Source organism: Camellia sinensis, chromosome 14 (assembly GCF_055761805.1).
Source record: "Camellia sinensis isolate YWXY chromosome 14, ASM5576180v1, whole genome shotgun sequence".
Classification (NCBI taxonomy): Eukaryota; Viridiplantae; Streptophyta; class Magnoliopsida; order Ericales; family Theaceae; genus Camellia; species Camellia sinensis.
Window position 1 is genome coordinate 88,667,422 of NC_138974.1, and position 62,181 is coordinate 88,729,602.

General features: G+C 37.8%; 2 protein-coding genes and 1 pseudogene across 5 annotated transcripts; 2 read left to right on the forward strand and 1 right to left on the reverse strand.

Annotated features, from left to right (window-relative positions):
- The first annotated feature begins 33,248 nt into the window (after positions 1 to 33,248).
- LOC114310359 (Protein kinase superfamily protein) lies at positions 33,249 to 44,126 on the forward strand. Its single transcript, XM_028256335.2, has 2 exons — positions 33,249 to 34,029; positions 43,133 to 44,126. Exons 1-2 carry the CDS (start codon positions 33,446 to 33,448, stop codon positions 43,926 to 43,928), a joined length of 1,380 nt encoding a protein of 459 aa, XP_028112136.2. The 5' UTR covers positions 33,249 to 33,445; the 3' UTR covers positions 43,929 to 44,126.
- On the reverse strand, positions 38,097 to 38,917 carry LOC145807866 (trihelix transcription factor GT-1 pseudogene; annotated as a pseudogene).
- A 3,304-nt stretch (positions 44,127 to 47,430) lies between the features above and the next one.
- CYP71 (cyclophilin71) lies at positions 47,431 to 59,436 on the forward strand. Of its 4 annotated transcripts, none has more exons than XM_028256332.2 (14): positions 47,431 to 47,648; positions 48,612 to 48,697; positions 51,125 to 51,213; positions 52,275 to 52,514; positions 52,642 to 52,763; positions 54,722 to 54,797; positions 55,071 to 55,178; positions 55,262 to 55,438; positions 55,650 to 55,867; positions 56,313 to 56,445; positions 57,306 to 57,529; positions 58,037 to 58,190; positions 58,560 to 58,737; positions 59,222 to 59,436. In XM_028256332.2, the coding sequence occupies exons 1-13, from the start codon at positions 47,497 to 47,499 to the stop codon at positions 58,641 to 58,643; spliced, it is 1,863 nt and encodes a 620-aa protein (XP_028112133.2). In that variant the 5' UTR covers positions 47,431 to 47,496; the 3' UTR covers positions 58,644 to 58,737; positions 59,222 to 59,436. The 4 variants fall into 4 exon arrangements, with proteins under 4 accessions (XP_028112133.2, XP_028112135.2, XP_082761979.1 ...); XM_028256334.2 differs by having other exon boundaries at positions 47,438 to 47,648; positions 51,125 to 51,436; XM_082905853.1 differs by having other exon boundaries at positions 47,439 to 47,648; positions 52,267 to 52,514.
- Positions 59,437 to 62,181: the final 2,745 nt, after the last annotated feature.

Below are 62,181 nucleotides of genomic sequence, written 5' to 3' on the forward strand. Positions count from 1 at the left end.
ATATTTCCCAACTGTGTAGCTTAGTGTGTGTTCAATCTGTTAACTGTGTAGGGTTGGCGACTGGGGAGACACGCTCTAGCATACTGTAGCCCAGAACTCTGTGAGTAACAATTGTGTAAAGATATGTTCACAAATGATTATTTTCTGAACAACTGAACTGTACTGTTTTCTGAACTGTTTACTGAACTGGTATTACTGAATGAATGTATGTCCTTTATTTCTGAACTGTACTGTGGCATCCTTAGTACCTACTGTTTACTGTTACTGTTACTGTCACAGAGATCTCTGTCGGTTCCCTCGTGGAACCACTACTGTTTACTGACTGATGGCCATCATTACCGTTCGGTCTTTCAAGACCTACTGTTACTGTTATGCTAATGGATGTACCACATATGACTGTTTACTGTACTGAACGACTGAAATACTGATTGAATTGAACTGTTTTCATTACTGTAAGGACATTCATTCTAAACCTCTTTACGCTTTATGTTATTCACTGGGCTTTAGCTCACTGCTCATATATATATGTAGGTGTTCAGGCACCAGACCGCAGCTAGAGGCGTCAGGGTTACTCCAGTTTTGTCAAGCCAGCCTTTGTGCCTCACTGCGAGGTTCCGAGTTGCCATGCTATGGCTTGGGGGTGTTTTGTTTGTTTTTCTCCCTTCTGTACTGTTTTACTGTTCTGTATAGACCGAGTGTTACTGTACTGTTACATAGGGTTGAGTCCCTAGTCTGAATGATTGTAAATATTGTGTATACTGTTCTGTACTGTTTATGTATAAATGTATGAAAAGCCTTTTTGCATACAGACTGTCACAGCTCAATGGACACTATTTATTTACTGTATTGGCTTCCGCCAGGCCCTGTACTCTGTTTTACTGTATTACTGTTCTGCAGGCCTTCGGTAATCTCGGAGTACTGGCCGGTTACGGTGCTAAACCCATAGGGCCGGGTTTGGGTCGTGACAGAGTGGTATCAGAGCGATACTTACCACGAGTTATACCGCACACACGTGTCCAAATGAGCTATAGAGTGTCCTAGAAAAGTGATTAGGGCATCTCATGAGCATGATAAGTGTGTGGTTATGTTATGACTGAATATCTGCTAATGTGTTAAACTGGTAAACAAATGACTGCTTATGTTTAAAACTGTTATAACTGCTTATAGTGAAATGGACAATGCAAATGAACCTGAGTCCTCATCTACTGAGGCAAGAATGGAAAGAATGGAAAGAATGATAGAACTGATAACTGCTAGACTGGAACAACAACAGAACCAACAGCCCCCACCTCCTCCTCCTCCTCCGGTACAGCCGGAACCTAATGCGAATGTGGATGATGGGGATATTATTGCTCTCACCCATAAATTCAGCAAGATGAAACCGCCATCCTTTCAGGGAGGCCGTGAACCGTTAAAAGCTGAAGCTTGGGTTCTGGAAACAGAGAAATTATTCGAAGTGTTTCCGTGCTCAGAAGCGAACAAAGTACTGTTAGCTACCTTCACCTTACAAGAAGAAGCTAGAAGGTGGTGGATGTTGATCCGTGATACAAATACTGTTATGACTTGGGCTCAGCTCAAGGAGTCCTTCTTTGAAAAGTACTTCCCTCAGTGTGTCAGGGATAGAAAAGTGACTGAATTTGAACAGCTGAAGCAGGGCACAATGTCCGTTGCAGAGTACGAAACAAAATTTACTGAACTTGCCCGTTATGCGCCGCACATGGTGGATACTGAATATAAGAAGGCCAGAAAATTTGAAGGTGGCCTTAATGTGGCAATACTTGACCGGATAAATGTTTTGAAATTACCGACTTTTGTGGGTGTTCTCGACCGGGCATTGATGGCCGAGTCGAACATTGCAGCGGTGAAGCAATCTGAAACACCAACAGCTGAATGGCATGGAAAAAGGCAGGGTTTCAAATTCAAGAAAGGCAAGCACAACCCAGCCAACAAGAAACAGAATACGGGGTCGACAACTAGCCCCAGCCAAGGGAGTGGGTTCATACCACCCTGTCCTGAGTGTGGCAAGAAGCACAAGGGGGTCTGCTACAGAATATCTGGAGCTTGTTACAGGTGTGGCAAGGTGGGCCACATGGTTAAGGACTGCCCCTCTCCTCCACAAGCCAGTAGTAAAGCTGCACCAAGCGCAGCAGCATCAACTGTAGCACCAAAGCCTAACCCTAGAGCTACCGGGAAAGAGCCTATGAGGCAAGGCCGAGTGTTCGCACTAGTACCGGGAGATGTGCAGAATACCGAGACCGTTGTGTCAGGTATTCTCTCTATCTGTACTCAAAATGCATATGTACTGATTGATTCGGGGTCTACACATTCTTATGTATCGCATGCTTTCTCACGGAAATTGAATAGACCCTTAGAACCCATGAACTATCTGCTAGCCGTATCATCACCCATATGGGGATCTATGACATGTGCTTATATGTACCCCGCATGTGAAATCATTGTTGGGGATATGCATCTGTTTATTGATTTACTGCCATTGAACATTGATCATTTTGACGTAATATTGGGGATGGATTGGTTACAAAAATATCATGCCACTATTGACTGTGTGACCAAGCAAGTTGTTTTTCATCCACCTGGTCTGCCTGAATTTGTGTTTAATGGGAGTGGAGTAGTACCTCCTCCGTATTTGATTTCGTCAGTGAAAGCCGTTAAATTAATTAGAAAGGGGTGTAAAGGATATCTGTGTTCTGTACTGACTGTGTCTACTGATGATAGTGTTAAAACTGATGTGAATTGTATTCCTATAGTCAGAGAATTTCCAGATGTTTTTCCAGATAATCTTCCAGGAGATTTGACTGACAGGGAGATTGAATTTACCGTTGATGTGATTCCCGGAACACAACCAGTTTCTAAAGCTCCTTACCGAATGGCTCCAACTGAACTGAAAGAACTAAAGGTGCAATTGCAAGAACTGTTAGACAAAAAGTTCATCAGACCTAGCACTTCGCCATGGGGTGCTCCTGTTTTGTTTGTCAAGAAGAAAGATGGCTCACTGAGACTGTGCATTGACTACCGTGAGCTGAATAAGGTAACTGTAAAGAATAAATACCCATTACCGCGTATTGATGATTTATTTGATCAGTTACAGGGTGCCCAAGTGTTTTCTAAAATCGATCTCCGATCGGGATATCATCAACTGAAGGTTAAACCGGAAGACATTGATAAAACTGCTTTTAGAACGAGGTATGGACATTATGAATTTTTGGTTATGCCTTTTGGAGTCACGAATGCCCCTGCTGCCTTTATGGACCTCATGAACAGAATTTTTAAACCGTACCTTGATGACTTTATTGTTGTATTTATCGATGACATATTGATTTACTCCAAAAGCATAGAACAGCATGAACATCATCTGAGACTTGCCCTACAAACCTTAAGAGAACAGAAACTGTATGCTAAGCTGTCTAAATGTGAATTTTGGCTTGACCATGTTATGTTTCTGGGGCATGTTGTTAGCAAAAATGGAATTTCTGTTGATCCGCAGAAAATTGAAGCTGTAGTGAACTGGCCTAGACCGACCAATGTGACTGAAGTCCGAAGCTTTTTGGGACTGGCTGGATATTACAGAAGATTTGTCAAAGATTTCTCCAAAATTGCCCTACCATTGACTCAGTTAACTCAGAAGGGGACATCATTTGACTGGACTGACCAAAGAGAATCTGCTTTTCAGGAGTTGAAAACTCAATTAGTGACTGCACCGGTTCTTACCTTACCTTCAGGTACGGATGGTTATACTGTATTTAGTGATGCTTCTCATAAGGGTCTGGGGTGTGTTTTAATGCAGAATGGGAGAGTTATTGCTTATGCTTCCCGACAACTGAGACCACATGAAAAGAGCTACCCGACCCATGACCTGGAACTTGCTGCAGTGGTGTTTGCACTGAAAATTTGGCGTCACTATCTGTATGGGGTGACATGTGAAGTATACACCGACCACAAGAGTTTAAAGTATTTCTTCACACAGAAAGAACTGAATATGAGACAGCGGAGATGGCTGGAACTGATTAAAGACTATGACCTACAGATATTGTACCACCCGGGAAAAGCCAATACCGTTGCCGATGCATTGAGCCGGAAATCGATTGGAAATTTAGCCTGTTTGCTTACAGGACAGAAAGAGTTGCTTTGTGACCTTGAAAAATCTGAAATTGAAATTGTTTTGAGAGAACAAGGTGGAATCTTAGCTGCTATTTCTGCTCAACCGGCACTGATTGAAGAGGTTAAAGAAAAACAGCAACTGGATGATTTCTTGAAGAAGATCATCGAGGAAAGAGAATCCAAACAGAGACCGGGATTCAAATTTGAGAATAATGTACTGAAATTTCAAGAAAGACTGTGTGTACCAAATGATACTGAACTGAAAAGAAGAGTTCTGCAAGAAGGCCACAATTCGAAATTGTCTATCCATCCGGGGAATACGAAAATGTACCAAGATCTGAAACAGAATTTCTGGTGGCCGGGAATGAAGAAAGAAATTGCTGATTTTGTATCCAAATGTCTTCATTGCCAACAGGTCAAAGCTGAACATCAACGACCTGCCGGACTATTGCAACCCCTACCCATACCAGAGTGGAAATGGGAGCATATCACGATGGATTTTATCGTTGGATTACCTCGCTCCAGAAAAGGTATGGATTCAATTTGGGTTATTGTTGATAGACTAACCAAATCTGCTCACTTCTTACCTGTCAAGACAATCTATAATGCGGACAAATTGGCTGTTATCTATATTGATGAAATTGTAAGACTGCATGGAGTGCCTGTGTCTATTGTTTCTGACAGGGATTCGAAGTTTACATCGAGGTTTTGGCAAAGTCTACAGACTGCATTGGATACTGAATTGAGACTGAGTAGTGCCTATCATCCTCAGACAGATGGCCAATCAGAAAGGACCATCCAAACTCTGGAGGATTTACTGAGAATGTGTGTCCTTAATTTTCAGGGAGACTGGGAAAGTCATCTGCCATTAGTTGAATTCGCCTACAACAACAGCTACCATTCGAGTATTGGAATGGCGCATTTTGAGGCATTGTATGGCAGAAAATGTAGATCTCCAATCTGCTGGGCAGAAGTTGGAGATGGGCCTTTGCTTGGACCCGAGATTGTGTATGAAACAACTGAAAAAGTGAAACTGATACAGCAAAGACTGAAAACTGCACAGAGTAGACAGAAAAGTTATGCAGATGTCAGAAGACGGGACAGAGAGTATGAAGTGGGTGATCACGTTTTTGTGAAAGTGACACCATTGAAAGGCCAGACTCGTTTTGGAGTCAAAGGCAAGTTAGCACCGAGATACGTCGGACCATATGAGATCATTGAGAAAATCAATCCGGTGGCGTATCAAGTTGCGCTTCCTCCTGAAATGGAGCATATGCATAACGTCTTCCACATTTCTATGTTAAGAGATTACCTCCGGGATCCCTTCCATGTGATTGAGCCTACTCGGATAGTGTTGGGTGATGACTACACTTACGAGGAACGGCCTATACAGATTGTAAACCGACGAATCAAGAAACTGAGGAACAAAGAGATCCCGTTAGTGAAAGTTGACTGGCAAAACCACGGTGGCGTGTATGCCACTTGGGAAAGGGAAGATGACATGGCCAAACGATATCCTGAACGGTTTCCACTGAATCCTGTTTTCTTCCAGAATGAAGGTAACTCGAGTTTAGAGGACTAAACTCTTTATAAGGAGGGGAGACTGTAACAACCCTCATACTGTTTACTGATTAGTGACTGATCGATTACCGATAACCACCGATTACTGCTAAACGGAACTGATAATGACTGATAACTGACTGATAATTGAACTGATTAAAGTACTGAACTGACTGACTGAAATTGAAACTGAATTGACTGAGTATATGTTAGTTAATTGCATTCTATCTGTTTGATTGTCTGATTATCTGTTCATGTTTATATGTTTTAAACTGTTAATTGAAGGCCTTATCGGCGGCCGAACCCGAAACCGATTAGTGTTTTATGACCCTCATAATTTATGTGATTTTATAGTACAATTATCTGAAAATTGATTAGGTATGATTAAATTAGATTAAATTAAGCTAATTAAAGAGTTTGCCATATTTACCATTTTGCCACATGAGTGGCCCACTCAATACACATACTTGAGCCTTGTATGTACACACTTGAAGAACATTCCCAACAGCCATATCTCTTGTTCTAGCCGACCTTGAGGAAGAGAGAGTGAGAGTTTGTGTGGTTCTTGAGATTTGGCTTAAACAACTTAGAGAATTGAAGGTTGATTGTTGCTTTGTGGTCCTACACTTGTAATTGAGGCTCTAGGTAAGAGAACTCAACCTTTATTGATGTGTTTGAGCTAGTTCTTGCATGATTCATGCCTCATTTGTAGAGCTAAGTCATGATTTGGTTCATTAATGGTGGATTGAAGCTCATCTCTTGCATGCATGTTAGTTTTGTTGCATTTTAAGGTTGATTACATGGACATTAGTACATGCATGCTCATATTGTTGTTATAGACCATGTTTTCATCTGGTTTTGGAAAGAAATGAGCTCATTTGAGCAAGCTTTGGAGCTTCAATTTGGTTTAAAACTCATTCATGCATGTTTGAATGTTGTTCTTGAAAATGGGTTGAATATGGTTTTAATTGACTCACCTTTGGGGCTTGAATTCATAAATTGAGCTTTGAAACTTGTTATACATTGAATTTAGTTATGTTTTCCAGAATTTGGGCCCAAGAGGTCGAGTTTGGAGTGGTTGAATGCTTGGTTTGAGCTTGGGAGGCAGATCTGGAAATTCCAGATTTGGCTTCCTCGCTCGAGCGAAGGATTCCCCGCTCGAGCGAAGGATTCCCCGCTCGAGCGAGAACCTTTGTCCAGGGCTCCGCTCGAGCGACCATCGCGCGTAAAATCACAGCATCCAGTATTTTTACTGTTTTGCAGACCGCTCGAGCGAAGGATTACTCGCTCGAGCGAAGCCTTTGATTTTGGACTTACGCTCGAGCGGAGAAAGTCTCGCTCGAGCGAAGCCCCTATTTTCAGCAAAGTTTGCGAAATGTTTTCTAAGTGTATCTTTGCATCCTCATCCCATCCTAGGCATTCTTAGGCCTAGTTTAAGACATTTAGATGAGGATATCGTTGTAGAACACACCAAGGCAAATTAGGGATTAAGTTATGATATTTCCCAACTGTGTAGCTTAGTGTGTGTTCAATCTGTTAACTGTGTAGGGTTGGCGACTGGGGAGACACGCTCTAGCATACTGTAGCCCAGAACTCTGTGAGTAACAATTGTGTAAAGATATGTTCACAAATGATTATTTTCTGAACAACTGAACTGTACTGTTTTCTGAACTGTTTACTGAACTGGTATTACTGAATGAATGTATGTCCTTTATTTCTGAACTGTACTGTGGCATCCTTAGTACCTACTGTTTACTGTTACTGTTACTGTCACAGAGATCTCTGTCGGTTCCCTCGTGGAACCACTACTGTTTACTGACTGATGGCCATCATTACCGTTCGGTCTTTCAAGACCTACTGTTACTGTTATGCTAATGGATGTACCACATATGACTGTTTACTGTACTGAACGACTGAAATACTGATTGAATTGAACTGTTTTCATTACTGTAAGGACATTCATTCTAAACCTCTTTACGCTTTATGTTATTCACTGGGCTTTAGCTCACTGCTCATATATATATGTAGGTGTTCAGGCACCAGACCGCAGCTAGAGGCGTCAGGGTTACTCCAGTTTTGTCAAGCCAGCCTTTGTGCCTCACTGCGAGGTTCCGCGTTGCCATGCTATGGCTTGGGGGTGTTTTGTTTGTTTTTCTCCCTTCTGTACTGTTTTACTGTTCTGTATAGACCGAGTGTTACTGTACTGTTACATAGGGTTGAGTCCCTAGTCTGAATGATTGTAAATATTGTGTATACTGTTCTGTACTGTTTATGTATAAATGTATGAAAAGCCTTTTTGCATACAGACTGTCACAGCTCAATGGACACTATTTATTTACTGTATTGGCTTCCGCCAGGCCCTGTACTCTGTTTTACTGTATTACTGTTCTGCAGGCCTTCGGTAATCTCGGAGTACTGGCCGGTTACGGTGCTAAACCCATGGGGCCGGGTTTGGGTCGTGACAGAGTGGTATCAGAGCGATACTTACCACGAGTTATACCGCACACACGTGTCCAAATGAGCTATAGAGTGTCCTAGAAAAGTGATTAGGGCATCTCATGAGCATGATAAGTGTGTGGTTATGTTATGACTGAATATCTGCTAATGTGTTAAACTGGTAAACAAATGACTGCTTATGTTTAAAACTGTTATAACTGCTTATAGTGAAATGGACAATGCAAATGAACCTGAGTCCTCATCTACTGAGGCAAGAATGGAAAGAATGGAAAGAATGATAGAACTGATAACTGCTAGACTGGAACAACAACAGAACCAACAGCCCCCACCTCCTCCTCCTCCTCCGGTACAGCCGGAACCTAATGCGAATGTGGATGATGGGGATATTATTGCTCTCACCCATAAATTCAGCAAGATGAAACCGCCATCCTTTCAGGGAGGCCGTGAACCGTTAAAAGCTGAAGCTTGGGTTCTGGAAACAGAGAAATTATTCGAAGTGTTTCCGTGCTCAGAAGCGAACAAAGTACTGTTAGCTACCTTCACCTTACAAGAAGAAGCTAGAAGGTGGTGGATGTTGATCCGTGATACAAATACTGTTATGACTTGGGCTCAGTTCAAGGAGTCCTTCTTTGAAAAGTACTTCCCTCAGTGTGTCAGGGATAGAAAAGTGACTGAATTTGAACAGCTGAAGCAGGGCACAATGTCCGTTGCAGAGTACGAAACAAAATTTACTGAACTTGCCCGTTATGCGCCGCACATGGTGGATACTGAATATAAGAAGGCCAGAAAATTTGAAGGTGGCCTTAATGTGGCAATACTTGACCGGATAAATGTTTTGAAATTACCGACTTTTGTGGGTGTTCTCGACCGGGCATTGATGGCCGAGTCGAACATTGCAGCGGTGAAGCAATCTGAAACACCAACAGCTGAATGGCATGGAAAAAGGCAGGGTTTCAAATTCAAGAAAGGCAAGCACAACCCAGCCAACAAGAAACAGAATACGGGGTCGACAACTAGCCCCAGCCAAGGGAGTGGGTTCATACCACCCTGTCCTGAGTGTGGCAAGAAGCACAAGGGGGTCTGCTACAGAATATCTGAAGCTTGTTACAGGTGTGGCAAGGTGGGCCACATGGTTAAGGACTGCCCCTCTCCTCCACAAGCCAGTAGTAAAGCTGCACCAAGCGCAGCAGCATCAACTGTAGCACCAAAGCCTAACCCTAGAGCTACCGGGAAAGAGCCTATGAGGCAAGGCCGAGTGTTCGCACTAGTACCGGGAGATGTGCAGAATACCGAGACCGTTGTGTCAGGTATTCTCTCTATCTGTACTCAAAATGCATATGTACTGATTGATTCGGGGTCTACACATTCTTATGTATCGCATGCTTTCTCACGGAAATTGAATAGACCCTTAGAACCCATGAACTATCTGCTAGCCGTATCATCACCCATATGGGGATCTATGACATGTGCTTATATGTACCCCGCATGTGAAATCATTGTTGGGGATATGCATCTGTTTATTGATTTACTGCCATTGAACATTGATCATTTTGACGTAATATTGGGGATGGATTGGTTACAAAAATATCATGCCACTATTGACTGTGTGACCAAGCAAGTTGTTTTTCATCCACCTGGTCTGCCTGAATTTGTGTTTAATGGGAGTGGAGTAGTACCTCCTCCGTATTTGATTTCGTCAGTGAAAGCCGTTAAATTAATTAGAAAGGGGTGTAAAGGATATCTGTGTTCTGTACTGACTGTGTCTACTGATGATAGTGTTAAAACTGATGTGAATTGTATTCCTATAGTCAGAGAATTTCCAGATGTTTTTCCAGATAATCTTCCAGGAGATTTGACTGACAGGGAGATTGAATTTACCGTTGATGTGATTCCCGGAACACAACCAGTTTCTAAAGCTCCTTACCGAATGGCTCCAACTGAACTGAAAGAACTAAAGGTGCAATTGCAAGAACTGTTAGACAAAAAGTTCATCAGACCTAGCACTTCGCCATGGGGTGCTCCTGTTTTGTTTGTCAAGAAGAAAGATGGCTCACTGAGACTGTGCATTGACTACCGTGAGCTGAATAAGGTAACTGTAAAGAATAAATACCCATTACCGCGTATTGATGATTTATTTGATCAGTTACAGGGTGCCCAAGTGTTTTCTAAAATCGATCTCCGATCGGGATATCATCAACTGAAGGTTAAACCGGAAGACATTGATAAAACTGCTTTTAGAACGAGGTATGGACATTATGAATTTTTGGTTATGCCTTTTGGAGTCACGAATGCCCCTGCTGCCTTTATGGACCTCATGAACAGAATTTTTAAACCGTACCTTGATGACTTTATTGTTGTATTTATCGATGACATATTGATTTACTCCAAAAGCATAGAACAGCATGAACATCATCTGAGACTTGCCCTACAAACCTTAAGAGAACAGAAACTGTATGCTAAGCTGTCTAAATGTGAATTTTGGCTTGACCATGTTATGTTTCTGGGGCATGTTGTTAGCAAAAATGGAATTTCTGTTGATCCGCAGAAAATTGAAGCTGTAGTGAACTGGCCTAGACCGACCAATGTGACTGAAGTCCGAAGCTTTTTGGGACTGGCTGGATATTACAGAAGATTTGTCAAAGATTTCTCCAAAATTGCCCTACCATTGACTCAGTTAATTCAGAAGGGGACATCATTTGACTGGACTGACCAAAGAGAATCTGCTTTTCAGGAGTTGAAAACTCAATTAGTGACTGCACCGGTTCTTACCTTACCTTCAGGTACGGATGGTTATACTGTATTTAGTGATGCTTCTCATAAGGGTCTGGGGTGTGTTTTAATGCAGAATGGGAGAGTTATTGCTTATGCTTCCCGACAACTGAGACCACATGAAAAGAGCTACCCGACCCATGACCTGGAACTTGCTGCAGTGGTGTTTGCACTGAAAATTTGGCGTCACTATCTGTATGGGGTGACATGTGAAGTATACACCGACCACAAGAGTTTAAAGTATTTCTTCACACAGAAAGAACTGAATATGAGACAGCGGAGATGGCTGGAACTGATTAAAGACTATGACCTACAGATATTGTACCACCCGGGAAAAGCCAATACCGTTGCCGATGCATTGAGCCGGAAATCGATTGGAAATTTAGCCTGTTTGCTTACAGGACAGAAAGAGTTGCTTTGTGACCTTGAAAAATCTGAAATTGAAATTGTTTTGAGAGAACAAGGTGGAATCTTAGCTGCTATTTCTGCTCAACCGGCACTGATTGAAGAGGTTAAAGAAAAACAGCAACTGGATGATTTCTTGAAGAAGATCATCGAGGAAAGAGAATCCAAACAGAGACCGGGATTCAAATTTGAGAATAATGTACTGAAATTTCAAGAAAGACTGTGTGTACCAAATGATACTGAACTGAAAAGAAGAGTTCTGCAAGAAGGCCACAATTCGAAATTGTCTATCCATCCGGGGAATACGAAAATGTACCAAGATCTGAAACAGAATTTCTGGTGGCCGGGAATGAAGAAAGAAATTGCTGATTTTGTATCCAAATGTCTTCATTGCCAACAGGTCAAAGCTGAACATCAACGACCTGCCGGACTATTGCAACCCCTACCCATACCAGAGTGGAAATGGGAGCATATCACGATGGATTTTATCGTTGGATTACCTCGCTCCAGAAAAGGTATGGATTCAATTTGGGTTATTGTTGATAGACTAACCAAATCTGCTCACTTCTTACCTGTCAAGACAATCTATAATGCGGACAAATTGGCTGTTATCTATATTGATGAAATTGTAAGACTGCATGGAGTGCCTGTGTCTATTGTTTCTGACAGGGATTCGAAGTTTACATCGAGGTTTTGGCAAAGTCTACAGACTGCATTGGATACTGAATTGAGACTGAGTAGTGCCTATCATCCTCAGACAGATGGCCAATCAGAAAGGACCATCCAAACTCTGGAGGATTTACTGAGAATGTGTGTCCTTAATTTTCAGGGAGACTGGGAAAGTCATCTGCCATTAGTTGAATTCGCCTACAACAACAGCTACCATTCGAGTATTGGAATGGCGCCTTTTGAGGCATTGTATGGCAGAAAATGTAGATCTCCAATCTGCTGGGCAGAAGTTGGAGATGGGCCTTTGCTTGGACCCGAGATTGTGTATGAAACAATTGAAAAAGTGAAACTGATACAGCAAAGACTGAAAACTGCACAGAGTAGACAGAAAAGTTATGCAGATGTCAGAAGACGGGACAGAGAGTATGAAGTGGGTGATCACGTTTTTGTGAAAGTGACACCAATGAAAGGCCAGACTCGTTTTGGAGTCAAAGGCAAGTTAGCACCGAGATACGTCGGACCATATGAGATCATTGAGAAAATCAATCCGGTGGCGTATCAAGTTGCGCTTCCTCCTGAAATGGAGCATATGCATAACGTCTTCCAAATTTCTATGTTAAGAGATTACCTCCGGGATCCCTTCCATGTGATTGAGCCTACTCGGATAGTGTTGGGTGATGACTACACTTACGAGGAACGGCCTATACAGATTGTAAACCGACGAATCAAGAAACTGAGGAACAAAGAGATCCCGTTAGTGAAAGTTGACTGGCAAAACCACGGTGGCGTGTATGCCACTTGGGAAAGGGAAGATGACATGGCCAAACGATATCCTGAACTGTTTCCACTGAATCCTGTTTTCTTCCAGAATGAAGGTAACTCGAGTTTAGAGGACTAAACTCTTTATAAGGAGGGGAGACTGTAACAACCCTCATACTGTTTACTGATTAGTGACTGATCGATTACCGATAACCACCGATTACTGCTAAACGGAACTGATAATGACTGATAACTGACTAATAATTGAACTGATTAAAGTACTGAACTGACTGACTGAAATTGAAACTGAATTGACTGAGTATATGTTAGTTAATTGCATTCTATCTGTTTGATTGTCTGATTATCTGTTCATGTTTATATGTTTTAAACTGTTAATTGAAGGCCTTATCGGCGGCCGAACCCGAAACCGATTAGTGTTTTATGACCCTCATAATTTATGTGATTTTATAGTACAATTATCTGAAAATTGATTAGGTATGATTAAATTAGATTAAATTAAGCTAATTAAAGAGTTTGTCATATTTACCATTTTGCCACATGAGTGGCCCACTCAATACACATACTTGAGCCTTGTATGTACACACTTGAAGAACATTCCCAACAGCCATATCTCTTGTTCTAGCCGACCTTGAGGAAGAGAGAGTGAGAGTTTGTGTGGTTCTTGAGATTTGGCTTAAACAACTTAGAGAATTGAAGGTTGATTGTTGCTTTGTGGTCCTACACTTGTAATTGAGGCTCTAGGTAAGAGAACTCAACCTTTATTGATGTGTTTGAGCTAGTTCTTGCATGATTCATGCCTCATTTGTAGAGCTAAGTCATGATTTGGTTCATTAATGGTGGATTGAAGCTCATCTCTTGCATGCATGTTAGTTTTGTTGCATTTTAAGGTTGATTACATGGACATTAGTACATGCATGCTCATATTGTTGTTATAGACCATGTTTTCATCTGGTTTTGGAAAGAAATGAGCTCATTTGAGCAAGCTTTGGAGCTTCAATTTGGTTTAAAACTCATTCATGCATGTTTGAATGTTGTTCTTGAAAATGGGTTGAATATGGTTTTAATTGACTCACCTTTGGGGCTTGAATTCATAAATTGAGTTTTGAAACTTGTTATACATTGAATTTAGTTATGTTTTCCAGAATTTGGGCCCAAGAGGTCGAGTTTGGAGTGGTTGAATGCTTGGTTTGAGCTTGGGAGGCAGATCTGGAAATTCCATATTTGGCTTCCTCGCTCGAGCGAAGGATTCCCCGCTCGAGCGAGAACCTTTGTCCAGGGCTCCGCTCGAGCGACCATCGCGCGTAAAATCACAGCATCCAGTATTTTTACTGTTTTGCAGACCGCTCGAGCGAAGGATTACTCGCTCGAGCGAAGCCTTTGATTTTGGACTTACGCTCGAGCGGAGAAAGTCTCGCTCGAGCGAAGCCCCTATTTTCAGCAAAGTTTGCGAAATGTTTTCTAAGTGTATCTTTGCATCCTCATCCCATCCTAGGCATTCTTAGGCCTAGTTTAAGACATTTAGATGAGGATATCGTTGTAGAACACACCAAGGCAAATTAGGGATTAAGTTATGATATTTCCCAACTGTGTAGCTTAGTGTGTGTTCAATCTGTTAACTGTGTAGGGTTGGCGACTGGGGAGACACGCTCTAGCATACTGTAGCCCAGAACTCTGTGAGTAACAATTGTGTAAAGATATGTTCACAAATGATTATTTTCTGAACAACTGAACTGTACTGTTTTCTGAACTGTTTACTGAACTGGTATTACTGAATGAATGTATGTCCTTTATTTCTGAACTGTACTGTGGCATCCTTAGTACCTACTGTTTACTGTTACTGTTACTGTCACAGAGATCTCTGTCGGTTCCCTCGTGGAACCACTACTGTTTACTGACTGATGGCCATCATTACCGTTCGGTCTTTCAAGACCTACTGTTACTGTTATGCTAATGGATGTACCACATATGACTGTTTACTGTACTGAACGACTGAAATACTGATTGAATTGAACTGTTTTCATTACTGTAAGGACATTCATTCTAAACCTCTTTACGCTTTATGTTATTCACTGGGCTTTAGCTCACTGCTCATATATATATGTAGGTGTTCAGGCACCAGACCGCAGCTAGAGGCGTCAGGGTTACTCCAGTTTTGTCAAGCCAGCCTTTGTGCCTCACTGCGAGGTTCCGCGTTGCCATGCTATGGCTTGGGGGTGTTTTGTTTGTTTTTCTCCCTTCTGTACTGTTTTACTGTTCTGTATAGACCGAGTGTTACTGTACTGTTACATAGGGTTGAGTCCCTAGTCTGAATGATTGTAAATATTGTGTATACTGTTCTGTACTGTTTATGTATAAATGTATGAAAAGCCTTTTTGCATACAGACTGTCACAGCTCAATGGACACTATTTATTTACTGTATTGGCTTCCGCCAGGCCCTGTACTCTGTTTTACTGTATTACTGTTCTGCAGGCCTTCGGTAATCTCGGAGTACTGGCCGGTTACGGTGCTAAACCCATAGGGCCGGGTTTGGGTCGTGACAGAGTGGTATCAGAGCGATACTTACCACGAGTTATACCGCACACACGTGTCCAAATGAGCTATAGAGTGTCCTAGAAAAGTGATTAGGGCATCTCATGAGCATGATAAGTGTGTGGTTATGTTATGACTGAATATCTGCTAATGTGTTAAACTGGTAAACAAATGACTGCTTATGTTTAAAACTGTTATAACTGCTTATAGTGAAATGGACAATGCAAATGAACCTGAGTCCTCATCTACTGAGGCAAGAATGGAAAGAATGGAAAGAATGATAGAACTGATAACTGCTAGACTGGAACAACAACAGAACCAACAGCCCCCACCTCCTCCTCCTCCTCCGGTACAGCCGGAACCTAATGCGAATGTGGATGATGGGGATATTATTGCTCTCACCCATAAATTCAGCAAGATGAAACCGCCATCCTTTCAGGGAGGCCGTGAACCGTTAAAAGCTGAAGCTTGGGTTCTGGAAACAGAGAAATTATTCGAAGTGTTTCCGTGCTCAGAAGCGAACAAAGTACTGTTAGCTACCTTCACCTTACAAGAAGAAGCTAGAAGGTGGTGGATGTTGATCCGTGATACAAATACTGTTATGACTTGGGCTCAGTTCAAGGAGTCCTTCTTTGAAAAGTACTTCCCTCAGTGTGTCAGGGATAGAAAAGTGACTGAATTTGAACAGCTGAAGCAGGGCACAATGTCCGTTGCAGAGTACGAAACAAAATTTACTGAACTTGCCCGTTATGCGCCGCACATGGTGGATACTGAATATAAGAAGGCCAGAAAATTTGAAGGTGGCCTTAATGTGGCAATACTTGACCGGATAAATGTTTTGAAATTACCGACTTTTGTGGGTGTTCTCGACCGGGCATTGATGGCCGAGTCGAACATTGCAGCGGTGAAGCAATCTGAAACACCAACAGCTGAATGGCATGGAAAAAGGCAGGGTTTCAAATTCAAGAAAGGCAAGCACAACCCAGCCAACAAGAAACAGAATACGGGGTCGACAACTAGCCCCAACCAAGGGAGTGGGTTCATACCACCCTGTCCTGAGTGTGGCAAGAAGCACAAGGGGGTCTGCTACAGAATATCTGGAGCTTGTTACAGGTGTGGCAAGGTGGGCCACATGGTTAAGGACTGCCCCTCTCCTCCACAAGCCAGTAGTAAAGCTGCACCAAGCGCAGCAGCATCAACTGTAGCACCAAAGCCTAACCCTAGAGCTACCGGGAAAGAGCCTATGAGGCAAGGCCGAGTGTTCGCACTAGTACCGGGAGATGTGCAGAATACCGAGACCGTTGTGTCAGGTATTCTCTCTATCTGTACTCAAAATGCATATGTACTGATTGATTCGGGGTCTACACATTCTTATGTATCGCATGCTCTCTCACGGAAATTGAATAGACCCTTAGAACCCATGAACTATCTGCTAGCCGTATCATCACCCATATGGGGATCTATGACATGTGCTTATATGTACCCCGCATGTGAAATCATTGTTGGGGATATGCATCTGTTTATTGATTTACTGCCATTGAACATTGATCATTTTGACGTAATATTGGGGATGGATTGGTTACAAAAATATCATGCCACTATTGACTGTGTGACCAAGCAAGTTGTTTTTCATCCACCTGGTCTGCCTGAATTTGTGTTTAATGGGAGTGGAGTAGTACCTCCTCCGTATTTGATTTCGTCAGTGAAAGCCGTTAAATTAATTAGAAAGGGGTGTAAAGGATATCTGTGTTCTGTACTGACTGTGTCTACTGATGATAGTGTTAAAACTGATGTGAATTGTATTCCTATAGTCAGAGAATTTCCAGATGTTTTTCCAGATAATCTTCCAGGAGATTTGACTGACAGGGAGATTGAATTTACCGTTGATGTGATTCCCGGAACACAACCAGTTTCTAAAGCTCCTTACCGAATGGCTCCAACTGAACTGAAAGAACTAAAGGTGCAATTGCAAGAACTGTTAGACAAAAAGTTCATCAGACCTAGCACTTCGCCATGGGGTGCTCCTGTTTTGTTTGTCAAGAAGAAAGATGGCTCACTGAGACTGTGCATTGACTACCGTGAGCTGAATAAGGTAACTGTAAAGAATAAATACCCATTACCGCGTATTGATGATTTATTTGATCAGTTACAGGGTGCCCAAGTGTTTTCTAAAATCGATCTCCGATCGGGATATCATCAACTGAAGGTTAAACCGGAAGACATTGATAAAACTGCTTTTAGAACGAGGTATGGACATTATGAATTTTTGGTTATGCCTTTTGGAGTCACGAATGCCCCTGCTGCCTTTATGGACCTCATGAACAGAATTTTTAAACCGTACCTTGATGACTTTATTGTTGTATTTATCGATGACATATTGATTTACTCCAAAAGCATAGAACAGCATGAACATCATCTGAGACTTGCCCTACAAACCTTAAGAGAACAGAAACTGTATGCTAAGCTGTCTAAATGTGAATTTTGGCTTGACCATGTTATGTTTCTGGGGCATGTTGTTAGCAAAAATGGAATTTCTGTTGATCCGCAGAAAATTGAAGCTGTAGTGAACTGGCCTAGACCGACCAATGTGACTGAAGTCCGAAGCTTTTTGGGACTGGCTGGATATTACAGAAGATTTGTCAAAGATTTCTCCAAAATTGCCCTACCATTGACTCAGTTAACTCAGAAGGGGACATCATTTGACTGGACTGACCAAAGAGAATCTGCTTTTCAGGAGTTGAAAACTCAATTAGTGACTGCACCGGTTCTTACCTTACCTTCAGGTACGGATGGTTATACTGTATTTAGTGATGCTTCTCATAAGGGTCTGGGGTGTGTTTTAATGCAGAATGGGAGAGTTATTGCTTATGCTTCCCGACAACTGAGACCACATGAAAAGAGCTACCCGACCCATGACCTGGAACTTGCTGCAGTGGTGTTTGCACTGAAAATTTGGCGTCACTATCTGTATGGGGTGACATGTGAAGTATACACCGACCACAAGAGTTTAAAGTATTTCTTCACACAGAAAGAACTGAATATGAGACAGCGGAGATGGCTGGAACTGATTAAAGACTATGACCTACAGATATTGTACCACCCGGGAAAAGCCAATACCGTTGCCGATGCATTGAGCCGGAAATCGATTGGAAATTTAGCCTGTTTGCTTACAGGACAGAAAGAGTTGCTTTGTGACCTTGAAAAATCTGAAATTGAAATTGTTTTGAGAGAACAAGGTGGAATCTTAGCTGCTATTTCTGCTCAACCGGCACTGATTGAAGAGGTTAAAGAAAAACAGCAACTGGATGATTTCTTGAAGAAGATCATCGAGGAAAGAGAATCCAAACAGAGACCGGGATTCAAATTTGAGAATAATGTACTGAAATTTCAAGAAAGACTGTGTGTACCAAATGATACTGAACTGAAAAGAAGAGTTCTGCAAGAAGGCCACAATTCGAAATTGTCTATCCATCCGGGGAATACGAAAATGTACCAAGATCTGAAACAGAATTTCTGGTGGCCGGGAATGAAGAAAGAAATTGCTGATTTTGTATCCAAATGTCTTCATTGCCAACAGGTCAAAGCTGAACATCAACGACCTGCCGGACTATTGCAACCCCTACCCATACCAGAGTGGAAATGGGAGCATATCACGATGGATTTTATCGTTGGATTACCTCGCTCCAGAAAAGGTATGGATTCAATTTGGGTTATTGTTGATAGACTAACCAAATCTGCTCACTTCTTACCTGTCAAGACAATCTATAATGCGGACAAATTGGCTGTTATCTATATTGATGAAATTGTAAGACTGCATGGAGTGCCTGTGTCTATTGTTTCTGACAGGGATTCGAAGTTTACATCGAGGTTTTGGCAAAGTCTACAGACTGCATTGGATACTGAATTGAGACTGAGTAGTGCCTATCATCCTCAGACAGATGGCCAATCAGAAAGGACCATCCAAACTCTGGAGGATTTACTGAGAATGTGTGTCCTTAATTTTCAGGGAGACTGGGAAAGTCATCTGCCATTAGTTGAATTCGCCTACAACAACAGCTACCATTCGAGTATTGGAATGGCGCCTTTTGAGGCATTGTATGGCAGAAAATGTAGATCTCCAATCTGCTGGGCAGAAGTTGGAGATGGGCCTTTGCTTGGACCCGAGATTGTGTATGAAACAACTGAAAAAGTGAAACTGATACAGCAAAGACTGAAAACTGCACAGAGTAGACAGAAAAGTTATGCAGATGTCAGAAGACGGGACAGAGAGTATGAAGTGGGTGATCACGTTTTTGTGAAAGTGACACCATTGAAAGGCCAGACTCGTTTTGGAGTCAAAGGCAAGTTAGCACCGAGATACGTCGGACCATATGAGATCATTGAGAAAATCAATCCGGTGGCGTATCAAGTTGCGCTTCCTCCTGAAATGGAGCATATGCATAACGTCTTCCACATTTCTATGTTAAGAGATTACCTCCGGGATCCCTTCCATGTGATTGAGCCTACTCGGATAGTGTTGGGTGATGACTACACTTACGAGGAACGGCCTATACAGATTGTAAACCGACGAATCAAGAAACTGAGGAACAAAGAGATCCCGTTAGTGAAAGTTGACTGGCAAAACCACGGTGGCGTGTATGCCACTTGGGAAAGGGAAGATGACATGGCCAAACGATATCCTGAACGGTTTCCACTGAATCCTGTTTTCTTCCAGAATGAAGGTAACTCGAGTTTAGAGGACTAAACTCTTTATAAGGAGGGGAGACTGTAACAACCCTCATACTGTTTACTGATTAGTGACTGATCGATTACCGATAACCACCGATTACTGCTAAACGGAACTGATAATGACTGATAACTGACTGATAATTGAACTGATTAAAGTACTGAACTGACTGACTGAAATTGAAACTGAATTGACTGAGTATATGTTAGTTAATTGCATTCTATCTGTTTGATTGTCTGATTATCTGTTCATGTTTATATGTTTTAAACTGTTAATTGAAGGCCTTATCGGCGGCCGAACCCGAAACCGATTAGTGTTTTATGACCCTCATAATTTATGTGATTTTATAGTACAATTATCTGAAAATTGATTAGGTATGATTAAATTAGATTAAATTAAGCTAATTAAAGAGTTTGCCATATTTACCATTTTGCCACATGAGTGGCCCACTCAATACACATACTTGAGCCTTGTATGTACACACTTGAAGAACATTCCCAACAGCCATATCTCTTGTTCTAGCCGACCTTGAGGAAGAGAGAGTGAGAGTTTGTGTGGTTCTTGAGATTTGGCTTAAACAACTTAGAGAATTGAAGGTTGATTGTTGCTTTGTGGTCCTACACTTGTAATTGAGGCTCTAGGTAAGAGAACTCAACCTTTATTGATGTGTTTGAGCTAGTTCTTGCATGATTCATGCCTCATTTGTAGAGCTAAGTCATGATTTGGTTCATTAATGGTGGATTGAAGCTCATCTCTTGCATGCATGTTAGTTTTGTTGCATTTTAAGGTTGATTACATGGACATTAGTACATGCATGCTCATATTGTTGTTATAGACCATGTTTTCATCTGGTTTTGGAAAGAAATGAGCTCATTTGAGCAAGCTTTGGAGCTTCAATTTGGTTTAAAACTCATTCATGCATGTTTGAATGTTGTTCTTGAAAATGGGTTGAATATGGTTTTAATTGACTCACCTTTGGGGCTTGAATTCATAAATTGAGCTTTGAAACTTGTTATACATTGAATTTAGTTATGTTTTCCAGAATTTGGGCCCAAGAGGTCGAGTTTGGAGTGGTTGAATGCTTGGTTTGAGCTTGGGAGGCAGATCTGGAAATTCCAGATTTGGCTTCCTCGCTCGAGCGAAGGATTCCCCGCTCGAGCGAAGGATTCCCCGCTCGAGCGAGAACCTTTGTCCAGGGCTCCGCTCGAGCGACCATCGCGCGTAAAATCACAGCATCCAGTATTTTTACTGTTTTGCAGACCGCTCGAGCGAAGGATTACTCGCTCGAGCGAAGCCTTTGATTTTGGACTTACGCTCGAGCGGAGAAAGTCTCGCTCGAGCGAAGCCCCTATTTTCAGCAAAGTTTGCGAAATGTTTTCTAAGTGTATCTTTGCATCCTCATCCCATCCTAGGCATTCTTAGGCCTAGTTTAAGACATTTAGATGAGGATATCGTTGTAGAACACACCAAGGCAAATTAGGGATTAAGTTATGATATTTCCCAACTGTGTAGCTTAGTGTGTGTTCAATCTGTTAACTGTGTAGGGTTGGCGACTGGGGAGACACGCTCTAGCATACTGTAGCCCAGAACTCTGTGAGTAACAATTGTGTAAAGATATGTTCACAAATGATTATTTTCTGAACAACTGAACTGTACTGTTTTCTGAACTGTTTACTGAACTGGTATTACTGAATGAATGTATGTCCTTTATTTCTGAACTGTACTGTGGCATCCTTAGTACCTACTGTTTACTGTTACTGTTACTGTCACAGAGATCTCTGTCGGTTCCCTCGTGGAACCACTACTGTTTACTGACTGATGGCCATCATTACCGTTCGGTCTTTCAAGACCTACTGTTACTGTTATGCTAATGGATGTACCACATATGACTGTTTACTGTACTGAACGACTGAAATACTGATTGAATTGAACTGTTTTCATTACTGTAAGGACATTCATTCTAAACCTCTTTACGCTTTATGTTATTCACTGGGCTTTAGCTCACTGCTCATATATATATGTAGGTGTTCAGGCACCAGACCGCAGCTAGAGGCGTCAGGGTTACTCCAGTTTTGTCAAGCCAGCCTTTGTGCCTCACTGCGAGGTTCCGCGTTGCCATGCTATGGCTTGGGGGTGTTTTGTTTGTTTTTCTCCCTTCTGTACTGTTTTACTGTTCTGTATAGACCGAGTGTTACTGTACTGTTACATAGGGTTGAGTCCCTAGTCTGAATGATTGTAAATATTGTGTATACTGTTCTGTACTGTTTATGTATAAATGTATGAAAAGCCTTTTTGCATACAGACTGTCACAGCTCAATGGACACTATTTATTTACTGTATTGGCTTCCGCCAGGCCCTGTACTCTGTTTTACTGTATTACTGTTCTGCAGGCCTTCGGTAATCTCGGAGTACTGGCCGGTTACGGTGCTAAACCCATGGGGCCGGGTTTGGGTCGTGACAGAGTGGTATCAGAGCGATACTTACCACGAGTTATACCGCACACACGTGTCCAAATGAGCTATAGAGTGTCCTAGAAAAGTGATTAGGGCATCTCATGAGCATGATAAGTGTGTGGTTATGTTATGACTGAATATCTGCTAATGTGTTAAACTGGTAAACAAATGACTGCTTATGTTTAAAACTGTTATAACTGCTTATAGTGAAATGGACAATGCAAATGAACCTGAGTCCTCATCTACTGAGGCAAGAATGGAAAGAATGGAAAGAATGATAGAACTGATAACTGCTAGACTGGAACAACAACAGAACCAACAGCCCCCACCTCCTCCTCCTCCTCCGGTACAGCCGGAACCTAATGCGAATGTGGATGATGGGGATATTATTGCTCTCACCCATAAATTCAGCAAGATGAAACCGCCATCCTTTCAGGGAGGCCGTGAACCGTTAAAAGCTGAAGCTTGGGTTCTGGAAACAGAGAAATTATTCGAAGTGTTTCCGTGCTCAGAAGCGAACAAAGTACTGTTAGCTACCTTCACCTTACAAGAAGAAGCTAGAAGGTGGTGGATGTTGATCCGTGATACAAATACTGTTATGACTTGGGCTCAGTTCAAGGAGTCCTTCTTTGAAAAGTACTTCCCTCAGTGTGTCAGGGATAGAAAAGTGACTGAATTTGAACAGCTGAAGCAGGGCACAATGTCCGTTGCAGAGTACGAAACAAAATTTACTGAACTTGCCCGTTATGCGCCGCACATGGTGGATACTGAATATAAGAAGGCCAGAAAATTTGAAGGTGGCCTTAATGTGGCAATACTTGACCGGATAAATGTTTTGAAATTACCGACTTTTGTGGGTGTTCTCGACCGGGCATTGATGGCCGAGTCGAACATTGCAGCGGTGAAGCAATCTGAAACACCAACAGCTGAATGGCATGGAAAAAGGCAGGGTTTCAAATTCAAGAAAGGCAAGCACAACCCAGCCAACAAGAAACAGAATACGGGGTCGACAACTAGCCCCAGCCAAGGGAGTGGGTTCATACCACCCTGTCCTGAGTGTGGCAAGAAGCACAAGGGGGTCTGCTACAGAATATCTGGAGCTTGTTACAGGTGTGGCAAGGTGGGCCACATGGTTAAGGACTGCCCCTCTCCTCCACAAGCCAGTAGTAAAGCTGCACCAAGCGCAGCAGCATCAACTGTAGCACCAAAGCCTAACCCTAGAGCTACCGGGAAAGAGCCTATGAGGCAAGGCCGAGTGTTCGCACTAGTACCGGGAGATGTGCAGAATACCGAGACCGTTGTGTCAGGTATTCTCTCTATCTGTACTCAAAATGCATATGTACTGATTGATTCGGGGTCTACACATTCTTATGTATCGCATGCTTTCTCACGGAAATTGAATAGACCCTTAGAACCCATGAACTATCTGCTAGCCGTATCATCACCCATATGGGGATCTATGACATGTGCTTATATGTACCCCGCATGTGAAATCATTGTTGGGGATATGCATCTGTTTATTGATTTACTGCCATTGAACATTGATCATTTTGACGTAATATTGGGGATGGATTGGTTACAAAAATATCATGCCACTATTGACTGTGTGACCAAGCAAGTTGTTTTTCATCCACCTGGTCTGCCTGAATTTGTGTTTAATGGGAGTGGAGTAGTACCTCCTCCGTATTTGATTTCGTCAGTGAAAGCCGTTAAATTAATTAGAAAGGGGTGTAAAGGATATCTGTGTTCTGTACTGACTGTGTCTACTGATGATAGTGTTAAAACTGATGTGAATTGTATTCCTATAGTCAGAGAATTTCCAGATGTTTTTCCAGATAATCTTCCAGGAGATTTGACTGACAGGGAGATTGAATTTACCGTTGATGTGATTCCCGGAACACAACCAGTTTCTAAAGCTCCTTACCGAATGGCTCCAACTGAACTGAAAGAACTAAAGGTGCAATTGCAAGAACTGTTAGACAAAAAGTTCATCAGACCTAGCACTTCGCCATGGGGTGCTCCTGTTTTGTTTGTCAAGAAGAAAGATGGCTCACTGAGACTGTGCATTGACTACCGTGAGCTGAATAAGGTAACTGTAAAGAATAAATACCCATTACCGCGTATTGATGATTTATTTGATCAGTTACAGGGTGCCCAAGTGTTTTCTAAAATCGATCTCCGATCGGGATATCATCAACTGAAGGTTAAACCGGAAGACATTGATAAAACTGCTTTTAGAACGAGGTATGGACATTATGAATTTTTGGTTATGCCTTTTGGAGTCACGAATGCCCCTGCTGCCTTTATGGACCTCATGAACAGAATTTTTAAACCGTACCTTGATGACTTTATTGTTGTATTTATCGATGACATATTGATTTACTCCAAAAGCATAGAACAGCATGAACATCATCTGAGACTTGCCCTACAAACCTTAAGAGAACAGAAACTGTATGCTAAGCTGTCTAAATGTGAATTTTGGCTTGACCATGTTATGTTTCTGGGGCATGTTGTTAGCAAAAATGGAATTTCTGTTGATCCGCAGAAAATTGAAGCTGTAGTGAACTGGCCTAGACCGACCAATGTGACTGAAGTCCGAAGCTTTTTGGGACTGGCTGGATATTACAGAAGATTTGTCAAAGATTTCTCCAAAATTGCCCTACCATTGACTCAGTTAACTCAGAAGGGGACATCATTTGACTGGACTGACCAAAGAGAATCTGCTTTTCAGGAGTTGAAAACTCAATTAGTGACTGCACCGGTTCTTACCTTACCTTCAGGTACGGATGGTTATACTGTATTTAGTGATGCTTCTCATAAGGGTCTGGGGTGTGTTTTAATGCAGAATGGGAGAGTTATTGCTTATGCTTCCCGACAACTGAGACCACATGAAAAGAGCTACCCGACCCATGACCTGGAACTTGCTGCAGTGGTGTTTGCACTGAAAATTTGGCGTCACTATCTGTATGGGGTGACATGTGAAGTATACACCGACCACAAGAGTTTAAAGTATTTCTTCACACAGAAAGAACTGAATATGAGACAGCGGAGATGGCTGGAACTGATTAAAGACTATGACCTACAGATATTGTACCACCCGGGAAAAGCCAATACCGTTGCCGATGCATTGAGCCGGAAATCGATTGGAAATTTAGCCTGTTTGCTTACAGGACAGAAAGAGTTGCTTTGTGACCTTGAAAAATCTGAAATTGAAATTATTTTGAGAGAACAAGGTGGAATCTTAGCTGCTATTTCTGCTCAACCGGCACTGATTGAAGAGGTTAAAGAAAAACAGCAACTGGATGATTTCTTGAAGAAGATCATCGAGGAAAGAGAATCCAAACAGAGACCGGGATTCAAATTTGAGAATAATGTACTGAAATTTCAAGAAAGACTGTGTGTACCAAATGATACTGAACTGAAAAGAAGAGTTCTGCAAGAAGGCCACAATTCGAAATTGTCTATCCATCCGGGGAATACGAAAATGTACCAAGATCTGAAACAGAATTTCTGGTGGCCGGGAATGAAGAAAGAAATTGCTGATTTTGTATCCAAATGTCTTCATTGCCAACAGGTCAAAGCTGAACATCAACGACCTGCCGGACTATTGCAACCCCTACCCATACCAGAGTGGAAATGGGAGCATATCACGATGGATTTTATCGTTGGATTACCTCGCTCCAGAAAAGGTATGGATTCAATTTGGGTTATTGTTGATAGACTAACCAAATCTGCTCACTTCTTACCTGTCAAGACAATCTATAATGCGGACAAATTGGCTGTTATCTATATTGATGAAATTGTAAGACTGCATGGAGTGCCTGTGTCTATTGTTTCTGACAGGGATTCGAAGTTTACATCGAGGTTTTGGCAAAGTCTACAGACTGCATTGGATACTGAATTGAGACTGAGTAGTGCCTATCATCCTCAGACAGATGGCCAATCAGAAAGGACCATCCAAACTCTGGAGGATTTACTGAGAATGTGTGTCCTTAATTTTCAGGGAGACTGGGAAAGTCATCTGCCATTAGTTGAATTCGCCTACAACAACAGCTACCATTCGAGTATTGGAATGGCGCCTTTTGAGGCATTGTATGGCAGAAAATGTAGATCTCCAATCTGCTGGGCAGAAGTTGGAGATGGGCCTTTGCTTGGACCCGAGATTGTGTATGAAACAATTGAAAAAGTGAAACTGATACAGCAAAGACTGAAAACTGCACAGAGTAGACAGAAAAGTTATGCAGATGTCAGAAGACGGGACAGAGAGTATGAAGTGGGTGATCACGTTTTTGTGAAAGTGACACCAATGAAAGGCCAGACTCGTTTTGGAGTCAAAGGCAAGTTAGCACCGAGATACGTCGGACCATATGAGATCATTGAGAAAATCAATCCGGTGGCGTATCAAGTTGCGCTTCCTCCTGAAATGGAGCATATGCATAACGTCTTCCAAATTTCTATGTTAAGAGATTACCTCCGGGATCCCTTCCATGTGATTGAGCCTACTCGGATAGTGTTGGGTGATGACTACACTTACGAGGAACGGCCTATACAGATTGTAAACCGACGAATCAAGAAACTGAGGAACAAAGAGATCCCGTTAGTGAAAGTTGACTGGCAAAACCACGGTGGCGTGTATGCCACTTGGGAAAGGGAAGATGACATGGCCAAACGATATCCTGAACTGTTTCCACTGAATCCTGTTTTCTTCCAGAATGAAGGTAACTCGAGTTTAGAGGACTAAACTCTTTATAAGGAGGGGAGACTGTAACAACCCTCATACTGTTTACTGATTAGTGACTGATCGATTACCGATAACCACCGATTACTGCTAAACGGAACTGATAATGACTGATAACTGACTAATAATTGAACTGATTAAAGTACTGAACTGACTGACTGAAATTGAAACTGAATTGACTGAGTATATGTTAGTTAATTGCATTCTATCTGTTTGATTGTCTGATTATCTGTTCATGTTTATATGTTTTAAACTGTTAATTGAAGGCCTTATCGGCGGCCGAACCCGAAACCGATTAGTGTTTTATGACCCTCATAATTTATGTGATTTTATAGTACAATTATCTGAAAATTGATTAGGTATGATTAAATTAGATTAAATTAAGCTAATTAAAGAGTTTGTCATATTTACCATTTTGCCACATGAGTGGCCCACTCAATACACATACTTGAGCCTTGTATGTACACACTTGAAGAACATTCCCAACAGCCATATCTCTTGTTCTAGCCGACCTTGAGGAAGAGAGAGTGAGAGTTTGTGTGGTTCTTGAGATTTGGCTTAAACAACTTAGAGAATTGAAGGTTGATTGTTGCTTTGTGGTCCTACACTTGTAATTGAGGCTCTAGGTAAGAGAACTCAACCTTTATTGATGTGTTTGAGCTAGTTCTTGCATGATTCATGCCTCATTTGTAGAGCTAAGTCATGATTTGGTTCATTAATGGTGGATTGAAGCTCATCTCTTGCATGCATGTTAGTTTTGTTGCATTTTAAGGTTGATTACATGGACATTAGTACATGCATGCTCATATTGTTGTTATAGACCATGTTTTCATCTGGTTTTGGAAAGAAATGAGCTCATTTGAGCAAGCTTTGGAGCTTCAATTTGGTTTAAAACTCATTCATGCATGTTTGAATGTTCTTGAAAATGGGTTGAATATGGTTTTAATTGACTCACCTTTGGGGCTTGAATTCATAAATTGAGTTTTGAAACTTGTTATACATTGAATTTAGTTATGTTTTCCAGAATTTGGGCCCAAGAGGTCGAGTTTGGAGTGGTTGAATGCTTGGTTTGAGCTTGGGAGGCAGATCTGGAAATTCCATATTTGGCTTCCTCGCTCGAGCGAAGGATTCCCCGCTCGAGCGAGAACCTTTGTCCAGGGCTCCGCTCGAGCGACCATCGCGCGTAAAATCACAGCATCCAGTATTTTTACTGTTTTGCAGACCGCTCGAGCGAAGGATTACTCGCTCGAGCGAAGCCTTTGATTTTGGACTTACGCTCGAGCGGAGAAAGTCTCGCTCGAGCGAAGCCCCTATTTTCAGCAAAGTTTGCGAAATGTTTTCTAAGTGTATCTTTGCATCCTCATCCCATCCTAGGCATTCTTAGGCCTAGTTTAAGACATTTAGATGAGGATATCGTTGTAGAACACACCAAGGCAAATTAGGGATTAAGTTATGATATTTCCCAACTGTGTAGCTTAGTGTGTGTTCAATCTGTTAACTGTGTAGGGTTGGCGACTGGGGAGACACGCTCTAGCATACTGTAGCCCAGAACTCTGTGAGTAACAATTGTGTAAAGATATGTTCACAAATGATTATTTTCTGAACAACTGAACTGTACTGTTTTCTGAACTGTTTACTGAACTGGTATTACTGAATGAATGTATGTCCTTTATTTCTGAACTGTACTGTGGCATCCTTAGTACCTACTGTTTACTGTTACTGTTACTGTCACAGAGATCTCTGTCGGTTCCCTCGTGGAACCACTACTGTTTACTGACTGATGGCCATCATTACCGTTCGGTCTTTCAAGACCTACTGTTACTGTTATGCTAATGGATGTACCACATATGACTGTTTACTGTACTGAACGACTGAAATACTGATTGAATTGAACTGTTTTCATTACTGTAAGGACATTCATTCTAAACCTCTTTACGCTTTATGTTATTCACTGGGCTTTAGCTCACTGCTCATATATATATGTAGGTGTTCAGGCACCAGACCGCAGCTAGAGGCGTCAGGGTTACTCCAGTTTTGTCAAGCCAGCCTTTGTGCCTCACTGCGAGGTTCCGAGTTGCCATGCTATGGCTTGGGGGTGTTTTGTTTGTTTTTCCCCCTTCTGTACTGTTTTACTGTTCTGTATAGACCGAGTGTTACTGTACTGTTACATAGGGTTGAGTCCCTAGTCTGAATGATTGTAAATATTGTGTATACTGTTCTGTACTGTTTATGTATAAATGTATGAAAAGCCTTTTTGCATATAGACTGTCACAGCTCAATGGACACTATTTATTTACTGTATTGGCTTCCGCCAGGCCCTGTACTCTGTTTTACTGTATTACTGTTCTGCAGGCCTTCGGTAATCTCGGATTACTGGCCGGTTACGGTGCTAAACCCATAGGGCCGGGTTTGGGTCGTGACATTTTGCCAAACACTTCTACACTTTTAAGTATTTGTAGGAAGGTGGTCGACCTTTCCATAATTCATAAGAAGTGCTATTGGTTTTCTTGTGGGGTATTCTGTTAAGAACATAATAACATGACATTTATCATTTCTTTAAGGGTTCTATTCTTCCTTTCAGCAATTTCATTTTGCTGTGGAGAATATGGTGCTGTAGTTTGGTGAATAATGTCATGTTGTGCATAAAATTCATTTAATGGTGCATCATATTCACCACCCTTATCACTTCTAACCATTTTAATGGTTTTACCAAGTTGATTTTCAACTTCAGTTTTGTAAAGTTTAAACATTTCTAAGGCTTCATCTTTACTTCTAAGCAAGTATACATAACAATATATTGTGCAATCATCGATAAATGTTATGAAACACTTCTTGCCTCCTCTAGTTTGAACAAATTTAAGATTACACATATTAGTATGAATTAATTCTAGAGGTTTGATTTTTCTTTCAATCGATTTATGTGGAGCCTTAGTTAGTTTTGCTTCTACACAAATCTCACATTTGTGATTAAGATCAATTTCAAACTTTGGTATATAATTTATATCAACGCAAAACATTAAAATTCACATGTCCTAATCTACGTCATAAGTTTGACTCAAGAATATAAGCAACAGATGTGTTATTCTTATTGATAGAATTTACTTTTAATTTAGTGTAGTCTTGAATATTGAAATATTTTATTGTATTTCAATATTCAAAGGTTGGAGACTCAAGATATGAAGAAAAAAAAATTGATGTATATTTTTTTAAGTAAGTGTAAAAATGCATTGCATTAGCATTCTTTGGTTAATTTTATTAAGGGGTTTTTATTTTTATTTATATTTATTTTTTATAGAGGTTAATTTTATTAGGTTAGACTAAGTTGGGTTTGTATTTCATAAAGTTCATGATACTAGATAATTTGGTTTACTAGGTTTTAATTTTTCTGGTTTAAAAGATTTTTGTTCAATTACTTTAACTAAATAATAAAAGAGGTTATTTGTGTACTCTTATTGAAATTTCAATTTTCAAAACTTGCCTCACTTGTTTTTTCTTGATATCATGATTTTGAAGAAGACAAAAATAAAATAAAATAAAATTTGCAAAACCCCACAATTACATGTGTGCCCTCTGCATATATGATTGCTTAGGCAACATTGTTTCATTGGGCTATTTTTATTGTATTGGGTCTTCAAATCATGAATATTTTTCGAAAATCATATTCTTGATTAATTGAGAAACCATATCATTTAAAAAAATAGCAACAAGATACTAAAGTGGAAAATTAACTTATTTCCTATCAGAAATTATAGTAGAAAATCATTTGATTTTTGATAATACTCCCCAATGAAGACAATTGGTTGAATCCTAAGACAGACTCACACGGATCCATCTAGATTATGGAAACAACAATGCTCCCTACACCCAGTGGGGGTGGCGCCCCCAGTGACGTGGCGCGCCCCCACTGGTCGAAAATCAAAAAAAAAAAAAAAAAAAAAAAAAAAAAAAACTGTTTTTTCCTTCCAACCCCCGGGTGACACCTCACTGGGTGTCACCCCCAGCTGGGGGTAGGAAGCTTTTTCCTTATGGAAATATCCATAACAAGATCAATGATTGTGAAACTCATAAATACTTAACGAATAATATAAGTCAAAGATTCGGATTTTTAGTGAGGGAAATGCTGGAGACCCCCAGCTCCAGGGCACCCCCAGCACCCCCACCTCCACGTGGGGGGCTGCTTGTGGCTGAAAACCAAAAAAAAAAAAAAAAACAGTTTTTTGGACCAATCAGAAGGGACCCCCAATACCCCACTGGGGGTCTCATGCATTTTCCTTTTAGTGATGTGTTACAATATCCATTAGATTGGAAATTTTCATTTTGGAAAATATCATTTCAATAGAAATTATGAAAATTATTGTCATATTAGTGAAAAACTGTACAAATTCATAATTTTTTTCCATCAAGCTAAAATAATATTTTTAAAACATACCATTGAAATGTAATTTTTTTCTTTCAATTTTAGTCATATAATAAAGAGAATCTAAATGAAAACACGATAAAAATAAGTGAGCTCATAAATATGAATCTAGAAAATATATGAGACTAATGATCGAGTTGATTCTATAATTATAAATTCATTACATAACTGTAAAATATATCCAATTTTATGCTTTTGTTTTTGGATCTTGTGTTATTCTTATTCGACAGTCCATTGTCTTGGAATTGCTATTGCGCATGAGATTATTTCATAAGTAATTCAATTATTTTTCAACACCACAAACATACAATATTTTAACTTGATCAGGAATTATTAATCCAAAATTTTTAAATATTGTATCTGATTGTTTATCTATAGAAATATTTAATTTCAACTCAATTTTATATGTACTTTTTAAATTTTTAAAAACTAAGGTTATGTTTGGTTGTGTTCTGGAAATGTGATTCCAGGTGTGTTTTTGAGTTGCGTGTTTGTTTATAGTTTTTAAAAATCAATTCGACGCTTTGCTTTGAAAACTCTGTCACCCGGATGTCCCCCGATCGACCTCCCGGATGTCCCACAAGACGTCCTCGCCAATGGATATTTTTTTTTTTAAAAAAAAAAATAATAAATTGACACATGTTATGTTTTATATGTTAAATAAAAAATATTTTTCGAATTTTTTAAATTATTTTGATGAGTTTTATATAAAATTTTGAGTTGTGTGTTTGGTTATGAGTTGTTAATTTTTGTATCAAATATCACATGTCAGATCAAAAATTCTCTACTCAATTTAAAATTCTTTTCAAAACTCATAACCAAACAAATTTTCTACACTCAAATCATAATTCTAAAACCCACAAACTCAAAATACAATTCATATCCTCAAATCATATTTACAAAACTTTACTAAACACAGTAAATGTTTACAAATTGCTTTCAAAATAATAAATGTAAATCTCAAATTATCTCAAATAAAAATTAAAAGACTATATGAACCCCAGATTCTATTATATATCAATTGAATAGGGTTTACCTAAGGAATTTCATGGTTTGCCTTAATAAAAATAGCATGAAAATACTCAATTAATCATATATCAAGCGAGTTATTTGTCTAATTTAGTGTTATGAGAATTTGACACAAAGGCTCCATTTGTTTCAACGTAAAATATTTTATAAATTGATTTTATACAAAAAAATGTTTTTGTTTTTATTTTTTGGCATTTGGTTGACACTTGGAACAAAAAACATTTTATTATCTAAAAGAGAAATTTTGATTTAATAAAGTGTAATTTATGACTTTTTGTTGAGTTAAAAAATTTATTTGAAAAGGCTAAATGTGTTAAAAAAGTAGCAAGTAAGAGTTGACTTACGAAATTTTTAGAAGTAAGTCATTATATGAAAAATGATACAAAAATATTTTTTTTAAAATATTTTACTTTCTTTTTGTTCAACCAAATAACAGAAAAGGAGTAAAACGTCAAAAACAAACAGACTCTACATTAACTTATTTTTTGTATTTTGTAATCATGTTATAATTGAGTTCGTAATAAAAAATTAATAAACTCTAATAAACTGGCATTTATCGTGTATTAACGTGTCATACTGAAAATTAACAGCTTAGTGGTCCATAAGTCTTCCCAATTTCATTTTCATGAATTTGGGCCTCCCACCATTCTAGCCCAGCACTTAAAAACTTCCCTCCTCCCAAGGACCCCCTCTCTCATCTCATCTTCCAATCTGCTTCAAAAACACAACTCACACTCTCCCTTCTCTCTTCTCTCTCTCTTTATCTCTCTCTAAAATACATCACATCACAACAATGGAACCATGGCTCGACGACCTCGCCGACGACTTACAGAGCATGAGTTTCAACTCCACCACCACCGCCACCGACATCCACCGCAGCACCAGCTCCGGCTCCGAGACAACCTGGACTGCCGCTTCCTCCTCCGTCAGCCACCTCGGCCCCGCCATCGCCGCCGCAGCCGCAAAGCCCCACACTCCCTCCGGCAATCCCTGCTGGGACGCAATCCGCCGCGCCAGATCCGAATCCTCCTCGGGCCAAATCTCCCTCCCCGACCTCCGATTCATCCACCGCCTCGGCTCCGGCGACATCGGCTCGGTCTACTTGGCTGAGCTCAAGTGCGGAGCCATCAACGGAGAAGCAGTGTTCGCAGCGAAGGTGATGGACAAGAAGGAACTAGCGAGCCGTAATAAAGAAGGAAGAGCGAGGACAGAAAAGGAAATTTTGGAAATGTTGGACCATCCGTTCTTGCCAACGCTCTACGCGACGTTGGAATCGCCAAAGTGGTCCTGCCTACTCACTGAGTTCTGCCCCGGCGGCGACCTCCATGTCCTCCGCCAGCGTCAGCCCTGTAAACGCTACCCCGAATCCGCCGTCAGGTGCGCACGTTAGCTCTTCTCACTCACACTCTTCCACTTCCACTTCCACTTCCACTTCCACACATACATACATACAAATTTACTCCTTCCGTCTGGGCACTTTGTTATTTTTTATTTTATGCTATTCACTTTTGTGTTAAATTTTTATAATAGATTTAAAATAAAATTATGCATTTATTCGATAATGTGATGAATTTTTTTATCAAAATATTTTTGAATTAAAAATTGTTATAACTATAAAATTTTATAATAATAGTATTTTTTTATTTTTTATTTTTGTAATTTTATTATAAATTACAAAAATAAAAAATATTTTTGTAATACACATTTTAAAATAAGTCATGTATTATGTATTCCTTTGGGATATAAATTGATGTTTTAACTATTTTAACTTGGAGTTAAAAGTTTCATTTAAGAATGATTTTTTGTTTTTTTTTAATTTTATAAAAAAAAAATTAAAATAATTATAATTTAGATATGATATTTAATTTTTAAATTTTTTATAGATATTTTAACCCTATAATATTTTGACAAACGAGTGGGATATTTCTCCTATATTATTCCGTCTAAAAAAGTGGGTATATTATAGTGAAACGGATACGGAATTGATTGGGTGTGTCGAGGTGTACGTTCTTCATCACCATTGAGACACAGCTGATGACAGTGATGTAGCGTGGTGGTGAAAGGAAAAATTATTGGTTCGTGAGATATACATACGTTAGTTAAAAAGTCATTATATATTATTATATTATTTTTTTATTTTTTAAATATTTTTTAATAAAAAATTATTAAAATAATTTATTCTTAAACAAGTCTTTAATTACAAATCACTATATATATATATATATATGTTTTTATTTTTTGATTATTTAATATAAAATTACAAAAATTTAACCTTCTTTCATCGATTATAATTTATGTGGCGCTGCTTGTGACCATCCAATAAGGTGGTAAGGTGGGCGTAACCACCTTGGCAGGAGTGGGACTCACAAGGTTATCATCTCCTCATGTTGTCTCTGAAAATTGTGTCAAGTGATCGATTTACTGCGTGTGTCGTACACCGTCTCATTTTCTTCAGAGACTGTTTCTTGGGTCACAGTAAAAAAAAATGTTAAAACTTAATATTTTAAAATTTATTTATAATAATGTAGTTAAACAAAATTAAAACATATGATATTATGTTATTGTGATTATAATTATGAGAGGTTTTCTTTTTTTTCTTTATTTTTTTTTTTTAGTCGTAAACATTTTCAAAAAAGAAAAAGTAAAGTGAAAAGTTTTGTTGGGTGGAGTCGCAATTGCACGTGTTCGTGTCCACGTAAGGTCGAGGTCTACGCCTTTATTTTCTACTGGCATCCAATAATATTAAGACACGTATTGACTGTCACATGGTAATGAGTCCAAAATCTTGCAAGCACGACCAAGCACGTACTGGGGGTCACACTCACTGTTATAGTAAAGGGCGTCTTCTTCATTTAAATTACAATAATGCCAAATAGTCAACTATCCACGAGCCTTTTTTTTTAGGAAAGCTGGCCCAAAACCTGCGTGGTCCGTGTCTGCATGACACTGTTCGGCTGTGTGGAGTAATTTTTATACACAGATAAATATATGTGGAGCAGTATATTTTATTATTGTGATTGATTTTTTCGGTAATATTTATTATATTTATGTTAGGTATTTAACAAATAATAGAAATATATATATTTATAATTTGTAGAATGTAGTATAACTTAGGCCTCGTTTGGGAACAGGTTAATTTAGTAATTTTTTGACTATTTGGCTAAAATATGAGCTAAAAAAAACTAATATATTTGAGATGACTTTTTAGTTTTTTACGAAAAGATGTGCAAAAAATAAAGAGAAAAGAGAATCTTTGACTTTTTGGTATGGATTATTGACTTTTTAATTTTTTTGATGACTTTTTGACTAAAAAAATCACTTGTCAAACGAGGCCTTAGTATCCAATTAACATATATTTTTTTTTTTTTTTTTTTTGACTATATGCCATAATCACCATTGGTCAAGCCATTGATTGCTTTGATGAAACGGTTGGTTGATTGCTGATTTACCGTGTTTATCATGTGTCATGAAAAATTATGTATAGATCTTGGAGCAAGTTCTGATGTCCTAATTTAATATTATTAATTAAAATTGTAAGATTCAATATTTTTTTATTAAAATTTTAAGAGATAATTTAATAAGGGTCAAGTAATAAGTGCGGCATAATAGTTCTAGACTACCAAATAAGACTTCGCGTGTCATTATGGATCATTTTAATATGAAATTATGTGAAACCATAATGTTATAAACATTACACAACAATCATAATATAATAAAAGATTAAGATTAAACACAATTATAAAAGAGTTTATTTTGAAAATAAATCTCACCTTACGTAATTAATTCTTGAGTGGAATATTTGGTAATTGATAAAAAAAATTTCTTTTTTTTTTTTTTTGCGCGCTAAAGATGTTATTTGGGGCTTTTGAAACCTTGATTGGTGAAAAATTATGATATTATCGTGGAGTACTTGTGGAGGCATGGTAGAATTCTTTAATCTTTTCAAAAATTTAATAAAAAGCTTTTCCTTTTTATAAAATAAAAAAAAAAGCAAATCCCAAACAGACAGATTTATTAGCCTTTATTTATTTATTTTTATAAAAAGCAAAAGTATTGTTTATTTAGTTATTTCTAAACACGGAATACTAGGCCATAAATTGGTGAGGGCATTTTTGTCTTTTAGCTGATTTGTCTTTTCGACATTTCGGGAAATTTGTAGTCTGACCCGCAATATCCGAAGAAGACGTCCGAAATCCAACAGACGTGGTTTTCCGTTAGGGGCATTAACTTTTGCGGGAATTCTGGGATTTTTTTTTGAAAAATGCTTGGGAACACTAATTAGTGCTCCCACTAATTAGGTGGCAGTGGGTCCCGCCATTAATGATGTGATGTTTTAGTCTTGGAGTTGTATTTTTTTTTTTTTAATGCATTAGTGCTATTAGTGGTGATGTTTTTAGTGGGATGAATCATTGTTGTTTTTTTTTTCTATATTTAAGGATACCTTATTTTTTTTTGATTGGCCCTTGATTTATTCTTATTACCTTTTGGCCCCTCTTTTTTGATTTCTCTATTGCTCGTATTATTTCCAAATGTGAAACTATCAAGTAAGTGAGAAAAGTGTTAAACTAATTACAAATCAATAAATTTTTTACAGATAATTGCATCTCCCACTTTGCTGATTCGCTATTAGTTTTCTATTTACAATTCATCTTATATTCTTTATTTCCAAATTTAATGATTTGCAGTTAATTTTCCATTTGTAATTTATTTTATATTCCTTATTTACAAATCTATTTCTTTTGCTGCAAAATATTCTTACTTCCCTTTTTGTAGTATTATACAAAAAGATAAATTTACCCTTCGAACATTTTGAATTCCTCAAAGAAATGATTAAAAGGAAAAATTAGAAATTTAGATATACAAACAAAAGTGTAGTGAGAGCGGTGAAAAGAGGTGTTTTATAACAAACTCCAAGAAAAATAATTATATATGAGTAATATTACAAACTTATCCTTATCAACTCGTAAATTATCCATAAATTAATATCCATCACACCCTATATGGATTCCACACTATACAAATTAATTTTTACCATACAATCACCCACCCAAAAAATTCTGGGTGGGTAAGTCTGGATTACCAGACTTTTCCATTATATATTTAACTTGTGTATGGACATTGGGTTTTTCTTTTAATTTGTTGGTTCTTTTTCTTCTACTTTTTTTTTTTTTTTTGAAGTGAATTTGACATATCTAGTTTATGTTTGCATGTTGGATATGTTATTGAATATTAATTATAGTATAAAAAGTTATTTCTGTTGTTAAACTACCTATATAAATTATGTTCAATAATTGACTCAAATGGTCTATAATGTTAGAATATATAATATATTAGTAGATAGTGTGCCTCCCTTAGTAGATAGTGTGCCTCCCTTTCGGTGCCTTTAGGTGCTAGTGCTTCACTTTCCATCATGAGCCATCATTGTCCATTGTTTGTAAGGTTTGTATTTTCTCCTATATAAGGAGCCCCTCTCCATTTGTAATAAACATTAATATCAGAATATCAATATCAATCAATAATACATATATTTTTTAACATGGTATCAGAGCAAGGTTAAGAACCTGATCATTCTGCTTCACCGGCGGGCGGCAGCCTCGCCTTGGCCGCCCGCCGGACCTCTACACATACCCCGACTCCGAATTACATTATCCTCATCTTCCAAGCAAAATGCCCGTTTAGTTCGTAAGTGAAAAGCAGACCTGATTGCCTCCTTGATTGCATCTGCAGTTCCATCAATACCAATCCTTCTAATGTGCTCACCCCACTTGACTGTTCTGACCCTCCCACCATAGGCAGAGTGGCCCTCACCTCCATTTACCGGGGTTTCTCTCCAGTTCCAAGGGGGTACTCCACTGGCTGCAACTGCATCAGCAGCAGTAATGGCAAGAGGATCACCATCATGATCCAAAGGTCTTTCGAGGTTGACCGTTGACTGGCCACCAGCTTCTACTGGTCCAAATGGGATATTGCCATCCTCCAGGCCTTTATCCGAAAATTGAATCTACAAATCGACTTTCGAAGAGCTGGGGCTCTTGTAGGGGCCATTCTTGCTCCTATCTCGAAGCAACTCCTCAAGCTCCTTAGCGGAAGCACTGCTCCTATCTTGGTGCTTTGCCTTCTTGAATTCCTTCAACAAGTTCCTCCACTTATCAGTACACATAGTCGCCGATCGATCAAACCTTTTTTTTTTTCTCATCTTCGCCGAGATCCGACCCTTCCATGATATTGCTCCGATCAGTGGAACTCGCCGACTGTAGAACCCAGATCATACGTCGCCGGCTACCTCCCAACGGAGCTTGGTCTCCTTCCCGGCCTCCACCCTCTTCGGGTCTTCACCTTCTTTCCGATCACACCCTCCACCTACTGACAGAGTTTCACCAAAGCCTAATATTCCTCCCCCACCGCCTCATTACACATCTTTCCCACCATTATACTATATTATCATACGCCACACCCACTCCATTTCTTTATTTTATTATTTTTCCTTTTACTTTTTTTTTTTCCCACACTTCATCTCTTCCCATGCCGGTTCCATCTGAGGAAGAGAATAAAATAAATTCAGAGGCACCGGGACTTGACCCTCGTCTCTCTCTCTCCACTTTATCAGTTTTGTCCCCCTCCTTTTCTCATCTATCACACATCCACGTTATTTCATATTTTTCTTTTCTTTTAATATATATGTATTTCTATATTTTTTATTATATTATATTTTTCTTATCCCAACTTTTATTTTATTTTATTTATTTATTTTTTTTTTTTCATCAATATTTTCTTATTCTACACCTCGTTCGTGAGCATCCATTTTTTTTTTCTTGTTATTATTTTTTTTTTATATATTCCACCAAAAAAAAAAAAAAACAACCATCTTGGTTTTCATTCCACACACTTGTCATTTTTTTTTTTACGGGATCAACCCCGGTCACACTTTTACACATCAACCAAAAAAAAAAAAAAAAAAAAAAAAAAACAAAACAAAAATACAAACGCACAACCACATCCACAGGTGGGATTCTTCTTCTCTACTCTGCCGCCGGTCTTTTCTTCTTGCCTCCGTCTTGGGCGGCCCTTGCCGGTGTTGCCTCCGTACTTCCTAGGCCACTAAGCAAGTTGCCTCCTGCCTGCTCCTCCACTACAGCATATGGCGGACCTCCAAATCGGAACATCACAGTGGCTTTCCGCTTCAGTTCCTTATTTTCTGCTTTTAGCACGCTTATCTCTGCTCGCGCATCCTTATACATGCGTTGGAGCAGAGCCAGCTGGGCATTTAAATGATGCACCTCATTTGTCCTACTCTGCAGCCGGTTCGACAAATTTGTGACCGCCGTCATGGTTTCCACGCATGACTTCAGAGTATACTGATTAGCCTCAATATCAGTTTGCATCGCCATTTTTTGCTCCACCGACCGCATCGGAAAGTTCAGTGGAGCAAAACCAGCGGTGTTTGGTTGCGGTTCACTGGCCACCGCACCAGTTATTTCTCTTGTGGGCTCGTTCAGTTCTGGAAAGAGCGTGAGCAGGTTCTGGGTAGCTGGACGGGAAGAAGAGGCCATGTTTTTGAGTTGCTAAGTGTTTCAGAGAAGGGTTGGTTTCCGGGTGTTTCAAGATTTGCAGAGACAAGCTCTCCGAGCGTTCAGAGGTTTCAGACTCGTATGCACAGCCTTCGCCTCAACCTTGTTTTAAATAGCCAGGGCCAGCCACGCGCATCGCGCGCCTCTTGCCGCCCGACAAATTGGCACGCCTTTTCATGGCACATCTTTTGATAAAGTGGGCACGCCTTTTGATGGCACGCCTTTTGAAAAATTGGGCACACCTTTTGAGGGTGCAACTTTTCCAACGGTCCGACATGACCCCATAAACTGTCCCGACATTGATTCCGGTTAGCCTACAGTGTCCTCTACTACGTTATGACACCACCATACAGTGTCCTCTACCACGTTATGACACCACCATACAGTGTCCTCTACATGTTATGACACCACCATCCAGTGTCCTCTACACCGTTATGGCACACCCATCCAGTGTCCTCTACCACGTTATGGCACCATCTTTCAGAGTCTTCACCAACGGTTTGACACGACCATACAGTGTCTCCTATCTTTTTTTATTTATTTATTTTTATGTATTTTCTTGTTTATTTTTATGTATTTTTTGTTTTGTTACTCTCTCCAAACTCAAGTTGGTTAGTTTCTCTCCTCCTTGAGTTTGCGGGGGGCTGTTAGAATATATAATATATTAGTAGATAGTGTGCCTCCCTTAGTAGATAGTGTGCCTCCCTTTCGGTGCCTTTAGGTGCTAGTGCTTCACTTTCCATCATGAGCCATCATTGTCCATTGTTTGTAAGGTTTGTATTTTCTCCTATATAAGGAGCCCCTCTCCATTTGTAATAAACATTAATATCAGAATATCAATATCAATCAATAATACATATATTTTTTAACATATAATGGTAGTTTTGGTTTTTGAAAAAAATTTGGTAATAAAAGAGAAATGCTACATATCAGTAGCTTTTTATTTTGAGTAAGAGTACAATCACACTTTTTTACAACATTTTTTACCATCTACTCAAGGACCCTACATCATCATATGATATGGGGCCACTTTCATTGTGAGTAGGTACTAAGAAATGTTGTAAAAAAAAATATGGATATAATAGTATCTCCAATGCTTCATTAAATTTAAGTAAAATTTTGATAAAAAATTTGATTTGATATAATACACTCTAATAGTTTCATCAAATTTGGGTGGCCATTCGGCCAGTCATCCAATCTAGAGTAAATTTTTATCTGATTCGTCTTAAAACTAGTTGTCCGAGAGGATATCTTGGAGGACGTTACAGTCACCTACAAATTTGATGAAAAGATAAAACTCTCTTGATTTAATGGAAAAAGTAACTCTCCTTATATTTGATATTAATTTGATGAAAGGATGGGAGCTCAAATTTTAGGCATTGTTTATCAAATTTGAATTTAATCACATATTTAATGAAGGACTAGAGATAGCATAACTGGACTATTTTACTTTTAAAACTTTATGTCACAATTAATATGACATGATATGGTCTTTCTCTACTTTATTTGTCTTCAATACAAAAGGACAATTGCAAGTATTTTGTTCAACAGTGATATAAACTGTTGGCAAAAAAATCAGTGACAGACACAAAAAAATCCTTTGTAGTGGAATTAAGACTTTAAAAAAATAAAAATAAATAAAGGTGGAAGGACAAAGAAAAAGCGAAAGATAAGTGAGAATATGCCAAAATATGGGGGGCAGATGGGCTATAACCCTGATTCTCTTCTCCTTTCACTTTGCATGGGATGGGTAGTTGCTATAAGGAGGGGCTCTAGGCATCCCCATGAAATAAACTATTTAAAGTTCCCTCTCCACTCATCACATATACGGCTTTTCTAACCAAGATACTCTCTCTCTCCTATCTATTTCTACACAATAATGTTATTTACACATACAAAAATAAATAAATAAATAAATATCACATGATTTATATATAGGGCAAATTACCAACACTCCCCTCGAGGTTTGACTAAAATACGGATTCCCTCTTGAGGTTTAAGAAATTACATCTCGCTCTCTAAGATTTATATTTGCATAATAAATTGCCCCATGAGATTTATATTTGCATAACAAATTACACCTTCAGTTGTTATGCAAATATAAACTCAAAGGGCAATTTGTAATTTTCCAAATTTCAGGAGAGAATTCATATTTTAGTCAAACTTGGAGGGGGTGTTGGTAATTTGCCCTTAGATATATAAATCCGACTTGCAGGACAAATAATGTGCCCTCCTATTGCGAGAGGTACATGATCGTCGTTCGTCAAATTATTCACAAAAGTTAGTTGTGTGCCCTGTTATTAGACAAGCACATGGCTACATGGCCAGTTGAACATACCTAATTATTTCTCACTAATTAAATTTTATTTTGTTGATTTTTTTATAAAGATATATGAATAGCATTACTAATTATCAAATAATACTTCTATGTTCTTTAACTAGTAAAGGTCATGTGTATTGCCTAAAGTTGGTTGAGCATTTTAATAATGCAGCTATTGTATTGATGAGTATATAGCTGCTTCTATAATAATATTATATTATTAATAAATAAAAGAAAGAAGCCAATATATTATAATCTGGTTTTTAGAGTACATTATCAATGGGCAATAGCCCTAAGCGGAGGACCCCATGCCTCATCATGTGACAATGGTTCTCAATTATTTTCATGCACTAGTGAAGGAGGCATTTGAGCTTTTTTATTATATTTTTTAAAATCTTATTGGAGCATCTGTATCCTGCTAAACCATACATAGTGGTGGAATGATGGGTCTTTTGCTCAATCTTATTGGGTCTTTTGATCAAGACAACTCCATCATTCTGTATTGATTTTTGGATCGTTGTGGCTCTACTTGATTAATAATACAAGTCTATTAGTCAGTATTGATCTTTAATCATGTGTTTTTTTTCTCCAGGTTTTATGCATCAGAGGTAGTGGTAGCACTAGAATATGTTCACATGATGGGCATTGTCTACCGTGATCTCAAGCCTGAAAATGTGTTGGTCCGATCGGATGGCCACATCATGCTCACCGATTTTGACCTCTCGTTGAAATGCGATTCCTCTACATCGACGCCTCAAATTTTCTCCCGTCAAAACCCCCTTGCTCCACCCCCGCCAAGTGAGTACATGTTGGACCCACCGGCTTTCACGTCTACGTCATGCATTCTTCCCAATTGCATTGTCCCTGCCGTGTCATGCTTCCATCCTAAGCGCAAGCGCAAGAAGAAGCCAGGCCACCACGGTGGGCCTCAGTTCGTGGCTGAGCCGATGGACATCCGGTCGATGTCATTTGTCGGGACCCACGAGTACCTGGCACCGGAGATTGTGTCCGGGGAGGGCCATGGTAGTGCAGTGGATTGGTGGACACTAGGGATATTTATGTTTGAATTATTGTATGGTGTGACACCTTTTAAAGGGTTGGACAATGAGCTAACCCTAGCTAATATTGTTGCTCGAGCGCTAGAATTCCCTAAAGAGCCCACCATCCCGGCCAACGCCAAGGACCTCATATCACAGCTGTTGGTTAAGGATCCGGACAGGCGAATGGGGTCCACAATGGGTGCGTCGGCAATCAAGCACCATCCATTCTTCCAAGGGGTCAATTGGGCTCTCTTGAGATGTACATCCCCACCCTTCGTTCCTCCACCATTTAAACGCGATGTTGTCTCTGATGAAAGTTGCCCGGACACCCCGGTGGAATATTACTAGTGTTAAATAGGGCATTTACAAAAACCTCATTAACAGTTTATACAATTGGTGGGGTTAATAGTTGCATTTTGATTTTTCTTCTCCGTTTTTGGAACTTAATTTTGATTCATGAGTCATTTTGGGTTGGTGAAAATGCCTTCTTACTGTGTAAATTCTCAATTCAATAATATTTAAGTCACAGAAATAGATTACATGAAACAACCAACCATATTTACATAAAATGATTTTGCATTTATAGGTGTGAATCATAAGGATGTAGGTGTTGTTGATTCAATGATTTATTTTAAATATCATGAATTTGCATATCTCAATTTGAATCATGGGTGACAAAAGTTAGGTGTTCAATACTAGGCTCTCTATAAAATATTTAATCGATCCATTCCAAGTAAGAGGTGGCTCCCCAATTTTTATTTTTATTTTTATTCTTTATAAAAATTTCACCTGCCCTTTTAATTTATGAATATTTTTACAATCAGTATATAATGACTTTTCTACGTTTATTTTTTACAATTATTCCTACAATATATATAACATCATCTCAATTATTTTACATATTACATAATAGCATCAATTCCATTAACTTATTGATTCAATATGTAAATGTCATTAATTGTTTCTACAATTATGAAAATCATAAACCTAAATTTTTATAAATTATGGAGACAAGTATGTAGATTAATTAATTTTTCTCACTAATTTTTTCCTCACCCATATCTAAGTAATTATCAATTTTCAATAAATTTTTTAAATTTTTTTTTTTTTTAACACTTACCTTGGCTCCTTAGCAAAATTTGTGATTTGGTTTTAAATCATTTATGTTCACAATAGAGTAATGATATACAAACAAAAAATTCATACATAATTTTTATAAATAATAATACAACTCAGTGTATACATTTTACTTTAGAACAAAATACCCATAAAAATAAATTTAATTATAAAGATGAAATTACCACATCATTTTTATAAAATATCTTGTAAAAATTAAATATAAATAGAGCTTTTCTTCACAATAAACTTATTGACACAAAATGCAAATTCCAACCAATGTGAATGAACCCCAAACACATTAAGGCATATATATATGTACACGTATTACATTTTTTGGTAGGCAACGGTCCAATGCAATAATACCAAAGAAAGAGTGGGTATTTTATATCTAACTATTTATTTATCTTACATATTTGTTTAATGGGAAACATTTGTTTTCAAATTATTTGAGTTGTTAATAAAGAAAAGGTACATCTCTTATGTCATGTAGTATATATAGTCAATGGGTTTGGGGGTAGGAGGTTATAGACAAAGTGAGGATGTAAACAAATGCACAAACCAAACCTACAAACGACGCGGAAGCCAGTGAGCATGCTGTGTGATGGGTTGTTCTCAAATCACGGTGGTTGGGGGGCCGGAGTTATGCTGTGGGCCATTGTCCTGATGGCGATTGTGATTGTGATTGTGATGCCGGTGGGGTTGGGTTGAGTATGGAGAGAGCATGCCCCCCTCCCCCCCTCCCCCGACCCACATGAATTTGGTTTACTGTGTGGAGGGATATGTGAATGTTTGGGACTTGTTTATCAGGCCCACTCTTAAAGTTGTTGGGTTTGTTTTGGATTTGGATTACTTTTTAACTCTTATAAACATTTGGAAAAATTATTTATAAGTCTTATTAGGGAGACTTATACTACATATGATCTTATTAAAAAATTTATATTTTTATAAGTTCTGTGGGAAGTTGTTGACACATTTACTCTCAATAGTAGTTGTTAATATCATAAATAATAGTAAAACTATATAGGAAATTGAATGTTACCATAGATCATATATATATATAAACGTAACGTAACGTAACACCTACATAAACGTAACGTGGCACCTATACGTAACGTGACACTTATATAAACGTAACGTGACACCTATGATCTTGGTAACATGCAATTTCCTATATAGGAAATATAGGAAATTGCATGTTACCATAGATCATATCTACATAAACGTAACGTAGCGTGACACCTACATATACGTAACGTGACACCTATGATCTAGATCAATTGAATGTTGCCATAGATCATAGGTGTCACGTTATGTTATAGAAAATTGAATGTTGCCATAGACCATAGGTGTCACGTTACGTTACGTTTATGTAGATCATATAGGAAATTGAATGTTACCATAAATCATATTTATATGAAACGTAACGTAACACCAACATAAACTAACAACATTTTCACATTCAATTTAAAAAAATAAAAACTCATTAAGTTTGTGAAACGTAACGTGACACGTTATGTTATGTTTATGTAGGTGTCACGTTACGTTACGTTTATATAGGTGCCACGTTATGTTATGTTTATGTAAGTGTCATGTCACGTTACGTTTATGTAGGATCTTGTAGAATACATTCCTATTTAAATAGGATTTGAAACTCTATAAGAAATTACACAGGACTTAGCGTACCATAAGTGTCTGAAAAAAGACTTATAAATAAGTCTCCCAAAATATTTTTTAACTCTTGTAATTTTATTTTTATTTTTTTTTTGGGGGTGTAAATAACTCTTGTAAAACTTACTATAATGATAGGGAAAGGTTAGAATATGTATTTGCACATTGTAAAAAAATTATATATTTTGTGAGATCAAAGTTATGATTTTTATAATGAAAGTTATGAATTTTGAAATTATGATGTGTACGTATAATTAAAGTTATATTTTTTGTGAGATAAGTTATAAGAAAAAAAAAAAAAAAAAAGTTACATTTTTTGTGAAAAAAAAATTATATTTTTATGACAAAAGATATACATTTTGTGAGAAAAATTATACCTTTTGCATAAAGTACACTCTATCTGTGCACCCAATAAAGTGTGTACATTGTAGATTTTCCCTTAGCGCAAAATGGATCACAATGTCAGAACAATATGTAAAACTTAGAAAATCCATAAATATACATATTATATGCATCTTACCATAAAAATGTATAATCTTATCATAAATTGGCATACTAAAATGTATAAAAAATTTTGATTGATGTTACACGAGTTTGTAATTTGGTTACGACATTTTTTATTGCACAAATTTATGACAAAATTACGTATTTTGTAGTTGAAGTTACAAAATTTTTATAATAATAAAATTACATGATACATATGATATACACTTCTAAAAAAGTCCACACCATGGCATTTGTTGTAAAACTCACATAATTAAATGTGATTTATAAGGAAAAATGCTACACATTTTAAATATTTTGTCAAACACACTCACAGGAGGGTGGAGATTTGATTGACTGTTTGGTAAAATATTTTCTATCCACTGGCAATGCTAGTGATTTATATGTGGGATCATCTTCGGTCTCATATCTACATATCTTACGCAAAGCTTTCTCAAAATTCAGCCCAACCCAATCTTTATGGACCAAAACTACAAAATTCAGAGTTGGTTGGATTGGTCTGAGTGTACTGGGCCAGAGGCCCATGTCAGCCCAGAGAAGAAAGTAGTAATAGTGGGAGTGAAAAATGGAGTGCACTCTTCTTCATCTCTCTCCTCCTCGAGAAAAACCCTAGAGAGAGAAAAAAATGGCGGAGACAGAGAACGAGAACGGAAGCTCCGCCGCGGCGGCGGAGGAGGAAGAGGTGGCTATTGGACCAGGTCCGGCCCCTCGCTCTCGTCCGAAGCGCCCTCTCCAATTCGAGCAGGCATACCTCGACTCCCTTCCCTCTGCCAACATGTATGTATTTTCTACACACACGTACATACATTCATACGCACTATGATTTTGGGTTTTAGGGTTGAATTGTTGCAGATACGATTATTGGACTCATCTTGTTGTTTATCTAAAGAGTAATGATTTGAAAGTTTTGCTGGATTCGTGTTTTTGTTCAATTATACTTTTTTTTCTTTGAGGTTTAGTTGGTTACATTATTGGCTGAAAAAGCCAATTTTATTAAAAGAAAAAATTTATTCTTTAGCAAACCTATTTGGTGCCAAAAAAGCTCACTTAAGCCTCTCTGAAAGACTATTAGAATAGCAAAAAAGTTTGGATTGTAGGTTTTTTAGCATTAGAACAAGAAAAAGATGAGAATCATACAACACGAGACCCTTTTCACTGAATTTAATACACTTTTTAATATATTTTTTTTGTATCTATTTTGAATATACTTTTTTTACCTTGATCCCAATATTATCTTTAGCATTTGCCTTAAAAATTATACCAAACAGGCTATAGATTGGATAGACTACATACCACTTGTGACCCAAACCATTAATGCTACAGTTTTTGTAGGCATATTTTTAGCCAATAAACTAATTTTTAGCTAACTCCAAACTGAGTTGGGTGATAAAAGTAAAAATCCTATATGGAACTAAAATATCCATGGGTTTGTTAGTTTAGTTATTGGGTTTTGACCTGAATGTGCAATCTCTTTTATCTTTTTTTGTGGCTATAAGCTTTTGATTTTATACTGATCCAAAAGTGGGGAGAAATTGAAATTTATTTGTTTGTTTTGTTGGTTTTTAAGCATCTTTAGGGGTCTGTAATAAGATACCCTTGTTACTTTCATTACTATAAGGTTAATTTCTAAGTTCACCATTAGACTTCAGTGTTCTGTTCTGTCACAGGTGTTCATTATCAATGTGTGGTGAATCATGAATATGGTTGGTTACTTCTAAAACCATTAACTTTGTCATACAGGTATGAGAAAAGTTATATGCATCGTGATGTGGTAACACATGTTGCTGTTTCAGTAGCAGAATTTTTCATAACTGGAAGTGCTGATGGTAAGAGAAAATATGCTTCATCCCTAGTCCATCACGTTTTCTTTTTCGCTGACAGTTAATTTATTTTGCACGATTCTTGTATTTTCTATTGTTATCTATGAAGCACGAGTACGAGTACTGGTACTAGTACGATACGGGTACGCCGATACGGTAAAATTCAAAAAAAAATAAGGTACAGGTACGACTTGGTACGCTTGTAAAAAAATATTTATTTTTAATTTAGAGGAATGCAAAAATTAATTAAATGGTTTAATTTGTTAAGGTCTAACCTATAATTAACATTTAATGCCAAATGTAAAAGTATAAATTAAAATTAAATGTCAATATATTAAATAACTTACAAACCATATTTGTGTAGTATAAGGAAAATATTGTTTCAACTGAGGTACGGTATGACTTGGATATATACTAGGATACGTCTGGATACGTCAAAAATTAAGAAAAAAAAATTTGAGTACGTGTTTCGTGTATTCAATACGTATGCAGAAGTACCATACGAGGTACGGTACGCCGGTAAGTACTCGGTACGAGTACGCCATGTTTTTCGAAGTACCCATGCTTCATAGATTGTTATGTACTAAATATATCTCATGTACATCGTTTGAATTATAGGAACCTTTTCTCCCCTTGTTTTTTGAACCTTAGTTAATTTCTATGTGACTTTTGGGGTGGGAAATGTTTTATAACTTTGCTTTTGTGACCTGAAAGGGATCACACCATACAGGCAGGCTCTCGAGGTGTAAGGAATGATGTTGGAAGAGGATAAGGAGATAAGGCAACTAGTATTGAGCTGTGATTTTGTGGGTGCATGTACATTGAACAAACCTTCATGGTCAAGGTCAACGTTTCATGGAGGTCTCCAATTATTTAGATTGGTTGGAAAGATTGTTTGAAGAGGGAGTTAGTGGTACCAAGATGGTTTAGGAAATATCAGGGATAATGCTCGCTCACTTTTTATTATAGTGATTCATGGTTAATCTAACCGGTATTTTTGAAAAGTGTTGAAAGTAGTGCATGAGATGTGCATCTTGAAAAAGTTTTAATGTGATATTAGTCTCCTTTATTCAAAAGAAGAGGCTCTAAACAACTTCATAAGTCTTGTGGTACCAATAAATTCTAGATGGAGTCTTATAGAGGCACCTGTTGCTCGAGGGCTTGATGTTTTGGGAAAGGGAAAAAGGTCATGGTGGATTCTAGATTGATAAGTATGGATTGGGGGTTACGCATAAGATTGATTTGGAGAGAGCCTAGGATTGTGTAGTTGTGATTTTTTTTTTTTTTTATCATTGTCCAGTCAGGTTTGGAAGAAATAATGCTCATATAGTGGATCATTCACCTCATTGATATCATTCTCATGCTTATTTATTATAAAGGTTAATTACACCAAGACCCCCCTCAACTATCAGCGGATATCACTTTGCCCCTCGCATCCATGAACCCGTTCATATTGACCCCCTCAACTATGAAAATAGTACAAATACACCCCTTTTGAGGGTGGTTTAGAGGGGGTAAAAGTAATACATCTTCATAGTTGAAGAGGTCAAAATGTACGGATTTCTTGATGATGGGGGGTAAGTTGTTATTCACAAATAATTGAAGGGGTCTTCATGTAATTGACCCTCATTATAATTAGAGGAAGCAACCGAGGAAAGCATGATGACATAAAATTGGCTAACAGGGTCAGTCACATGTAAGGAGGGCAAAGGGGTTTAATTATTAGTGTTATAGTTCAATTTGAATGGATTGCTGGGATATCGGACATCATAATAGGATGCTGATTTTAATTGTCAGAAAGACATGATCTCCTTTGCTATGCTAGGCTAATAGGAATGCAAGAAGATCAACAGTCCTGCCTTTAATCATGTTGAGGACAGGGCTTTGTTAAATGAGTTGTTTACATCATGTTGAGTTGTGGTTGGCCTAGTTCTTTATTGGTGCTACCATACCAATTGACTTGACCTCCGTGATCTCTGAGGCTTCTATTTGTCTTAACTGAATGCGGCATGCATCATTTTGTTTGTAATGTATGCATGTCATCTAATAGACATGTGTATTTTGACACAATATAAATTGCTTTGTTGGCCTGTCTTGCTTGAAGGGACTTATTGGAGAAACAGAGTCGGTTTGTTCCGACTAGAAGAGTGATAGAAATCTTGTCAATATAGCAATGAGCTTCTGACAAATATGATCTCATTGTCTGTTTCCTTAGAATTGTTTTTTTTTACGTACCTAAATACTAATTTTAACTGAGATGGTTCTTTAGTGGAATATTGATGCACTAAAATTATGTAATTACCTCACCAGATCTAATCATCGTATCTGGTTATGGGTTTATTCTTTGTATTGTCTTTAATTGATTTAAATAGAATGAAATTTCATGCAATTGTCATTTTGTTGACTTCTTGCTCTTTGATTCTTCTCTTTTAGGGCACTTGAAGTTTTGGAAGAAAAAGGCTCTTGGCATTGAGTTTGCCAAGCATTTCAGGTCCCATCTTGGACCTATTGAAGGGCTTGCTGTGAGTTTTTTGTGTCTTCATTCATGTGCTTGTTAGTGTGCATGTGCTTGCATTTGAGTTCCAACTTGCTTGCCTTGGCCACACCTTCTTCTGCCCTATGTTCATACTGAATAGCACATGCATAATATGTGCATTTGTAATGAAGTGGTGATTTATGATGATTAGGAACATTCCACAGAGTGTCGTCTATGCCCTTTTGATGTTTGTATGTTTTTTCATTGAGGTTAGTTGTTTTCTGCTTGTCATCCCTATAATGTCCTTCATCTTCTTTGGAAGAATTTCATAAGTTTTCAGCCAGTTCACAATTCGTACTTCCATGTGTAATGTGGGCATATGCAAAACTTTAAACCCCTTTCCTTTTTGTTTGTCTTGCTTAAAATTTATTTGGATTTTTTATTCGGATCCAGTTATTGAGACAATTGAAAGGGAGTTTCCTTGAATGGGATCATTTCTTTGTTTTAAATCATTGGGTTTAGAAATAACTTCGGTGATTCTTCTTAATCTGTTAAAAATGGCACGACCTTTTTTGTGATTTCTTTCTATCAAAGAATCATATTGCCTGATCTATAGACTAATGTTGAGTTATTTTATTTTAGCCGTTCATTTGGCCTTCTATCTGCCCTTTTGCAGCTGAAACTTAACATTCCTTTGGTAGTAGGGCATTTCTAGTTGCATTTCAAGTGAACTATATTGCCTCATAATGCATAGAAAATGGGTGCCCATGTTTGCCATGTGAAATTTTTTAATGAACTCCATCTTTAACAGTTAATGGGCAATTTAAATGGTCATATTGATCCTTATCAGCTATCTTTTCACTAGCAAGGTGGGAGGTTGATTCCATTATCATGTGTCAAATATGAGGAAATAGCATTAGTTGATGTGTGTTCAGTTCTTCAGTCTTCAACTTTGTGTATATCAATTTCTCACAAATTTATGATTTCCTGCTAAGTCAGCATATATTCTGCTTTCTTCTTTGCATAAAATTGTATTAATCCTTTTGTCAATTTATTATAATATTAAAAAAGCATAATCATCAGCCGTAACTTCGTTTAGCTATGCAGGTTAGTGTTGATGGTTTGCTATGCTGCACAATATCAAGTGATCGTTCTGTGAAAATATATGATGTGGTCAACTATGACATGATGGTCATGATACGTCTTCCATATGTAGCTGGTTCTGTTGAATGGGTTTACAAACAAGGGGATGTCAAAGCCAAGCTTGCTATTAGTGATCGTAGCTCCTCATTTGTGCACATATATGATGCACGAAGTGGTTCAAATGAACCCATCATCTCTAGAGAGGTATTGGCTTCCTTAAGTTTTGCTTTGAGCCTTCAATATTGAGCTCCCTGCTCTAATTTTCCTTTAATATTTTTACCTAGCCTTAAGTATTATGTTTTAAACCTTTTCCCTTTCTTTTTCCCTCCAGGTACAATTGGGTCCCATAAAAGTTATGAAGTACAACCTTATTTTTGATACAGTGGTATCTGCAGATGCCAAGGGAATCATTGAGTACTGGAACCCTTCTACACTTCAGTTCCCAGAGAACGGGTGTGTGTTTGTGTAGTGTTTCCATGCACGCGTGTACATTGTTATATATCCATAGAATGCGACTGTCTTGTGAAAAACTCAATTGACAATTTATGTTGGAACATATTCTAAAATTATGTTATTTTTTGATTCATGAAATAGATCCTATGGAAGTCAAGTATTAATTTTAGGAAAACTCTGCACGTAAATATTTGATAATTGAATGAAGCTATGAAGTTGTCTATACTTTTTCTGTTGTTTTCAAATTCATATTTAGAATATGTTCGGTTTTGAGTTGGTCTGTAGCAACTGTATTATTTACTGGTCATCTCAATCTCTCTTTTGCTAGCTAGCCTGTATATCATCTGCTCTGTGTGCATGTCCACGGCTGAGACTGCAGTAGTTCAGAACTTTTTGTTTTACTATGTCTGTGCACTTGTTGTACATTCTCCTTTTGTATTTTGTCCTATGACGCATCGTTATGGATATGATATAAATAAAGATACAACAAAACCTTAAACAATAAGATAGGGACACAGCGAGGATATGCCAATAAATTATTCTAATAGAAGTAATATATTGTTTTATATATGATAATTAAAATCCTCGAAGAAATTCAATAAGAATTACAAGTGTTTTGATCAACATAAGAAGTTAGCAAGTAAGCTAGTACCAATAAAGCAGACACATATTATAGAACCATATAATAATGCAATTTGAATTTTTTTTCCTAGACCAAATAAAACACTAGCTCATGAAATATCGTAGTAGACCAAACATGAATCCTGTTTGTTCACGAGCAACAATAAAAGTTTTGTTCTGTAATCACCTTGGTCGACATAAGAAAGTTTTTTGTCAATATCATCCCATTCTTCTTGGTCTATTGTGAAATGGATCAATTAAAAATCACTAAAAAATCAAATGACAAAATTTCCCTTCCGTCACTTCAAATTTACAGTTTTATGCCATTCTACTAATCCTGACCCTAGCCTTTTATTTCTATCATTTGTCTCTTTTTATTTTTTATTTTTTCTTCTTTCTTCTTCTTCATCTCTATCTTCTTCCTTGCTCCCATCACCACTCCAATTCCAACGCCACCCCCACCCCCACCCCCACCTCCGCCTCCACCTAGAGCAAGTGAGAAGAATAGGAAGACCAAAGACATGAAAAGGAGGGGGCTATAGCTAATCAATCAGCCTTTATAACCCCACTATTTTGTGTTTTGTAACAATTGTTAATTTTATTATTTATGTGATTGGCCTTTTTTTATGGTAAGTGTTTGTTCATATAAAAGAAATAATATACAAATATACAAGGGGCATACCTTAGGCAATACGAGCAAGTGGATAACCCACACAAATCTCCTAATAGAGGATTCCTAAATCAATATGTCCTTACTTAGTTGATAGAGGAACCCACCAACAATTCTAAACAAAACATGGCCATTTGGCTAGACAACGTACCCGTTGACCAGATAAGGCAAGCCAGTTGGCTAGGCAAATGATGATCACCAGCAACACAATGCAACCACTGAGATCCTGCTAAACTCTTCAGCAAATAAAAGCAATTAAAAAACACAATACAACCTCTCGCATTCACCAGCAGCTCAACTAGCTATTGACCCCAAACTGATTAGGGCCAGTTTCACTCTCTTTGTAATAGACAATTAGATGTATCCAGCTTTAAAAAATTAATTTAAATTTTTTCTGATATGGATGGCACAGGTCCAATCCGTATATATTGGTATCTGATATGTAGGAAACTTTGTGCTTCATAGATTTTGTTTGAAGGTATGCATTGTCTAGCAAACCAAATCATGTCTCGTGTCCCAATGAAGTTGGCCATGCATTGTCTATCATACTTTGAAATTAATAATATCATGTTGAATAGTTTATTGTTTAATCTGAAAGTTAGTTTGGTTTCCTAATTTTAAATGGTAACCATTTCGTTTTAAGTATTTTACTTCGTGTTACTTGCAGGGTGAATTTCAGATTGAAAAGCGATACCGATCTCTTTGAAATTGTAAAATGCAAAACAACTGTCTCTACTATTGAGGTAATATATGTATCTTATATAATTTCTTTGTTTCAGGCTGGATACTAGGACCAGCATATGAACTTGCTAAAAGAAATTATGTGCATCGCATGGTTGACATATTTGGGAATCCTGGATTAATCATAAGTTCATAACCGATATCAGTTCATGATATTGGATATAAATATATGTTTGTCTTATTCTTTCACTTTTGCTACTTGTATTTGACGAAATTGCCTAATAATTGTTTCTGTCATCTTATTAATGACTGGGATATTCTTATTTGTTCCTCAGGTGAGCCCAGATGGTAAGCAATTTTCAATCACTTCACCTGATCGTAGGATACGTATTTTTTGGTTTAGAACAGGTAAATTAAGACGAGTTTATGATGAATCTCTTGAGGTAATGGTAGCTTCCTGTAGACTCTACAACATATATTTGCATTTAGATATCCTTGCTTTAATCAAATCTTCTGCATCCTTTAGGTGGCACAAGATCTCCAGAGAAGTGATGTCCCCCTGTACCGGCTGGAAGCTATTGATTTTGGGCGAAGAATGGCTGTAGAGAAGGAAATTGAAAAAACAGAAACTGCACCTCAACCAAATGCAGTTTTTGATGAAAGCTCTAACTTTCTCATATATGCAACCCTCCTTGGGATTAAAGTAAGACTTAATATGTCCTTCAACTTCAAGTAGATGCATTTTAGGTCCGTTGTTGTTTTCCTGCAATAGAGTTTTTCCTATTTGGTTTTTTGCCTTTTAAAAAAGCATTACATGTTTGTTTGCATTTTAGATCTTTTAAACATCTTTTTGTCTACTTAATGGGATTTTTTTTTTTTTTTAATTCTTTGTCTTTTTTTATTTGTATTGATAGATTGTAAATTTGCACACCAATAAAGTGGCCCGAATTCTTGGAAAGGTGGAGAACAATGATAGATTCTTAAGTATTGCCTTGTATCAAGGTGACCGAAGCAGTAAAAAAGTACGAAAAATCCCTGCTGCCGCAGCAAATGTCAACGAGAGCAAAGAGCCTTTGACGGATCCTACTCTTTTATGCTGTGCTTTCAAAAAGCACAGGATCTATTTGTTCAGGTACCAGATTTTGAGACACCTAATGCCTGTCTGAACTCAAGGTTTCTGTTAAAAGCATGGGTAATTCCATTAGAGGTGGCATTAAGAAATTACATGTCATGTTGTTGATCGTCATTTAATTTGTGTTGTCAACAATTAACATGTCAATAAGCAAGCATGTGAAGACACATCAGAACTACTGTGGTTCTTGAATTTTGCCTGTCATTTTTCTGGGTGATCCAACCTATTGTGGTTGCATTGCATCATCCATTGGTTACATGTTAATAATTTTGCTTAAAATTCCCAGAACTTGATAATGTGAAGCTCGTTTGAATATGACATTTCACCTCTGTGGATTCAAATACCCTGTGCTTTATGTCCTATTGTGCTTTATGTTTGAATATGACATTTTTACAATTTTTGTATGATGAGTTTCTTACTCCTTATTTTATTATGGTCTTAATAGTCGGAGAGAACCAGAGGAACCTGAAGATCCAACTAAGGGAAGGGATGTGTTTAATGAGAAGCCTCCTCCTGATGAACTTTTGGCTGTATCAGAAATAGGAAAATCTACTACGACATCTCTTCCAGATAATGTGGTAGGTTTTCTATTTTTTTTAGTCACTGATATTTGGTTGCCTTGTTCTTTGCCTGCTACCTTGTGGATGATGTCATGTCAGAGATCATGTGGAAAAATCATATGCTGGACTGTCCATTTCTTTGATACTTGTATGAGAAGATTAAGTCCCATCAAATTTCAATGTGGACAATTAAGTCTTATTTTTCATAACTTATTCCCAAAAAGTTCTATTTCTCCTAATGGTGCATTTTATTCCAATTTCACCCTTATTAAAATATGAATAACAATTGTATAAACAAATTTAATTTACCTAAAAATTATATATTTTAATTGTAAACAAAATCATAAACAACAATTTGATCAAAAGAATTATGGCATAAGATTCATCATTTTCTGTTATCTCGCACTATGAAAAATATATTTAGTAAACAATCCAAAATGCCTAATTTTATTATGTGGGAAATAACATCGTGGCAAATCCATATATTTTTCAGAGCATGAGACAACATAATATGATGAATCTTGTTCCTAGTGCTTTTGTTTAATAGAATTTGCTTATTTTGAAATTTAAATTTATTTGAATAAATTAAAAGTTTTATAAAATTAAAATTTCTATCTCCACTCAATCATTTTTTGAAGAACACCTAGAAGTGCTAATTAGTATCTGCCTTGTAGTTTGTTGAACAAATAATGTAATTACTTTTAGCATTTCAAAGAAATGTAATTACTCTCAGATGATACAGTTTTGCGTTTACTCCCTGGTTTTGACTATGGTTTGCTGACCATGTGCTCGTTTACTGGTTTTCCTTTGTTCTTTCCTTGTGTCATGTTAAGTTGTGTTGTAATCTTATTTCCTTTTCTGAATTTCCTTTTTGTCAGCTCATGCACACTACACTGGGTGACATTCACATGAAGCTCTACCCTGAAGAATGTCCAAAAACAGTGGAGAACTTTACTACTCACTGCAGAAACGGCTACTATGATAATCTGATTTTCCACCGGGTCATCAAAGGCTTTATGATACAGACGGGAGATCCTTTGGGGGATGGCACTGGTGGGCAGTCTATTTGGGGAAGGGAATTTGAGGATGAATTTCACAAAAGGTGAGGACTTGCTTTTGAGCCATTATTGAGCCATTGTCCTATGAATACATGCACCATATAATTTTTATTCTTCAATTAGAGGTTTAGTGCAGTGTACTCACTTGAAAATTTTCCTTTCAATGGGGTTTTCTTCCATGTTTTGTGTGTGTGTGTGTTTGTGTTTGTGTGAGTGTGTGTATGCACCTTGCGAAATAATTTTATAGTCTGTGAGTGATGGTTAGATCATAGATGAGATTTTAATTACCTCATCCATGGCGGAATTTGGTTCATGAAGAATATGGATGTGGAATGTGTTCTCAAGTGTTTTATCGATATGTCGTCAATTCTAGCATTAAAAGGAATTGAATGCTGGTACTTTCGATTAAACTAAATGAGGTTGACCATTAAAGACTTGAGTGTTTGTACTTGTGTGTGTACCGTTTGCAGATTAGTTTTATCCCTGTCAAATGGTTTACTAGTGCAAATGCAATTTACCTTTGTTGAACTGAATTTTGCTGGTGTCTGCAGTTTACGACATGACCGGCCTTTCACTGTTTCAATGGCAAATGCTGGGCCCAACACCAATGGCTCTCAGTTTTTTATCACTACAGTGGCAACTCCATGGCTGGACAATAAGCACACTGTTTTTGGTAGAGTTATAAAGGGGATGGACGTTGTACAGGTACAAACTTGGCCATCTATACTCACCATTTACCTACTTTTTACAAATAATTTCATAAAATTTATTTTTATGAGACCCTTGAAAAGGGGATGGACGTTGTACAGGTACACAGCACCACCAGGCTCCTTGGTGTTTAACACCTCAATGATAATGTAGTAAACCAACAGAAAATTTAATAGAGATTCCTGGGTGTTGGATTTGTGAGTTTCATTATTTATTTGTTGGGTCTGTGAGGCATATATTGCCACGCAGTTTAGGACCATTTTGTGAATTTTGACATTGTTTATGTGCATGACTTGCTTATAACCCTCAATCAATCTATATGTCTTAGATTTACCTCATTTGATATTCAATCATTGGTGATGACAGGCTATAGAGAAAGTGAAGACAGACAGGTCCGACAAGCCATACCAAGATGTGAAAATCCTAAATGTGACTGTTCCGAAGTCATAAAGGCTATGTATGTAATTGTGGTTCTGTACACATTATATTGGTGATCCTTATGGGCAGTCATGGGTGACAAAGTTCTACGTTAGGTAAATACACGGTAAGTTTATTTTTTGTGACAGTGAGGTGTGTTTATTCTGTGATTGAATGTTCTCTATTGAATTAATTCTACCTTGCCCCCCCATGCACCCCGTGGGTTGGGTGTCAAAAAAAATACTATATGTTTTTTTATCCATATAGAAAAAAGGGGGATAAATTGACATCGGCCTAATGCTTTTAACCCTCCTTGCCTTGAAAGGATGCAAAAGCTTCCCCTTTGGCTTTTGCCCTTGTCTTTCTAACCCTAAAATTGAACATCGAAGCATGTGAAAAGCTGACCAAGTTTAGATAAGAAATAATTTTTTTATGAATTGCAATCTGCATCAAATAGTCTGACATAAATTTTCTAAATAATAAAAAAAACTGTCAGCAACCATATAAGCTGCACCAAGTAGAGCCTTAGCTCTTTTTTTGTTAAATTTTGGTAGGATACATTCCCGTTGCTTACGGTTTTGTGATTTTCTGTTTCTTTGTTATTTCTGCAGAATCATTGAAGATTTGGTTACTTTGCCGCAGCCATGTTCTCCCAACTGCAAGTGGAATCAATCCAGAGAATGATAACTTGTCTCAAACTGTTTTTCTATCAACTTAATGGAATTTTGATCTTGTCTTCTTAGTGGGACTGCTGACAAAATGTTGTGTCATATATTTTATTTGTGTTGGATAGTGAAAATATAAAATAGGTAGGATGTTACATGCCCATGGCAAGGAATTAGCTCAAAGGAAGTTAGACATGGTTGTGGGCATTGTTTGGTTTAACTCTCTAAACACAATTTTTGAAAAAAAAAAAAGATTTTAAATTTTGTTTGGTTGGAAATTTTTTGAAAAAAAAAATTTCAAAATCATTCTCTCTCGTATACATCAATCAATCACTGTTTTTTTTTCCTTTCTCATTTTCAATTTTTTTTTTTTTACATATATCTAGTCAATTACAAGAAAATATCAAATCATTCTAAATTTCTAAATTCTAAAACTATTTTTAAAATATATAACCAAATAAATCAAAAAAAATTTAAAACTTTTTCTTTAAATTTGTTTTTGAAAATTTATCTCAAAACACAAACCAAAAAGAATGTTCTGGGTATGCTTTAAGGAGAAGCTATGTCACAGAAAATTTGGCTGTAGTTTGGTAGGTTACACTGTACCAAGATCCTCTGAAGTGATGCCAAAAGTGTGTTGATCCAATGGTTGAAAATGTAATTAACCAAAACGACGTTGTTTTGGTTAGTAATTTCAAAAAAAAAAAAAAAAAAACATTTTTGCTTTCATTCAAAATTCTCTCAGATTTGTGATACGTGGAGCATTACATAGGAGATAGAGAGAGAGAGAGAAAAAGAGAAGGGCTGAGAGGAGGAGCTTCCAATCCACCCCCGACTTGCCGCTGTCACGCCACTGCCCCGCCATACTCCAACAGATTGAAGGAAAAGAGCATAGGTTCGTTCATCCTCCAAACTTAAAATATTAGGGTTTTGAATCCAAAAATTAGGAAAAATTTGAACTTGGTATTCTCTGTCATTCTAAATGTGATCATCATGTTTATACAAGAATCTTTGTGTATGTAGTGTTTTGTTAATCCAAAATTGAATCTATGGTGACCCATTTGGTTAATTGCGCTCTTGTTGATGCTATATTGTCAATTAGAAAAGTGCGGAATTTGACCTCTTTCAACAATCATTCTCTCTCTACAATCATTCTCTCTCTACACTAACCCTCCATGCGTTTGAAATCAATGGCGTTTCAAATCTAATGAATATTTATGAATCTTAGTTCTTCATGTTCTTCTATTGTCATACAATTTTTTATTTTATTTTAATTTCTATTCTATGTTTGCTTTTAGTTTAATTTTACTTGGCTTTTGGAATTTTGTTTTTTGAGATATGGTTAAAAAAAAATTGAATTTCATATAGGATCTCGCATTGGGGGAAGGGAAATGTTTTGGTAGGTCAAAATTTTCAATTGTAGTACAAAAATCCAAATGGAAAATGCTGGAATAGAACAATTTGATGAGAAATTTAACAAACTTATGTGTGAATTAGAAATTGAAAGCCTTATTTTTGGTGTTTTTGGTGAACTGGATATATTTTATTCTTCAATTTGCAATTAGGTCTTTGTGGGTATGATGATGATAGTTGTTACAAGGCTAATCTTTTTATTTACTTTTCATTCTATTGAGGCTTTGGAATTCCCTAGACATATTGGAATTTAGAGTCTGAAAAAAATATTTCCTCTTTCACATCATTTGCTACTTTGAGATGACAAAAAGTGTGTGCATATTTCGTGTATTTGGATTATGGATTTTAAGGAAAAAAGATTTGATAACTTATTGTTCAAGGGGACAACTCAAATTTAAATTTGGTTATTGATTGACTTTGAGAGTTTTGTCGTGACTCATGATAAATTATAATGGATTTGAAATAACAATGCACATATTCTAATTGGATAAAATCATAGGAAAATACTTATCTTCTAACTCAAATCTTTCTTCCCCATTAGTTTTTTCAGTCTATCAATAATAATCAACTCTCCTATATTTTTAGAAAAGTTTAACCCTAAATCCACTAGTTTGAAAACCATCCATCCAAACAGTGCCTTAATTCCTTTCATCCGATGGCCCTTGTTATTTCTAACTGTATATTTTCATGACTCAGAGAAGGATAAGAATAAATTGACAATACTTGAAAATGCAACTCTAGCAATTAAAGGGTTCATGCATACTTATGTTGATAATGTCTTTCATAAATCAAAACAACATATTACCATATCTAAACATTTCATACCAATAAGAAATATATATCAAAATCCACTTATCAAAGTTGGTTGTAGACTTTGATTTTTTTTTCCCCCCAAAACTGACTACTTAATGCTCGATATTAGTTTTGCAGGTTATGGGCAAAACTATTTTATAGATGAGACTTCAACTTATGGACAAATCATTGGATCACAATACCACACAGAGCATGACTGAATATTTATAAATTCCCTACTCCCATTACCCATTTCATGTACTTATTTACCTTTATAGATGGCAGGATTCACTCCCATTACCCATTTCATGTGATTTAGAATTTGAGTCCTACTCATTTTTGTTCCATTGTTGTTATGTCAGGTAAAAAAATGTCAACATCAAATGCATCTATGATTGATATTGGTGAAATTCAGTTTAGAAATCGAAAATGTCGTTGCGGGGTGAGAGCAGCATTCAGGATTGCAAAGTCAAAGGACAATCCAGGGATGGTATACTTTGCTTGCCCTTCAAACAACACCAATGGATGCGGCTTCTTTGAGTGGTGGATGCCTGTACATAAGCAGCGTCAATGGTTGAAGATGATAAGGGAGCAAAGCGACGACAATTGTAATATCAACCCTTTGGTCAACGAAGTGATTGTATCCAATGATGAGCTGAAAGAGATGGTTGCAAAGTTTACGAAAGAAAGTAAACAAATGG

Bases quoted from the DNA above. Each gene is read 5' to 3' on its own strand.
- LOC114310359 (XM_028256335.2), top strand. From the start codon at position 33,446: ATGGAACCATGGCTCGACGACCTCGCCGACGACTTACAGAGCATGAGT. The intron at 34,030-43,132 runs GTGCGCACGTTA...TTTTTTCTCCAG, and splicing joins TACCCCGAATCCGCCGTCAG to GTTTTATGCATCAGAGGTAG.
- CYP71 (XM_028256332.2), top strand. From the start codon at position 47,497: ATGGCGGAGACAGAGAACGAGAACGGAAGCTCCGCCGCGGCGGCGGAG. The intron at 47,649-48,611 runs GTATGTATTTTC...TTTGTCATACAG, and splicing joins TCCCTTCCCTCTGCCAACAT to GTATGAGAAAAGTTATATGC. The intron at 56,446-57,305 runs GTAGGTTTTCTA...CCTTTTTGTCAG, and splicing joins CATCTCTTCCAGATAATGTG to CTCATGCACACTACACTGGG.